Source organism: Nyctereutes procyonoides, unplaced genomic scaffold (assembly GCF_905146905.1).
Source record: "Nyctereutes procyonoides isolate TBG_1078 unplaced genomic scaffold, NYPRO_anot_genome, whole genome shotgun sequence".
In the NCBI taxonomy this organism is placed as follows: domain Eukaryota; kingdom Metazoa; phylum Chordata; class Mammalia; order Carnivora; family Canidae; genus Nyctereutes; species Nyctereutes procyonoides.
This window is the reverse complement of record NW_026575145.1, coordinates 17,380,505-17,452,593: the sequence shown is the minus strand read 5'-3', so window position 1 is coordinate 17,452,593 and position 72,089 is coordinate 17,380,505. Positions and strand designations below refer to the sequence as shown.

Sequence of the window (72,089 nt, the reverse complement as noted above, 5' to 3'; positions counted from 1 at the left end):
CGCATCATCTATTGCTACTACCTATTTTGTGTAAGTAAAATAAGTCGCAAATTATTTCAAAGGTAAATAACCATTTTCAATGCTTAAATTAAGTTATTTGGTAAAGTGAACAAGTTTAAGCGCTAACTAGTATTTTGCATACATACCATAAGATACAAAATAGCACGTGCTTTCTATTTATGTTGGTTACCAATCTTGATATTCAAGGGAAGAGTGTATAAAGTTAACAAGCAATTATTATTTGGCAAATTAGTACTCAACAACCCCGAGTAAATAGGAAGTTTGAAACCTATCTGTTATACAGCTACTTTAATTTGCATAGCACACTGGTGTGTTTGCTTTGCAAATACTTTGCAATGAATCATCATTTGTACTATACAGTCCAAAGAAAAGCAATCAAAATTCACAGCAAGACAATGAAATTAATTATAACTGTTGAATTCTGTGGTGGTAATTCCTCCTCATGCAGGAAGATTAATTGCATTGCACTTTCCTTGCACTCCACTAAATGATCTGATGAATGTATAATCATTTACAGATTTCTCAAATGCTGAAAATTGATTACCTTTGATTAGCTCTGATCTGCACAAAGAGCTCTGACAGAGTACCAGTGAAACATTACAACATTACAGACAAAGTAACAAATGATTTAATTACCAGTGTGCTTATTAATGTTAGATTCCCTGCAGTGATCCTGGCAAATCAGGGGCCTGTAATAGACCTGTGGGTTTCACTGAATTCCATTAGGGTTTAAATAATATTTCTCACTATTTCTCAAATCCTTCTTTTCATGGCTCCGTAATAACTCTAATTAATTTTAATTTGCACAAAAAAATCCATGGCATCTTTAGAAACTTTTAATTAGCCATAAAATAAAACTCTTCTCCTCCCAAGAAGACATATATGATCGGCTTTGGGGGAGATTCACAAATAAGTTTTCATTAATGGTAGTTAGCTCTCCATAATATTATTAAATGAAAATCTAAAACAAATGTTGAATTGTGTATGTGGCCCAACTCTCCTCTTCTAGTGGCAAACAAAATGAGATTTTTAAAACACGAACCAAGTGAAAAAACAGTCTGGTAAAATGTTTAGATAGTAGTGTGGTAAGTAAGCATCATCATAATACCCTTTCTTTTTTGTTGCAAATGCATACTTTCAACCATTTTGTTAACTAAAGTATAGAAAACACACTGATTAAGAAGCTTCAGTGTATGTTGAAAGAGGATTTGAAAATGCAAGAGCAAGAGAACACTGGCCCAGTTAGACACAGAATGTGATGAATAATGTTGGCACAAACAAATCAAGCTTATCTAGGCTTGTACGCGGGAACATTCTGAGATCACTTTGGATTGGCAGCTTTTAGGGCTTTCCTCAATTTGATGCCATTATATATGACATTAAATTATTGTGAAGCAATGACAATGAAAACCCAGATGATCAGAGGAGTCAAACAGAGCAGCTTAAATTAAAATATGTGGCTGCAAGTGTTTCCAGGCAAAGAAAAATTAGAGGGTAGGCAATTAAAAGGTTGTTTAGCACAGAAATGCTGATATACAGACAACTTTATAATAATATTTTTTCACAGTGGCTTTGCAGTTCTGCAGAGGCAAGGCACTGCTGCAGGTGTTTCTGGGTGGCATTTCAAAGCCACTAGCTGGAAAACTCAAGACATGGGGATATGCAGCCCCCAATGCTAATGAAAACATTTATTATGTTCCATGCTGTCAGCAGCTGAAAAGCTATCCATCACAGGGAAACAGCACAGAGTCAGGAGTCTCTTTTTGTGGAGAAATATTGAAGTCAGATTGTTGATGTCAAAAGTCAAAGTCTAGTTCAGCTATCTGTTTTATGAATCTGACTGAGACACATTGTGCCTGTGCGCAAACTGATATCTAGCAGAGCTCATTTTAGCAAATGTGTGATTTAGAAGTCAAAAAAACATTCGTACAACCAAACTCATAGCAGGCAGAGGCTGTGGCACGCATGCATAGTTTTTACATTTTAATATGACACCGTTTGGTAGTGTTTATCATCTGAAATCCAAACCATATCAACTCTCTAGCTACGATATTTAAGATCTGTGTACTTTCAAAAAAAATATTCACACAGAATAAGAGAATACATTAAAATACCGCCACAATAGCAGAGTGATTGGCCTTGTTGGGCTTGGTTTTGTTTTCATTTTCTTCTGCAAATCAAACCACAAATAAATAGTGAATTCACTGTATTCCCAATTAAAAATAGACATGCAGGGTCAGAATGAGATGAGTATTTAATAACCATTAAATTACAGACACTACTCAAAGTCCTTTTTGGACATATGCATATCATTATACTCCTGGAACATATATTATAATATTATTTCTAATGTCTGAGTATATATGTTATACATAGCCTTATGTACCAAACATCTCCGATAGCCAAATGTCACGGCATTTGTAGGAAACAGAAGTAAAATTTAAAAAAAAAAAAAAAGGAGCAGACTCACTATGCTCAGGACTTCTTTCTGGCTTCCTCTGTTCCTCAGCTCACCTTGTTTGAAAAGATATCCACCTTCTTTCTTTTTTTCACTGGAAAAAAAAAATCAGATTGATTTACAATAAAAGTAAATGAAGTGAAATTGGTTTGGGTACTGCATATTCAATCCTGTTTAATCAAAATTTTAAACTAACTTCAAAATAGCTTGAAAACTACAGTTTTCTTTTAACAAATCCTGGGGATCAAAGTGTACATTTCGTGTGTATTTCTTTAAGCAAGGGCTTTGTGCCTCCGAGGGAGCATATGCTCAGAATGCTATTACACTTGCCAGCCTTCCCGCAAATTTGTGGTGTTTAACAAAAAACAAGCACATTTTTCAATTCAAGTCAGGAAGACTCTTTTATTTTTGCTGATTTCGCCTTCTTTTCTCTTTTCTAGCACAACCCTCAGGGCGCATGATGTAATGGTCAGCGCTTGTACATGGGAGCAAGAAAGCCTTTCATGAACTGCAAACTTTATTCAATAAAAATGATTGTGTTCCAGCCCTTTTTCCTCCTAAAGAGGAGAAAACATACAAATATCATGTAGAAAGCTCTAGGAATCCTCAAGACTTCAGTAGGTCTCAAAAACATCAACTGTTTTTTTGTGGGTTTTTTTTTTTTGTTTGTTTGTTTGTAGTTTTGTTTTGTTTTGTTTTTAAGCAAGGAAAAGAAGCAACACACATACAAAAACAATAGCGAAGATTATTCTTACCCTAACTTAGTTCAATGACACCAGATGTAGAATAGGGAGCTATGGTTTGAAGGGTCACGAGTTTGAGTCAAAACTCAACTTCAAGTTAATTGGTTGGCATTGGGGGCCGCACAAAGTGAAGAGAGACATACTTGTTTCTAATGGGAGATGAGTAGGTCACTGTTCCAGAGCCTCTGTACCTCTTGGCTATCTGGCCAAGAACTCGCTCTCATAAGTAAAATATCTTAAAAGCAGGCACCTTTCATCTTGACTGATAATAAATAAATAAATAGAGCAATCATGGTATCTCCTGTTAGAAAGTGAAAGAAACAAAAAAAAACAAAACAAGACAAAACCAAAATAAAGGTGGGACTTTATTCCTTCCAGATGCATATTTGAAAGCAATGTTTGTTTGCTAACTCTGGGGTTTGCCTGGATTATCCAGCAAATCTGCTGACACCCATATGCATTTAAGTAAAACCTAACATCATATCCTAATTTTAATACTTTGTAATGTATAAAGGCAAACCCTATATTTAAGTGGTCAGATTTTCTTATGTGTTGTTGTTGTTGATGTTGTTGTTTTGTTTTCTTCTATCCATTTTTTAAATCAACTGAAAAGTTCTTTGGAATACTGGGCAGGATTATTTTCTTTTAAAACTCCTTCCAGGTAAATGTCAGCAACTATTTGGAATACTGCTATTGGAAAACCACTATATGTCTGTCAGAGAAAAAAAAAAGAAATCCACAAAAAAGAAAAAAAAAAGCCACCATATGGAATTCACTAGACACTAAATCTCTTGTCCACCCAAATTACACCAGTCCTCACATAATAAGAAGACATTGCAGAGGCTGTGCTGTATGCCTTCCAGGCAGAGCTCCATAGCCAGCAATTAGTCTATATAGTCAGAGGCCAAAAAACCTTATTGTCTTACTTGCTGTATAATTATCTGTTATGATGAACTGTGATTCTAAGGACCATTGTCTTTATGCTTGGATCTGTGTGTGGAGTGGTTGTCTGGCTGAGACCCAAGAATGGACCTTCCTTTTAGTATCTCTGCCTGAGTGATTTCTCTGGTCTCTTCCTGGCTGGGTAAAACAGAGACTGTTTCTGCATGATTTCTTGGGTTGATGAGAAGCAATTATGCCTTAAATGAAGTCATTCATGTCTGCCATTTTGTTTGCATATTTTCCAGTGTTCACCTGTTATTAAACCTGTCTTTAAACTGTAAGCTAGTTTCAAGTAGACTTTTGTGTCTAACACAGTTTGGTAATCAGAGGAAAACAAAATAGATAAAATGTTTTCTGCACAAATCACTCAAGCAAGAAATCTAATAAAGTGATTAAAATCTAAAATAGCTTTTAAGAATTTCCTGGGCATTTTTATTTCTTTGAATATTCCCTCCATTCACTGAGAGATGGCAATTGTCTTAGCAGTCTTACTTTGAAACTTATAGCAACTTTGTCATCTGTTGGGAGAGAAAGACAGGGCAGGAGAAAGAGAGTGTTAATAAATCGTCTTCTCATTATCAAAATAGTGATGTAATTCATCATAATATAAAAGTGGTATTTCAGCATATATAATAAAAGGATATTAGAAGGATACTTATTTAAAATTGGTTACATCTTATAGATAAGGAGTCTATCAGAAAATATGGATTAAATATTTAAAGATTCTATATTATAGCTAGACATAGCTATACCCTAATAAACTTTAGAAACTAAAAGAATATTTTACATGGATTTTTATAAGACAAACATTACATTTTACACCTTCTGGTCTTAGAATATCTGAAAAATAAACGCCCACGGTAGCTTATACTGCAACATTAGATAAGCTATAAGAAGTTAGAATATTTACAAAACAAAAATTAAAATTATTGTCCATTTATCTAAACTAATGCATGTTTCATTAAATGGAGCCTTATTTAATAACTTTTTCCCCCTCTTTGGAAGTTTTTACATTTAGTCAGTTATTTATTAGTTCTTCTTTGTTAGTGAATATACTTTATGAATACAATTAGTTTTAAAATAAGGCTCAGTGGCTGAGCCAGAACAATTTACTGGATATTTTTCTAATAGTAAATACAACATGGAATTCTGTTAAGCATGTTGCAACTATAATTGATGCTATGATTATTTAAATTATTTCATATCCTCATTCATTTTAGAAAATAATCTTTTTTTAAAAAAGGATCTAGGTTTGAAAGCAATTTAATTTTACAATAATTCCATTTTGTCTAACTTTTAAAAAATCCAAGTAAGCATGTGTGTTTGATTTTTAAGCTTCAATGAAATAAGAGAAGACTTGCTGATGGTTTAAAAGTACTTAATTTATCACCACTGAACAGAAAGCATTTCCCCCTAAAGAGGTTTGTACTAAGGTGACCTCTGCTGTTTAAAAAAAAGGCTTGCAAAAACCAGTTCCTTTCCTAAAATACTCAGTAATCCTAAATTACAAGGATAGAAGTAGATACTGCTGTGCCTCAAAGTATTTACTAAATTCATTACTGTTTCGATTATATATGTGATTTTCAAGCCTTTTTCCTTAAGAGCTGGTTAATTTCCTCTGTCGTTTACTTCCTTGCATTTTGCGTATAAATTCTGACTGACTGGGATCCCTGCCATTGGATTTTCTTCTCACTGAAGGGTTTTCTCTACTCCTGGTGGGGCAAAGTCATGACCCAGAAAAAAATTGATTCATGAATTCTCAGGGTATAAGTAAAGAAGAGAGGAAATATGCCTTGGCTGAGCTCCGACTAGTGACAATTTAAAACCTATAATTAGTCTGAATTCAAGCTGCAAAAGGAATCTGAATTTAAAATTCATTAATTCGAACTGCTATATTAACTTTAACAAACTAGATCCCTTATTTAAAGAATCATTTTCACAAGCTGTTGAGTTCACTGCTGGAACCCAAATTTTGCTAATTTTAAAATTATTTAAAGATTGTGGAAAGACCACCACCAGATCGTATTGCATTGTGAGTTTGTTCTCCCTTGGTAAACCTAACTTTTACTGGATCTGCTGAGTATTAACACCCTCGTCCTGGGTTTTAATTCCACCTTAGTCCTCAGTTTCATGTTTGTAAATCCCCATTGTCCTGGGGAGCACGTGTTCTTTAGCTATTGCCCCCTGATGTTTCCAAGACCCCAAGTCCCCTCTAGCTAACTCCCTGACATTTCCATGAACCACACTGCTGAAATGTTATACAGTAATTAATGTTGATCCTAGTACACACTCAGCCTCCAGTACAAATTAGGATGGAAAAGGTTATCATAATATTTTGCTAGTCTATTTGGTAGATTTGAATTGCTCCCAGTCGGGGACAAACAAAAAAGAAAGGTGTTTTAAAGTTAGGCTCCAGAAGGAAAAGCCTTCCAGGTAGTAACGAGTCCTTGGCAATCACACACATTTTAAACTTTTCATCCAAAAACAATTAATCACCATGTGTCAGCGTATTGATGATGAAGTTATAACCCCCTCAGGATCAATGTGCAAGACTAGCGAGTAGGCTGGTAGGTACTGTCAATGGATGGGCTCTGGAATTCAGAGTGAAACTGTTATCATTGGGTGGAGTTCAAATCCAGGTACAGCCGGCAGCTGGAGCCTCTCCAACTGTCAGTCGTGTCTGAAAAACACTAAGAGACTAAATAATTTAGATTACACTATATTGACCTGTATAATTGTTTAAATGAGTAATGCAGCCACCAACTGAAAGAGGTCAACCATCTGTAGAGGAAACACAGAATTCAGTTTCATTTCCAAACAAACTTTTGAAGAGCAAATTGTTTTTTCTGTGGGAGGTAGGGGAAAGTCTGAAGACAGATTAATGGCTTCTCCCACTAAATAAAGGTTAAAGCTTCTGTCACTTATAGAATGCAACTTCAATAGAAAAGAAGTCATAAGGCAGCTGGCCCAACCGCCACATAACCAGTGTAAATGGCTATTGTTTCGAGTAGATTAAAAAGTAAGTGGCTTTGAGAACACCATATTATTTTATTATATGCCATCATCATTCATTACATATATGTGTGAGTACATGTGTATATAAAGGGGAAAGACTTTGGAAAGACTAGATCCTGAAGTTAGAATAACCACGTTTTTACAGATAATGGCAAAGTGTTTGTTTTAAATACAACTCTACCTAAATTCTTATCTCTGAAGTTTGCTATAAATCAGGATTTGAGGTGCATACATTATGCATCCGGTTTATTTTGAGAAAAAAAAGTGCCTATTTTAACTAGATTAACACATACTGATCAAACTCCTGGCGTTCAGGCAGCTCACATCAAATGAAAGGCTGCAACAACCAAGTGCCCCTACCAACTCATTGTCCAGAGCCACTACTTTCCAATGGGTCCCTTGCCAGGCAGAGTGGTTTAATTACTGGATTTCTTCCCTGATCTTCTGTACTCCTGCCATTGTACTTTAACAGGCTTCTCCAACCTCTTCATGGTATACAAATTACAAAAGAAGAGAATGACAGAGAAGAAAGAGATTAAGTTCTGTGTGCCTATGAGCTAACTGAATTTTATGCCATAAATTTAAAAATAACAAAAATCTTTGCCATTGGCCTTGACTTCCTACCCATGTGCGCGCACACACGTACACATTAGTTTCCTCTTTAATTTCTTGAGCTGTACGTAGGTAAACATTTAGTAAATTCTTTCCTCAAACGCCTTTGGGCACTTTGCCCATCCATTTAACAAGAATATCTTCAGTATTCACCTTTGCATCGTTCGTTAGTCATCTGTTCCGAGGTGATAAAACTTTTTATCACAATGATTCAGTACATTAAGAAGATACTTGCATTGCATATATGAAATGTTGGGCTTTTAAATCACTATGAATAGTAACAAATCTTTGCAAATTTGGGCAATATCCACATATTGTTACCGAAATGTAATTTTGGTAGCCACTGTTTGGTAACAAATGCTAATTGGGAATCTATCATTTTTAAATATCATTTACTGGGAGCTTGGTGCTATGAAGAATACCGAAATAAATAAAATACAGATACTATTCATAATTTGCTTTTAATGTAATAAAATTGAAAAATTCATCGACTTATAACAGGCCCAGTCTGAGAACGATGCCCAGAACACATTGCCATAATGATACCAGTCCCTGTACCATATTCTCATGCTCTAACTTTTGTGAGTAAGCACTTTGTCTCTCGCTCTTTCTCCCCTCGTCCCTTTCTCTCCCTCTCCCACCCCTCCTCCCCTACTCTCTCTCCACCTTCTCTCTTTCTTTCCCTCTCATGTACATACTTACAGAGCTTTATGTACTTCTCACCTGAGCCAAGTTAAATAAAAAAGAGGAGAAGAAGCAGGACTTCACACGGTTTTTGTATTTGTTTGTGAGTCCTGCATGCCACCAATATTTCCTATTCCTTCCTCATTCATATCCCAAAAGTGAAACCTACAAAGGGTAGTGATTAGTAAAATATGTCCCAATTGATGGATATATTTCAACTAGAAACCAACATATTGGATATTTCTATTGCATCAAAGTAATATTAAAGAAAATGAAAAACTCAGTAGTGGCTAAGAAAAAAAATTCAAATACATTTTTTACTTTTCCGACATGGTATACCAGTTACATTGGCATAATCTTGATACTTTGATGTCAACTTATTTCTCTTTTGGTCCAAATATTTCTATATTATCTATTACAATATTCACCAGAGAAATAGGAAATAGAAAAAATATATAGTTCCAGAACCCAATTCCTGAAATGCTGTGCTATACTTCTAAACATTTTCTGGTGTTAAAACAAATTCATATTTTGTTTGAAAACTGCTAATATAGTCATTCTTTATTTCAGCAAATCTGAGGTCCTTACCTCATGCCAGCCACTGGACTGAATGCTGGGGATATAGAAGTAAGTAAAAATATAGTCCCTGCTCTAAGGGAACTTACATGCTAGCTATAAATTATGGAAATTATTAAGCCTTTTTAAGTAAAGAAAAGCCCAATTTTTAAAGAAAAATAGATAGTTCAGAGATATATACCATCAGCATGGTCCAGGGTGGTAGCAATTAGCTACATGTGGAAATACGAGCCTATTGCAGGTTCTCAGTGAACACAATCTGACAATTTTCAAAGACCACTGTAGCTTTTTTGATGAGAACAGAACAATCTTGGTTTATGCCAATTGTGTTATGATGTTATTAATAATGCCCTCTCTCATTCTCAAAGATCATTGTTTGGTTAACAATTAGGTCATCCTATAGAATGAGGCTATGGAGGTAACCCAGTAGGACATTGATCCAGGTAGTTTTGGTAAAGATGATAGCAGTGAAATAATGCATATTATGCATAGGAAATTGATTTATTACATAATCCTATGTTTCTTTCTATTCCTTCTTTTTATTTTTAATCAGGGCAAGATGTACATAACAAAATTTGTCATTTGGACCATTTTTAGATTGTGCAGTTTCAGTGGCATTAAGTACATTCACAGTGTTGTATAGCCATCATTACCAGTCATCTCCTGGCCTTTTGTCATTTCATAAAACTGAAATGATGTACCCGTTAAATAATAGCTCCCCCTTTTGCTCACCCCAGGCCTTGGCACCCACCATTCTACTTCCTGTCTCTATTAATTTGACGACTCTAGTTGCCTCATATAAATAGAATCCTTTGGTAATTATCTTTTTGTGACTAGCTTATTTCACTTAGATACTGTCCTCAAGGTTTATCCATGTTGTAGAATGTGTCAGAATTTTCTTCTTTTTTAAGGTTGAATAATATTCCATTGTATGCATATATCACATTTTGTTTATCTAGTCATCCACTGACTGACAATTGGGTTGTTTCGACCTTTCAGCTGTTAAATAGCACTGCCATGAACACTGGTGCGTGAACATCTCTTCAAGACTTTACTTTAATTTTTTTGGGTAGGGGTGCCTGTGTGGCTCAGGCAGTTAAGCATCTGCCTTCAGCTCAGGTCACGATCCCAAGGTCCTGGGATTGAGCCCCATATCGGGCTCCCTGCTCAGTAGAAGAGCCTGTTTTTCCCTCTCCCTCTGGCCCTCCCCTCCCTGCTCGTCGTCTCTCTCACTCTGCTTTCTCTCTCAAAAATAAATAAATTAATTAATTAATTAATTAAATGTTTAAAAATAAATAAATAAAATTCTTTTGAGTATGTACTCAGAAGTGGAATTGCTGGATCATATGGTAATTCTATTTTTAATATTTTGAGGAACGACCATACTGTTTTCCACACAGTTTGTACCATTTTACATTCCCACCAACAGCGCACAAGAGTTCCAAGTTCTTCACACCATTGCCAATACTTGTTATTTTGTTTGTTTTGGGTATTTTTTTGTAGCCATCCTAATGGATGTGAGGTAAAATCCTGTGTTTCTTAAATTCAATTAGCATATCCAGATTCAACATGGTACATCTTCCTAGAATGTCAAATTATTGCCAAGTGTTGGGTAAAGCCTATTTTTGTGCTAAAACAGATTTTTTGTGAAATTGAATATATTTTGCATAAGAATTTCTCATATATATTTGTAAGATAAAAGTTTCAGCAAGATACTTCAGTCCAAGCATGGTCCTTCCCTATGTCTCCATGAGATGCCAATTCACTCCTCTCTTGTTTGAGGTATTTGGGTGGAAGAGTTTGTGAAGCTGTAGAAAATCTGTTTCGACTAATACTCATACTAGTTAATATTAACCAATATTTGAGTCTATGGTTGACCAAATATCTGAGATACCTGATGCAACTTTTAAATATTTGACTTTTTTTTTTATTGGAGATAAGAAATGGCTGTCATACTAATTGCTAATAACCATAAAGGTCCACAAATAATCTCAGAACTACACTTTGGCAAATTTTTCCAACCTAATCCCTCCCCTATTTTTTCATAAAAGTAACTAATTACTATTAATGTGTCCTAGTTTCCTTATTTTTATGAAGCAGCATTGAAAAGTAGTTAAAAGAATGGCCTCTGAAACCACATCATTTAATTTCAGCTCAACTACTTACTAGTTGGGTGGTCTGGGTGACCTCAGGCTACTTATTTATCCTTTCTGTGACTTTAGTCACTTCACCTTTAAGATGTCAATACATGTGAAGTATTTTGGGTAGGACTTCAACTATTGTTCATTATTTTTATGATTATTTTTAAAAATTTTTTTTGTTTTATTTATTTATGATAGGCACACAGTGAGAGAGAGAGAGGCAGAGACACGGGCAGAGGGAGAAGCAGGCTCCATGCACCGGGAGCCCGACGTGGGATTCGATCCTGGGTCTCCAGGATCGCGCCCTGGGCCAAAGGCAGGCGCTAAACCACTGCGCCACCCAGGGATCCCTATTTTTATGATTATTTTAATTCAAATTGTATTTAAATATATATTTCAACCGAAAGACTAAATGTATATTTTCTGATTAGTCAACATTAATACTCACTATGGTCATGAAAATCTATTATTTCCTCTAATGCATCACTGTATAGATAAACAAAGATAAACATAAAAGACATCCACATTGAAAAATCTCCAGATTTGTCAATCAAAAGCTTTGACTCCATGGAAGCATAGATGAGAAAATGATTTCAATCGGTTTAGGTTAGCTTTACTAGAAATCATTCAGATTGAGAGAACATTTCATTTGACTCATCATCTCTAAGACAACTTACCACTGACACAAATCAACTAAGTGCTTATTTCATCCAGAAATGTGGTATTGTATAGATGTTTTATATGGCTGTACTACACATAAATCTACAACTACGTGTATAGATGCCTATGCCAATACACTAATATCTGACTTAGGAAAGGGTATTGCAACTCCAAAGACATCATGATACATTCTCATGTATACAACCAGGAAAGCCACTGACATTGAGTAAATAAATGGCCACAGTCATTAAGTGACTTATCACAAAAATTTACAATAACTAAATTATTCAGTTCCCTCTTGATATAGCATATTCACAGCTTACCCACCCATTGCTACAAAAGGACAGCATGTCACTATTAATCAAAATATGAACTTAACCCATCATAATGACTACATCTGAATTTAACTAAGAGTTTATTAATAAGATGAATATTGTTTTATATGAAGATATTCTTTTTTTTTTTTTTTGGTCATTCAACCTGGGAATAATTTGGCTAGTAAAAATGATAGTTCAAAAAAGAAATCATTCTCCCCAAATTTAAAGATAAAAATACAAGCTTTAAAGCTTGTTTAAAAACCAACAAAATATTAATGTCAATACAGTTTTCTCAAAATTTTATCATATCAATTTCTAATGAAACTAATAAAACTTGTTCAAAAACCAACAAAATATTAAGGTCAATACGGTTTTCTCAAAATTTTATCATATCAATTTCTAATGAAACTAGGTACAGTAATCTATTTAGTCCAGCACATTATAGTCAGAGGTAGTATACAATGGCATGTGTAAGTAACTATGATTCAAGGAATGGTGTATATTATTGATGTCTAGCTGTCAGAAAACAGATTTAATGTGGAAGGGAGGATCCAGTCAAAGGCTAGTGGAAGACTTTCAGTTGATTCAATTCATTAATTCACTCATTCACTCATTAAATTAACATATAATTCACATATCATAAAATTCACTTTTTAAAACTGTACAATTCAATAGTTATCAGTATATCTATAAAGTTGTACAGCAATCATCATTATCTATTTTCAGAACAATTTTTTGTCATTTAAAAAGGATTTCTTTGGGACATCTGAGTGGCTCAGTGATCATCGGCCTTCAGCTCAGGGCATGATACTGGGATCCTGGGATAGAGTCCCACATCAGGTTCCCTGTGGGGAGCCTGCTTCTCCCTCTGCTTGTCTCTGCCTCTCTCTGTGTCTCTCATGAATAAAGAAAATCTTTTTTTAAAAAAAACTTTTTTAAAAAAGAAATTATTTACCCATTAGTAGTCACTTCCCACTCTCCAATCTCCCTACCTCTTGCAATAGGATTTGCCAATTTTCAATTTTTATAAACGAAATCATATAATATGTGTGGCCTTTTATGTCAGCCTTCTTTCACTAGCATAATATATTCAAGGTTCATCCATGTTATACCATGTATTCTAATTTTATGCTTTTTTATGATTGAATAATGTCACATTGAATGAATTTTAGGATCAGCTTTCAATTCCTGAAAAAAGGCAGCTGTGATTTTGACAGGGATTGAAATTAATCTGTAGACCAATTAAGGAAGAATTGCCATCAAAATAATGTTGACTTTAAATCCATGAACACAGGATGTCTTCCCACTTATTAAAGTCTTTATTTCTTTCAACAGTGGTTTCCATTTTTCAGAGCACTTCTCTTTTTAAATTATTCCTAAGCCTTTTTTCTTTTGATACTATGTAATTGAAATTGTTTTCTTAATTTCAGTTTGGAATATTTATTGTAAGTGTATAAAAATACAATTATTTTTTATATATTGTCTTTGCATCTGGTAACCTTGCTGAACTTTAATAATTTTGCGTGTGACTTCCTTAGGAATTTTTTTTTTTAGATTTTATTTCTTTATTTGTGAGAGACACAGAGAGAGGCAGAAACATAGGCAAAGGGAGGAGCAGGCTCCCCACAGGGAGCCTGATGTGGGACTTGATCCCAGGACCCTGGGATCACACCCTGAGCCAAAGACAGATGCCCCACCACTAAGCCACCAAGGCATCCCTCCTTAGGATTTTCTGTATACCAGATCGTGTCATCTGCAAATAGAGATAGTTTTATTTTATGATTGTATGTAATGAGTGGATTTTAATCTTGTTCCTGATCCTAGGGACAAAAGATTCAGTCTTTGAACATTAAGTATTATGTTAGCTGTAGATTTTAACAAACATCCTTTCTATAAGTGCTTATTTTTGTAGTTGAGAAATTTTCTTTCTGCTCCTAGTTTAGTAAATGTTTTTATCATGAAAGGATGCTTGATTTTTGCCAAATGCTTTTTCTACATTTATTAAAGTGGTCATGTGGTTTTTGTCTTTTATTCTATTAATATGGAATATTACATTAATTGATTATTGAATGTTGAACCAACTTTGCATCCCTGACATAAATACCACTTGGTCATGATGTAAAATCCTTTTTATATGTTGCCAAGTTAGGTTTGCTAGTGTTTTGTTAAGATTTTTTGTATCTATGTTCATAAAGAATATTGGTCTGTATTTCTTTCCTGTGATTGCTTTTGGTATCATGTTAATCCTGGACTCAGAATGAAGTAGAAACTTCTTTCCTCTTCTATTTTTTGAAAGGCTTTGTAAAGAATTGGCATTAATTCATCTTTAAATATTTGACTGAATTCATGGTAAGCCATTTGGGCCTGGACTTTCCTTTGCAGGAAGTTAAGTAGTAGTAGTAGCAACAGTAGTTGTAGTAGTAGTAGTGGTGGTAATTCAATATTCTTATTATAGACCTATTCAAATTTTCTTTCTCTCTTACTTAGAGTAATATCTTCTCTTTTATTCTTTATTTTAGTAATTTGAACCTTCTCTCTTTTTTTAAAAGATTTATTCATGAGAGACACAGAGTGAGGCAGAGACAGGCAGAGGAAGAAGCAGGCTCCATGCAGGGACCCCGATGCAGAACTTGATCCAGGATTTATTGAAAATTTAGTCAATCCTGGAGATTTCATGTACACTAGAATTAATGTGTGCTCTACCATTACTGGGTGAAGTGTTATATAAATGTCTGTTAAGTCTATTTGTCTTTTGGTTTTTTTTGTTTTTTTAAGATTTCATTCATTTATTCATGAGAGACAGAGAAAGAGGCAGAGACACAGGCAGAGGGAGAAGCAGGCTCCTCACAGGGATCAGTCCCCCAATGTGGGACTCGATCCCCCAGACCCTGGGATCACATCCTGAGTTAAAGGCAGACACTCAACTGCTAAGCCACCCAGGTGTCCCAAGTCTATTTGTTTTATAGTATTTTAAAAGTCTTCTAATCCTTTGTTGATTTTCTGTCTAGATATTGTATGCATTATTGATATTGGGGTATTGAAGTCTCCAACTATTATTGATGAATTGCCTATTTATCCCTTCAATTCTGTCAGTTTTTGCTTTAGGTATTTTGGGCTTCTGTCATCGGATGAATATATGTTTATAATTCTTATGTTTTCTTGATGCATGGATCCTTTCATTATTATAAAATGTCCTTCAATGTCTCTGGCAGCAAAATATTTTCTAAACGTCTATTTTGTCTGATATTAGTATAGTCACTCCGCTCTAATTCAGTTAATGTTTCATAGTATATTCTAAACTTTTAATCTATTGCATCTTTGGTTCTGAAATATGTCTCCTATAGACAGCATATAGCTGGATTGTGTTTTTTAATTCATTCTGCCAATCTCTGTCTTTGTATTAGAGTATTTAATCCATTTATATTTAATGTAATTATTGATAAGACATGATTACATAAGCCAATTTACTATTGTTTTCTATACATCTTATGCCTCTTTTCATTCTTTTATTCATCCCTAATAGGCTTCTTGTATGTTAAACAAATATTTTCTAGTTTTTTAATTCAATATCACTTCTTTTAGTATATATTTTTGAGTTATTTTCCTTAGTGGCTGTTCTGGTCTTTTCAATTAATATTTTAATTTATAATATTCTAGTTCAGATTAATACCAAATTAACTTCAATAGTATACAAAAACTCTGCTTCTATACAGTTCCATTTACCCCATTCCAATACATTTTTAAGTTCTTTAGTTATAATTTCCTTTGTTCTTTGAACATATTTGAAATTGCTGATCTAAAGTCCCTGTATAGTTAAGTGAACATCTGGACTTCCTTAAAGGCAGTTCCTATTGGTTGCTTTTATTCCTGTGTATGGGTCATATTTTCTTGTTTTTTCATGTGTCTCAAAATTTTTGTTAAAAACTAGACATTTTAAATTAACAGAACGTGACAACTCTGGAAATCAGATTGTCTACTCCAAGGTTCATTGTTGCTGCTGTTGCTGCTGCTGCTACCATTTGTTCACTTGCTGAACTAATTGTTATTCTGAGACAGCTGTATTCTGAGAAGGCTGCATTCTTATTGTGTGTGGTTACTGAAGTCACTACTCAGCTCAATAGTTAGCTTTTGATTGGGCAGTTATTTCCTTAAATCTCTTGAAAGCAATAAGTTTTTCAGCCTTTGCTGAGGTTCTATGTGTACATTTGGGGCATCCTTTCAATGCTAAATCTCTGCATTAGCATTAGCATTATCCTCACAGATACTCAAGGTCAACCAGAAGTGAGAACTTACACCTTCTCAGACCTTTCCTAGGCATTCACACAGTACTGGGCATGTGCACAGCTTTGTTCATACATGGCCTTCTACCTTCCCTAAAATATGTAGGAGCTTTTCAAAGTCTCCTGTGGACATCTAATTCCCTAGTATGTCTTATTCAGCTTCTTGTTTGCTCCAACTGTCACTGCTGCCTTAGAAGTGATGTTAAACAATTTCAACTGATAGTTTTCTCCCAGGAAAAAAGGTTGTTTTCTCCACTGAGAGATCTGAGTTGCGTCAAGTAAATCCAAACCCTAAGAACTACCAGGCAGGTCAACTGATGGCAATTTTCTGAGAATAGAGCTTTAAAAAACTTCAACTCATCATGACCTTTCCAATGACTGCTAAGTTGATTATTTTGATTGTGGTTATGGGGCCATTGGTTTGCAAGACTACTGCAGAGTTAGGGAGTAGGGGGTAGAATTAGAGCAAATTTAAAAAGCCATAAACCTTGTTGTTCCTACCAAGATTCAATTATTTTTTTCTTAAATAAATGTTCCTTGAATTGCTGCAGGCCTTTGAGTAATTTCTTGAGTTCTGAAAAAGCTATTTTGACCATTTTGCAAATATTCTCATTCCTTTATGTAGGAGTGGATTTTTGAAGTTCCTTACTCTGCCATTCCTGTTGACATCCAGCCAAAGCTCTTGATATTTAAACACCAAGCTATTTATCACTTTTAAAGAAGATTTAAATAGATGATTTGAAATGTTTACTTCTTTAATTCCTCTCAATCCAATTCAACTAATAGTTATTGAAAGCCCTTTGGGTCCTAGCACCTGGAAATAACTTTCCAATATGCTCCAGGTCTAGTGCACAGACTCAGATTAAAGATACATAAAACACTACAATTACTAATAGCTCAGGCTTAATAAAGAGGCATCTTTGATCCAGAGAAGTAATGTTTTTTTTTTCTTATTAATAACTCAGCATAGGTCACCATAGGTGTCACAGCTGATGACTGTAGAAAGATTACATCAGTAAATTAAAAATATACCAGAGACAGCTCTTCATAATTAATGTGCCTCAGAGTTTGGGGGTCAATTCAGTCCAGTCAATTCAGTCCAATTCAGTCCAATAAGGACGAGAAAGACTTGTTGAGTCACTGGAGTTCCCCCAGGGGACATGCTAGAAAATTTGCAGAATATGCTATTTTCAACAGTATTTCATATATTCTCTCCTAAGGCATGTCTACAATAAGACTCATTCTTATATTATGAAATGTTTTAAGTATCCCTACTGAAATGTCATAGTATAGGCTAAATTACCCTTTGCCTGTCTTTTCAAATCTTTACATTTTACAGGTTTTTGCCCTGTTATTATTAACTTGTATTATTTCTGATATCAATTCTAGTGAACCAAAATTGATGTTGGCAATATTCAACAATCCAGTCTGGTACAACAATTATTTAATTTTATACAAATGGACTTAACCACTAACTTTTGCTAGTTTAGCTGGTGATTTTGGTAGACTCAAAGTCAAACATTTCAAAGGTATAAAACCATATCTGAGGTGAATGGCCTATTTTTAAAGTTTCAGGGCAAGATTATTTTTGCCATGTACTTCTCAATTACATCTTCAGATGTGGTCTATGTATACAATGGAATATTACTCAGCCATTAGAAATGACAAATACCCACCATTTGCTTCGACATGGATGGAACTGGAGGGTATTATGCTGAGTCAAATAAGTCAATCAGAAAAGGACAAACATTATATGGTCTCATTCATTTGGGGAATATAAAAATTAGTGAAAGGGAATAAAGGGAAAGGAGAGAAAATGAGTGGAAATATCAGTGAGGGTGACAAAACATGAGCGACACCTAACTCTGGGAAATGAACAAGGGGTAGTGGTAGGGGAAGTGGGTGGGGGGGTGGGGTGACTGGGTGATGGGCACTGAGGGGGGCACTTGGCGGGATGAGCACTGGGTGTTATGCTAAATGTTGGCATATTGAACTCCAATAAAAAATATTTTTAAAAAATACATCTTCAGGAATTTCAGTAGCTCTAAAGCTGCTCTTTCGAGGAAAAGATTAGCCCTGAAGGTCAGCATCTTTTAACTCACCTCTGTGCAGGAGGGCACTCTTCTCTATAAACAGAATCCAATCTGACTTCCTGAGGGTCATAACAACATGTGAAACAGTCACTTGTCTGAGAAAATAAGAGTGTTCAATTAGATGTCACATATGTATTTAATCCTTGCCTAATCCCTCTCTATTATTAATCCCATTTTATAGAAGATACTAAAGCCCTGAGGTCCTGTCACTAAGAGAGAGTAAATTTTGCATTTAAACCTTAGCATTTTGTTTCAACAATTGGACTTTATATTACTACTCTAAACCCCTGAGAGCTAAACATACTTATTCCTGATATAGAACCTATATTAGAAATGTATTTTATTAGTGACATAATTCTCAGTAATTTTTATAATTTTCCCAATCTAGTTTCCAGTCAAAAACTCAAAGTACTACATATCCAAAGAGTATTTAAAGGAGCATGTATGGATCATTTGTCTAGTAGATTGAAAATTCCTCATAGCAAGGTAAATCAGAAAGCAGTAAACTTGGACCATATTATCTAAGTTTCCTCACCACAGTCATAAATTTGATAAATAATTTATAAATTATTTACCAAAATATGATTATAAGTAATTTGCAAATTGTTAAAATTTTAATGTGATGCCCTAGATTTTTATCAAGAATCTATATAGGAAAAAAATCATATAAAACTATATTTGTAAATACCCTCTATATATTTTGTTCAATGTCTCTTATATATTTTGAAAATAAATGGTAACAAAAAAGGTTTCCTTTGAAGAAGGAAGCTAAATGTTTTCCAAGATAATAAGAGATATGACATCCATCCTTGTTATCAGCTGCCAGGAATCTCTAAGAAGTATAGGATTTGGTCACAGTTAATGTATTTGCTCCTGTAAAAAAAAAAAAAAAGTATTTGCTCCTGTGAGAGTATTTTCTACCTATTTTTAAAAACCTGTCTTTCTTTATTCTAATAGCATTTTTGTATACACATATTTTAATAAGCTACTCTAAAACCATTCTAGAAGCAAGCAGGTGATTTTTTACATTTTCTTTCTCAAAATTAAAGTTAAAAAAAAACCTGTTGTAGTCGTTTCCCTGTGACCTAATACTGAAGCTCTGTAAAAACCACAAACACTAATCCAAAGAAGATCTTTAGTGATAATTTTTACATCTCATGTACTCTCATCACATTAACTAAACAGAGAAAAAGGGACTAATGAACTCTACCTCCACAAACCACCTCCTTCAACCACACAATAGAAGAAGTAGTATGATCTACTCTTCATATTAATATCTTCCACTGGACCTCCAGTAATAGTCTACCACACAGTTTGAGAGTTGAGTGGTCCACAGGCTGGAGAGACCTGATGACAGAACTGTACTAGAAATGCCTCACCATTCTACTTCCTGGTATAGAGATTGTTCCTATCCTGTGAATTAAGTTAAAAAAGTTTTAGGCCATGGCTTATCTCAAAAAACGGTGATTTATATTTCCCTTTGTGTATTTATGTGGGTGTATTAAAGGACAGGGATCAACATGTAGATAAACCAGCTTGTCTCTTGTCTTTTGGAAAATAAATGAGAATTAACTTATTTTCTTGTACTTTGTGTCATACTTCTTGTTTTAAGAAAATAGCTGTGTCAAATAGGCATGTTATCTCAATTTCTACACCAGATCCTCTTAATATTTATTTCTTTATTTCTCTCCTCACTCCTTTTACCCACTTTATATTGGAATTTTCATGATTATCTCTATTCTATCATGATATTTTACTTGTGTATCTATTTGGGAACACATCCACCTTCTCATGTAGGTTTCTAGATTTGAAGACAAAGATCATGTATTTTTGTATGCTTCTAGAATATGGCTTTAATCCTTATACACAGCAGTTCTTCAGCAAATACAGATAGATTTCACTGTGTTAGGACTACTGCAGAAGGATTTTGTTGAGTGCATTGTTCAATATAATTTTCCCTACTTGATATAAATGATGAGGCTGGCCTCATTTTTAAATTAGGAAGTAAAGTACTTGCAGTAGTGTGCTATAGCAGTTAACAGCGTCAACTCTAGAGCTAGACTGTCTGGGTCTATAATCCTGGTAAATTATTTCCCTCTTCTCAATATCTTAATCTGTAAAAGGGAATAATAATTTGACACCTCATAGGGTGTCAAGACTATCAGTTAATACATTACAGAGTACTTAGTGCTTGCACAAATTAAATTTTAGCAATGAGAATAGATAGGAGACAGAAATTCTGACTAGGGAATCCAAAAGGTCATGATTTAAAAGGTAATTTGTAGAGGTAGAATCCCATTAACAATTTATAGATCTGTAGCTATAAATCTATAGGCATTGGGATACATCAACATGGATATGACTTTTCAGAACAATTTTATTATACATTATACAGACATTACAAATATTGAAAAAAATCTTGCCTAATAGTTTCACCAGAAGAAATTCTTATTTTACTAATTACACATTTTTGTAAAGCATTGTATTATAACTAATTTAGAAAAAAAATAACTTTGCATGAGTTTTGTCTCTTTAGTGAGATTTACCCTAGAACACTTACTTTGAGGAAAACTTCATTCTCATAATCTGGGCAGCAACTTGGATTCTGGGGTAATCAAATATCTTAACAGATCACTTAGCCTCTAGAGTCTAGGATTGGATAACAGATTTTTTAAAAATATTTCGTTTATTTAGGGACGCCTGCGTGGCTCAGCAGCTGGGCGCCTGCCTTTGGCCCAGGGCGTGATTCTCGAGTCCCTGGATCGAGTCCCACATCAGGCTCCCTGCATGGAGTCTGCTTCTCCCTCTGCCTATGTCTTTGCCTCTCTCTGTGTGTCTCTCATGAATAAATAAAGAAAATATTTAAAGAAAAAAAATATTTCACTTATTTATTCATGAGAGACACACAGAGACACAGGCAGAAGGAGAAGCAGGCTCCGAACGAGGAGCATGAGGTGGGACTTGATCCCAGGACCCCAGGATCATGACCTGAGCTGAAGGCAGATGCTCAACCACTGAGCCACCCAGGCACCCTGGGTTAAATAACAGATTAATCTCTCTTTTGTAAACCAAGTGAAATATGCATTTATAAAATGATCCTAATAATAAGTCTTTGCACACACAACAAACAATCATCCATTTACATATCTACTACATGTTCCGATAATGCCCCAAAAGGAAAAGCAACATATGTTAGAAACTGTAATCAATAGTTTTACTCTATCTCAAGATCAGTCAGTTATAAATTATAAATTCAAGCAGTTAACTCTTTATCTTCATGCCTGTATTTGGATCCCTGTTTTTTCAAACTTAAAGTAACTCTAGTTTCTGTTACAGATATTCTCATAGGAATTGCCCAAGGTAAATAAAGAAAATCTAAGAAAAAAATTTAAAAAATAAATCTAAATCAATGTTTTAAAAATGTATAATGGGGATCCCTGGGTGGCGCAGCGATTTGGCACCTGCCTTTGGCCCAGGGCGCGATCCTGGAGACCCGGGATCGAATCCCACGTCAGGCTCCTGGTGCATGGAGCCTGCTTCTCCCTCTGCCTGTGTCTCTGCCTCTCTCTCTCTCTCTCTCTCTCTCTCTCTCTCTCTCTCTCTCTCTTTCTCTCTGTGTGTGTGTGACTATCATAAATAAATAAAAATTTAAAAAAAATAAAAATGTATAATGAATAAGCATTTATTTCCAAAATTCCTTCTAAATATCCTTTTGATTCTTTTTTATAAACTCTGTACTTTATCAAAATAACCCAAGATTTTCTTTTTTTTTAATTTTTAAAAAGATTTTATTTATTTGAGAGACAGAGAGAGAGAGATCGAGAGAGGGGAGGAGAGCATAGGGGAAGAGAGGGGGACTAGCAGACTCCTAGTTGAGCATGGAGCCTGATGCAGAACTTGATCCCATAATCAGAGATCATGACCTGAGTCAAAACTGAGTAGGACACTCAACCAATTGAGGCATCCAGGCACTCTGCACTCAAACTCTTCCAGTTACCTAAATATTAGTCATGTTTGTGTTTTAGATGTTTTTAATATAGCCTTTGTAAAGTAAAAATAATTGTCCATTAACATTCCAAAAGAATTTCTAAATTTACTTTTTGCCATTCCTACACATTCTGAGAATTAAATATGTCAATATAGATCTTGGTAGGGGAAACACAAGTTATTTCTTTATAATTATTTATACTTTTGTGTTTCTTAAAAACATTCATAATTTAAAAGTTTTTTTAACTTTTGAGGAGAAGAGAATTTGGTACTATAAGAAATTTTTTAAACAGTAGTAAGCCTATTGTATACATTAATTCCCACACAAAGATTATGATTTTTTTCTTTAGCATATATCATTATCATTTGCTTTAGTTTATATTTGTTAACTGAACATGAAAATGATCAGAAAAGGAAATAACTTGATAACAATTTAAAACTCATATCCATGAGAGATTTTTTTTTTTAATGTTTTACTTCATGCCAAGGAATTTAAGCCTTGGCATTCACAATGTTCTACCTTATGTGCCTTTGACAGAGGAATCTTCAGTTTGATTTTATAATATTTAATATAGGAGTTTGAGTCATTGTCCCAACAGCCAAATTTGCATCTGAAATTTAGGCTGTACATTACACATCGGCAGTAGATGTTCCCATATTTTAAAAGAATAATAATATTGTAATTTATTTTCTTTTAGAGACTGAGGAGCAAACTTGTGCGTTGGTATGAAATTAATGACATTAATGTCATAATGATATATTAATGTGCATTTTTTATAAAAAGATTGCAAAGGACTAAATGATTGTCAGATATCAAGGGAAATTAAGGGACTGATTTTGAAAGTCATTTAAATTAACAACAAACAAAGTTTTCTTCTAAAATCTTTTTAATAGCTGAGTGCTGCTGGATGAAAAATATCAAATACAAAAGGAAGTTTATTTTTCATATTAATAATATTCGAGATTGAAAAACATGATATAGAGTTCTAAAATAGCATGCTAATTTATCTCTATAAAATGTGAAGTGGACAGGCTTGATTAGCAAATTGATTAGTTAATTTCTTTAAATCTTTAGTTCTTTCTCACAAATATGTTAAAATCTAGAAGAAAGCTGGAGACAATAAGCTAGACATATTTGAAGAGATTGACAATTTAAATGTGAATAGGGCCCTATCATTTAATAACAAGGCAAATGACAGTAATAAATACAACCAAAAATGCCATGATTTGAGATAATATCTTAAAAATATACCATAAAGATATGTTTATTTATGAACATAGACACTTGTGAAAATATGTTTCATACATGTTTTTGTTCAAAACATTTTTAGGGTATATAAAATACCTACATGTCAAATTGTGAAAGTTTAAAAGAAAATATTAAACATTTTTGAATATTTCATCAATAATGAAAAAAGTAAGATCATATATTCTACTTTTTCTAGCACACTTGCACATTAATATAGAGCTTTCATTCCCACAGGTAAATTTAAAAATCATGAAACAGAATGTGTTGAGATATGTGTGCTTATATATACAGTCACTCAATATTCTATATATAGTATATAATATGTATAATAAATTAGTCAATATACCTAATGTGGTAACAGTCTATAAAAAAATAATTCCTGTACAATAAGAAATGCTACCTATTTCCCCAAATTGTGGGTAAATAGCAACAGCCTGTGGTCATTTCTGATGTTGCAGTTTTCATAACTATTCGGTTACTCTAAGCATAAACACAATATTTACTTTAAGCAATTTCTTTAAGTATTACTAACAGTATTACAGTATTCATTTACAGAAAGTGTTCCTTTAGTACTCATCCTAACAGGTGTGAAATGTTCTCTCTCCTTCTTCCGGCTTTCAGGAAATAAAGTCTGGAAAACTATAAGATTTGATTAGGTAGTCCTTGGCTATGGTGAAGAGGGGTTGCTACCTTCCACCTAAAAACCTTGCAAACATTGACATACTCTGTGGCTCAGTTTACATCCTGAGTTGATACTAAGGATGATTCAAATCTCATAGGGCTTGGAAAGGAGTTAGATTGTAAAGTCAGGGCAATGAGAAGTCATTAGAAAGCATTAAGCAAAAAAAAAAAAAAAACTAAAAAGAAAGAAAGAAAGAAGAAAGAAAGAAAGAAAGAAAGAAAGAAAGAAAGAAAGAAAGAAAGAAAGAAAGAAGAGAGCATTAAGCAGGAGAATGAGATGGCATTTTTAAAACCCTCTGTCAGATTTCTATGTGGATTACTGCAGAGGGATAAGGGTGAGAGTGGTCAGTGAGGAATCCGTTGTAGTAGTTCAGATGGGAGATGAGAGTGGCTTCACCAAGTGGGTAGCAGCAAAAATGGAGCAAAATTAACAGATTCAGGATATGTTGGAAATAGTGCCAAAGGGACTTCCTGATGGATTAAAAACTTGGCTAGGGAATCAAGGACAAATACTAAGTTTTTCATTTTAGTAACCATGCCATGAGATGAGGAAGGTGGAAGGACAAAGAGGTTGGAATCATCAAGAACTGTGCTTCAGACATAATAAATTGGAGATCCCTTTAACCCTGCCTGTGGATACATGGGAGGTGATCAGAATCACGTTATCTGGAGTTTGCAAGCTGGAAAAATCCAGCAGGAGGTTTTCCTTTGAAAGTTATCAACATGTAGATGATACTTACACTTTTAGCCTAGAGTCATTCATTCATTTATGAAACAAATATTTATTAAGAACCTAATATGAATCAGGTACTGTTCTAAGTGTTAGGAATACAACACTGAAAAAAGTTCAGATGGAATTCCTTGCTGTTATGGGGCTCACATTGTGTGAAGAGATACCCTAGAAAGAAAATCTAGATGGCAAGAAGAGAACCCAGGATGAATCTCCAGGACATTCCCACCCTGATTGAATGACAGGACAAAGAATCCACAAAGAGTAAAAAAGCTGCCAAGGAGTTAAGACACAGACCAGAAAATTACAGTGTCACAGAAGTCAAGAGTAGAAGGGATACACCCCTTCAAACCTTTTTTCAACAACTGTTCAACTGTGCAAATACCTGCTGAGGTATGTAGAAAGATTGGAAATATTAAATGATATTTTAATTAGGTGATAAGAAGATAGTGTCCTTCAAACTCAGTGAAATAGAGACAGAATCTGTATTCGAATGGTTTGAGCCAAAAGTTGGAAAAGGGTAATAAAATGGAGGCCATAAGAATGGACTCTTGGTAAGCGTTAGTGTCAAAGGAAGCTGAGAAGTAGACAAGTGGCTGGAAAACAGATGGGTAGATTTATGTCCGACATCTGAAGGCCCTTACCCAGAGCATGTGGTACAAACTCAACATTCAATAAATATTAGACATTATCATTGATGATAAGTGAATTTTAAATGTAATGATTTGGATTGAAAAAATAATGTACTGACAATAGGTTGTCACTGAGCCTGAGAGTTATGATTTTTTTCTACTGGAAATCTTAAATTTAGTTCATTAGATTATATAAATTTTGAATTCACAAATGAATAAATACAAGTTAACAATAAAGATACGTGTGTGGCTTTTCCATCTGCACTGGCAATTTTTATTTTTTTAATAATAAATTTATTTTTTATTGGTGTTCAATTTGCCAACATACAGAATAACACCCAGTGCTCATCCCGTCAAGTGCCCACCTCAGTGCCCGCCACCCAGTGACCCCCCACCGCCCGCCCACCTCCCCTTCCACCACCCCTAGTTCATTTCCCAGAGTTAGGAGTCTTTCGTGTTCTGTTTCCCTTTCTGATATTTCCCACTTATTTTTAAAGGTAAAATACTCAATATTGGTGACAGTGCAAGGAAATAAATCTTAAACTGAGTTTGTAGAAATATAACCTTTCTGAAAAGTAAATTCATATGTATTAAAAGCCCTAAAAGTTTTGTTTGTTAATTTTTTTCTGTGAATGTCATTATAGTATATTTAATGGAAGGGAAATTCTAAAGTTAGAAAAACACAAACCTCTGACATTTTAAAAAAGAAACTAGAAACATATACATTCTGTAAGAAGCATCTGATGTGGAACTGTTCATATAAAATTGGTGACATACCCATCCATTCAGACTTCTGTTACCCCCGGACTAACTATTGTAAAGCTGTATAGTTAATGCTAACCTTCAAGACCATCCAGAGTTTTCTGCAGGTGGAAATGCAGCCATTCACCTTCTTAGTGGGATGAGCTTCTAGGAGCACAAACACCAAAGTGCAAGCCTCTGGATTGATTTTGGTTGTTTTCCCTATTTCCTGAAACTGCTAGGCTGGCCATATTCCTCTAAGTATTTAATGGTTAGGAACTTATTTTCCCCAACAGCTCCTTGCTCCCTTTTAGCTTCTTTGTTTCAGAGCATTCTGGTTTGAATCTGGTCTGCTTATGTGGAGTTCAAAGAACCATGCCACCACACCAAATCATTTTGATTTATTTAAATTTGGTGACCCAAGGATACAGCCCCCAAGCTGGCATATTAAGTGAAAGGAGGAAGTCCTTGAACAACCACGAAACCAGTTCAGTGTCTTTGAATAAGATGCTCTGACATGAAGGATATTGCTGCTGATTCCATAAAAACTGGAATGTGCAGACTTTTACTGGCTAAAGACAGGACTCGTTTCACAAAGCAGTGCTATAATATCTTTTATATTTAGCACTTTACAAGATTTGAAGTGTTTTATTATTTCATCTGAGCTTTAGAGTAATCTCCCCATTTAATATATTGAGACACTCAAATTCAGGGCACTGTCCCCTATGTAATGAGACTTTGCTTCATAAGATTCCCTTAACCTCTCTGAGCCTAATCCTAAAATGAGGCATAATACATGGCAGAGAGGCTACAGAGTGTGAGCGGGTACAAGGGTGTTGCATCAATTTACCTCTGCCCTTTAAAGGCCGTAGGGAATACACCGACAAGGCTATCTTTGCACTAGCTGCTTCTTACATATGGCCCAGAGCATGCTTCCGGCACCAGTGTCTTTGGAAGAGGTGTGAAAAAACTTCTCTCTGAGTCCAGGAGAGTGGGCTGTTCAAATCCTCCTGGAGACAAAAGAAAGAATTGGTTCCAGTGCCTTTTTCAATCCTAACAGCTTTCAGATGACACATTGGGAGTCATTTATACAGACTTGAATATACCCAAAAGCATTTCTCGCCAAGCCTTCCCACAGTCTACACGAGCCAATGCAGATCACTTTATTTAAAAAGGTTATATGTTATGTAAAACCCACACAACTAGCTGTCTTAGATTTTTCTCTTCCCCTACTTGGACTTCTGTGGGGTTTCCTCCATATTTTCCATCTCTAACTATAGACTAACTGATTTATTGTCACCCATAAAGCAATGCTCATTTTAGTAAGCCACCTTCCCAAGGTACCGGCCATCAGATGGTCTGCTCTGTTCATCAGTAAATCCTTACTGCTTAGGAGTCACTACTCCTGTCAGTTGAGAAGCAAATTAAATTCAAAAGGCTACACTCCTGGCAATTTTTTTTATTGACTAGTAAGTCAATCCAATATACTATGCAGCTTATGCCCAAAATGTTACTTTTTTCTAATAGGAAATTCTTGGGGTCATTTTTTAAATCTTTTCCTTGACCTATGGGTTAACTGTACTTAACCTCCTGCTACAGGTGGATGCTTCAGTAGAATGTGTTTTCCTAGAAGTTCATACCAGCAGCTGGAAAGTCTACCTAATACATTTCAAAGGTAAAGATTCCATTCATTCAGTGTGGTGTAGAAACAAAAGATACAATAAACTTCTCTGGTGACACTGGAGTAGAGTGCTGGCCTTGTCTAGACCAAATGTCCTATCCCCATGTAAAACCCCTGAAAGGTACTCTTGCCTCCTCTCTACACATTGGAGAATAAGGGTTTATTCTCAGTTATCTGTTACTATATCTACTATTTTAATTTTGCATGATACCTTTCATTCTGTTGTGGTAACAAATCGCTTATTTTATATCTTTTGTTCATATTTACAACTAGCCAATTAGGTGCATAGTTTTAAATGAGATTTTACATGGATAATATTTTTTAAGTTTTTATTCAAATACTAGTTAACATATAGTGCAATATTACCTTCAGGTGTATAATTTAGTGATTCAACACTTAACACACAACACCTGGTGCTCATTACAAGCATATTCCTTAATCTCCCTCACCTATTTTACCCATCCCCCCACCTACCTCCCCTCTGGTTACCATCAGTTTGTTCTCTATACAATTTGTTTGTTCTTGGTCTTCCTCTTCCTTTCCCCCACCCCATGATCATTTGTTTTGTTTCTTAAAATCCACCTATGAATGAAATCATATGGCATTTCTCTTCCTCTGACTTATTTTGCTTAGCATCATACTCTCTAGCTCCATCCAATCATTACAAATGGCAAGAGTTCATTCTTTTTCATGGCTGGCTGAGTAACATCCAATTGTATGTATGTATGTATATATACACCACATTTTTAAAAATTTAACTTTATTTTAGTTACATTCAATTAATTAACATATCATATTATTAATTACACCAAAAACCATAAGATATCTAGGAATAAACCTAACCAAAAAGGCAAAGGATCTGTACTTGGAAAACTATAGAACACTCATGAAAGAAAGTGAGGAAGACACAAAGAAATGGAAAAATGTTCCATTGCTCATGGATTGGAAGAATAAATATTGTTAAAATATCTATCTATGCTTCCCAGAACTACCTATACATTTGATGTAATCCCTATCAAAATACCACCACCATTTTTCACAGAGCTGGAACAAATAATCCCAAAATTTGTATGGCACCAGAAAAGACCCTGAATAGCCAAAGGAAAAGTTGAAAAAGAAAATTAAATCTGGTGGCATTACAATTCCGGACTTAAAGCTACATTACAAAGCTGTAATAATCATCAAGACAGTATGGCACTGGCACAAAAACAGACACATAGATCAATGGAACAGAATGGAGAACCCAGAAATAGAACCTCAACTCTGTGGTCAACTGATCTTCGACAAAGCAGGAAAGAGTATCCAGAAGATAAAAGTCTCTTCAACAAATGGTGTTGGGAAAATTAGTCATATGCACAAGAATGAAACTAGACCATTCCTTACACCATACACAAATATATATGCCACATCTTCTTTATCCATTCATCAGTCATTGGACATTTGGGCTCTTTTCATAATCGGGCTATTGTTGACAATGCTGCTATAAACATCCGGGTGCATATGTCCCCTCAAAATTATATTTTGTATCCTTTAGGTAAATACCTGGTAATGCAATTGTTGGGTCCTAGGGTATTTCTATTTTTAACTTTTTGAGGAAACTTCACACTTTTCCAGAGTGGCTATACTACTTTGCTTTCCCATCAATAGTGCAAGAGGGTTCCCCTTTCTCTACATCCTCACCAACACCTGTTGTTTCTTGTGTTGTTAATGTTAGCCATTGTAACAGGTGTGAGGTGATATCTTATTGTAATTTTGATTTGTATTTCCCTGATGATGAGTGATGTTGAGCATCTTTTCATGTATTCCTTGGCCATCTGTATTCTTCTTTGTAGAAATGTCTATTCATGTCTTCTGCCCATTTTTTTAACTAGATTATTTGTTTTTTGGGTGTTGAGCTTTATAAATTCTTTATATATGTAGGGATATTAAACCTTTATTAGATGCCATTTGAAAATATCTTTTCCCATTCCATTCCATATATCATCTTTTAGGTTTGGTGATTGTTTCCTTCACTGTGTGGAAGCTTTTTATTTTGATGAAATCCCAATAGTTTATTTTTGCTTTTGTTTCCCTTGCCTCGGGAGACATATCTAGAGAGAAGTTGCTACAGTGGATGTCAAAGAAGTTATTGCCTGTGTTCTTCTCCAGTATTTTTATGGTTTCAGGTCTCACACTTCAGCCTTTCATCCATTTTGAATTTAGTTTTGTTTGTGCTATAAGAAAGTGGCCCAGTTTCATTCTTCTGCATCTTGCTGTCCAGTTTTCTCAATACCATTTGTTGAAGAGACTTTTTTCCGTTGGATATTTTTATCTGCTTTGTCAAAGATTAATTGGCCATTTCTGGGTTTTCAACTCTGTTCGATTGATCTACATGTCTATTTTTGTGCCAGTGCCATACTGTCTTGATCACTAGAGCCTTGTAATATAACTTGACGTCCAGAATTGTGATGCCTCCAGCTTTTTTTTTTCAAGGCTTTTTTGGCCATTCAGGATTACATGGATAATATTTTAGAAATGAGAGATAATTCACTACCATGCTATACAGCCCTGACCCATTTTATGAACATATCTCAGTGAAATAGCAACAAGGGAAATCGTGAACAAAACATTTGCTGATGGACATTGGTCACTCATTATCTTTAGCTTCTTTTATTTTCTCTGCTTTATAATATCATTTTTATTCTTCCTTGATTGAGCCTATATGATTTTTCTTAACATAAATTATTTGGTTCAAAAAATTCCAAGTACAATTATTGCCATCTAATTTAGGCTCAGCTTTCGGGTTGACCTGCAACTCCATGTTTCAAAAATGCAAATATACTTAAAATGCAATTCATCCATCTTGAGAACATATAGCAGAGCTAGGTCTTTATAAATATACGTATTTTAAGCCATTAAAGAGAAATATACACATATGTTTATAATTTTTAATTATTACAGGAGTATAAATTTCTATTTTAAAGAGTATAATTTAAGTTTTATAAGTGTAAATAAAATTTAATTTATAAATTAAGAGTAAAAGTTCATGTATATTGTGTATGTATATTTTTTCTAGATTTTTTTCCAATGGACACTTAATAAAATATGTATATATACTCAATTTCTAGATTTCATGAATGAGTCTGCTACTAAGTGCAATGAGTAATTTTTTCAAATCAGTTTTTTTTATTATTTATTTGCTAGAAATGAAAACAACATGAAATTATACTTTAATAGTGGATTGCCAATGCAATTATAAGTATTTTCTCCAACCATCTCTATTTTTGGTAGATGATTAGTGCCCCATGGGATCCAGAGACTTCTCTGATCGAGAGCTGTTTGTTTTCTGCATGCTGCAATTATATATTACACATACACCAATGATGAGTAGCCTCATGTGTTGGGATAAATATGTTATTATAAGTTCAAATGCTTAGATACTTTCTCGATGTTTATTTGAGCTGAGCAAAACATAGTGGTTTGAGTTCACAGGGGGCTTACATAAACCTTTTGGGGAAGAATTTCAGCTCACAGGGGTTTGTAAGCAGATGGCATATGCAAGCAATCGCACTTCTCTTTGGTGGGAGGAATGGCATTCTCGGGGTAACAAAATAAGAGAGGGAGGTGCCATGACAAGTCTGTTCTCAGAGTCTCCACCTGGGCTTTCCCCACAAGGCAGAGATACTAAGCATAAGTTAGAAAGATAACATCGAATCAGAACACAGTGAAGTGATTCTCTCAATACTCCCATTCTCCCACTGGGAGCCTTGGAAACAAGTTGAATCATCCCACTGAACTGAGTTGAAACTTTGTAGAAATTTGATAAGATTATGTTCAGGAATGTTAGAACCTAGCACTATCCATTACTTGCCCTCACAGTGTGCCACAGGTAGAACTACAAGCAAGAAACAATTTCAAAATAAGAATCAACTGTTATAATAGTAGTAGGATCAACACCCAGTTCTCAAATGTACAGAACTCTGGAAAATCTGGGTCGGGATACATGTAAGAAAAGCCTTCTACCTCCAACCAGTTCCACCCATTCTCCATCTAAATCCTGGAAGGATCATTCAGTCCAATGTGATATGAGCACAAAACAGAGATTCATAAACTAAAGTGAAAAGAAAGAGGTATAATCTGGCCCTAAGGAAAGCCTTAAACCAGTACAGCAAATGCACATAGTTGGGGTGAGTAGGGAGTAGAACAGAAAGAAGAGAAAGGAAAAAAGAAAGAAAGGGAAGGAAAGAGTGATTGTGTCTTAATCCTTGTGACACTACTTGCTAGCAAATATGTGTCAGTCAAAATCCTACAATCTGGCAGAAACCATAGCAGTGTTTTCCCCTCTGAAAGGGGAAATGAGGAAAGAAATGGACACTGAGTTGGCCAAAGAAGATATGATTTTCCTCTCCTCCCCACCAAATCATTGTGTTTTAAAATAACCAGAGAAATCTAACCAGACCTCAGGTCATCCTCTCTAAAAAATACTACAACTGCAATAGATGTTTGCGGGCTAGAACATTGCACTCACATATGCTGTAGGATAGATCTTGACCATTGAAACCACACAAACACATAAAATTGACTCCTGTCATTTTGGTTAAACTGGAAATAAACTTGTTTTAAAGATTTCTCATCTTTACTTATCTAGCACGTCGACTCACAATAAATGTATACTTTAAAGGAATTCTTTTCCATCTAGATCAACATGGATCTCCGCAGGATTACACAGAAGCCATATTGTGGCAGAGAAAAAAACAAAGGGCACTGTTATGTTCAAAGAATTTTTTGTCTAGACTCACTTCATATACACTGAAAGAATACTGAAATGTAATACCCAAATAGAAAGATCATTTACATTTCCTTATGTCATACCATTTTCCTAGTGGCTGTTACTCCAAAACTGTGATCTTTACCTTATTCTAGCCTTTTACATCCAATTCCTTCTAAGAAAGCCACAAGTGTAAAAAATGGCCATGGTGCTCATAGTTGAAGTTTTGCTATTTCACTGGAATCCAGTTTACCCAATGATAAAAAAAAGATGGTAAATATGTGAAAATTATACTATAAGTGAAAAAAATGTTAAATTCTGCAAATGTGAGAGATACCCTTATTAAACCAATGGGCTACTTCTTGAAAGCTGTTAAAAGAAAAACTAAGTTAACACCAACTCTACCAATTGTCTACACTTATGTCAACTACTTCCAATTTATGACTAATTACCACACTGTTTAATAATGAGTATGGATACCTTTAATTTTTTAACTTATTTATTCACGAGAGACAGAGAGAGAGAGAGAGAGAGAGGCAGAGACACAGGCAGAGGGAGAAGCAGGTTCCATGCAGGGAGCCCAACGCAGGACTTGATCCCAGGAATCCAGGATCACACCCCGGGCTGCACTGAAGGTGCTAAACTGCTGTGTCACTGGGGCTGCCCTGGATACCTTAAAATGTAAAGACTGTATCTAATTAGAATACAAAACAATACTCAGATATACACAAACTTACAGTCGGTTGTTCACATTGCAGAACCATACTAAGTTTAAAAAGGAAGAATTTTAGCCTAAGATCACAACCAAATGAAAAGAGAAGGATGAATAAATCCAAAGATGTCACAAAGAATAAAGATTTGTGATCTGGAAAATGGGTAAGTAGAAAGAAGAAGGTCTCAAAGGTGTATTGAAGCTCTGAAAATCATTCATTACTCAATATTTAAGCCATTTATTTATTCCAGTAATTTATTATTTTTATATATTATATATAATATATCATAATTCCATTATTCTTTATTTATTCCATTAATATAACAGTTGTTTTACTCTTCATAGACACCAGCAGGAACAAGACATTCACAAGGAACAGTTTTTGTAATGCTTTTCCTTCAAAGTACGGGCAGATGACTTGGTTTCTACAATGGGAAGTAAACCAGAATCTAAGAAAATATTGTGGAAATCTTGGCTCATGTTTTAGGTAACAAGGGAGCAGTCAGAGAAGTCATGATGAGGTGGCTCAATGAGAGCAGATGTGACAATTAGATAAATGTTCAGAATTTAAACTGCCCTTAAGATTAAAGAAATATTAAGGGGGGTGGAAATCTGATTTTTTTAAAAAACTGGATTTCCTACCAGTAAATATGCATGGATTGTTGGGCATTGCAGCAAAGCATATTGTCCATACTTATCTATTCCATGTAGAACATTTGGATCAAAAAAAGGGCTTTAGAGAAAAACTAAAGAAATCTGATGGAGTTTAGTTAATGATAACAATACTAATAATAAATTGTGGGGTTTGGTTAATAGTGATATACCAAAGTTAGTTCATTAGTTGTAGTAAACATATAAGTAAGATGTTAACAATAGAGGAAAACAGGTGTGGGGTATTTGGGAATTTGCTATACTATTTTTGCAACTTTTCTGTAAATCTAACACTATTCTAAAATAGAATGTTTGCAGAACACCTGGGTGGCTCAAGTGGTTGAGCGTCTGCCTTTGGCTTAGGGCGTGATCCCGGTCTTGGGATCGAGTCCCACATTGGGTTCCCTGTGAGGAGCCTGCTTCCCCCTCTGTCTGTGTCTCTGCCTCTCTCTTTCTGTGTCTCTCATGAATAAATAAATAAACTCTCAAAAAATAAAAAATAAAATAAAATGTTCGCTTAAACAAAAAAAAAAAAACTAAAAAGCACTTGCTAATATATGCAAATATTGTAACTGGCCTATGAGCTTAGATCAATTCTTAGTGCATACAATAAATGCTGAATACATGATAAACACTATTATTATGAGTAAATGCACAGTGTACACAAATTTAAGAATTTAAGTAAAACTTCTACATGATAAAAATAAAGTTTTAGAAATATTGACTTAGATAATGACTGTTTGGTAGCTGGTTTGAATAAAGACAGTAGAGGCTATAGATTCTGGGAGACCATTTAGAAAACTTCATCTTTCTGCACATTGTTTTTTATATCCATACAATGTTACAACTAACTTCACCTACCTTGTAGGGTTTTGTGAGGAGTTTGTGAGTTGTAAAATGTAAAGTGCTTAGAAAAGTGCTTGACATATAGAAAGAATTCAATAACTATAATTTATTATCATCATTTTTATTATCATTTCATTACATTGAGGTTCACTGAAGGAAAGAATAAGAATAATATTGACAAAATGAGGTGGAGGAACAGAGAAAAACAGGGATTTTAGAGGAGAAAATTATCAGCTAAGAAAGGTTCACTCATGACCTGAAACAAATAGTTCAAAACACTGTGATAAAGGGAGAACCCAAAGAAGAATGGTTTTATTCACCATGCATATTATTTTTGACTATCTTCTATTCCATAAATGTAAGATGTTCTAGGGCAAGGATTTTTATCCAATTTGTTCATTGATACGTGCTACTGCCTGGTACATGGTAGGCATTCAAAAATATTGGTGAATTGGATGCCTGGGTGGCTCACTCACTCTTGGTATCGGCTCAGGTCATGATCTCAGGGTTGTAGACTAAGCTTCATGTTGGGCTCTATGCTCAAAGGGAAATCTGTTAGAAGATTCTCTCCTTCTGTCTCTCCCTCCACTCATGTGGGCTCGAGTACTCTCCCTCTTTCTCTCAAATAAATAGATACATCTTTAAATATATATATGGTGAATTAAGAAGTAAAATAATTCTTGTAAATTATTATAAAAACAGCCTATGTTGTAATGCAAATGATGGACTACAAAAAAGTGGCTGTTGTAAAAAATTATTCTTTTCCTTTTTAAACAGAATTTCTTCTGCTAAATCTTTAATTAGCCAGAAAATACCATAACTAAGGTAATTCAGCACCTGTTGTTATTTTTTTAATTTGCTTTATTAGGTCATAGAATACTTTACACCTGTTCCTGCTGAAACCTATATGACAATCTCTGATTTAGACTTACAAAAATAAATCTCTATAACTTTCACAAATGGCATTAATTTTTAAAAGATAAAGAACAAACCAATATTAAGCATGATGCCTTTCTATTTTTTGTTTGCTTACTTCTGTACTTCAAATACTCAGAACAATACTTGGCACATAGTAGGTGCTCATTTTTCTTTTTTTCTTTTTTTAATGGAATATTACTCAGCCATCAAAAAGAATGAAATCTTGCCATTTGCAATGAATGACATGGATAGAGCTAGACAGTATTATGCTAAATAAGTCAGTCAGAGAAAGGCAAATACCTTTATGATGTCATTCATTGTAGAATTTAAGGAACAAAACAAATGAGTGAAGGAGTAGGAGAAAACAGAGGGGGAGGCAACCAAGAAACAGCCTCTTAACTATAGAGAACACACTGATGGTAACCAGAGGGGAAGTAGGTGGGAAGATGGGTTAAATAGGTGATGGGGATGAAGGAGGGCACTTGGTATTGTATGGAAGTGTTGAATCACTATATTGCACACCTGAAACTAATATTATTACACTGTATGTTAACTAAATGGAATTTAAATAAAACCTTTAGAAAAGTCATTCTAAAGTACTAGTATTCATTAAGAAAAAATGGACCTAAGACTACATAATTCCAAAATTGCAACAACACATCTTTTTTTCCCAGAAAAATATCAAATGATAAATATCACCAATGAAGTTCAGCATTAATTACATTTAACTTTTTATCAAGGAGAATGGCTATCTTTTGTAGCACATCCAAAGCTACATATATACTACACATTTTTCTCACCTTTGCTATTCATTGCAGATTAAACTTTAAAATTTAGAAGTGAAGTTTCAAATTTAAAAAAAATGGACTCTTAAGCTGATGAAGAATAAAAATATGCCAAAATCAAATTTTGGTTGAAGATTATGATATAAATATCGAAACATAAAGTCAAGTATTTTCTATAAATAAGGGACAAAAGAAATAGGATGTAAAACTTCCAAGCTACTAAGAGATTTTTTTAAATGAGGAAAGTCAACATGATCATTACACAGATGTCAAAATTAAATAAATGCAAATAACAAGAAGAAAAGAAAGTGAGAAATAAGATGTTTAAAATAACATATATCAGAGTTCATAATTAAATGAATGGACTAAAAATCATCTTTAAAAGGCCACACATTCAGTTTGAATAAACAAAAAGGAAAATCTATAAATGCTGATTTTTAGAGACATAGTTAAAAATAAAATGATACAGAAGAATTGCAAATAAACAGAAATGTAAAAATATTTCAGAAATAAAAATAAAGCAAACTTGAAAATAATACATGAGTAAGTGTCCTGGCAGAAAGTTTTTAGCGCGTTCAATTTGGATAACTTGAAGAGAGTTTAATAAAATAAACCATCTACCAGGACGGGTAGGTTTTATGAAAACCACCATCAGTTATAGCAGGAAATTATTACCACCCTTAGGTCTCAGTGGGTAAAGGGAGAAAGCTTTTTACCAGAAGCCAGAGGCTGGGGAATCCCCGGGTGGCTCAGCGGTTTGGCTTCTGCCTTTGGCTTAGGGCGTAATCCTGGAGCCCCTAGATCGAGTCCCACGTCGGCTTCCTGCAGGGAGCCTGCTTCTCCCTCTGCCTGTGTCTCTGCCTCTCTTTCTCTGTGTCTTTCATGAATAAATAAATAAAGTCTTTTAAGAAGAAAAAGAAGAAGCCAGAGGCTGACAGCAGCTGTAGTTTTGTTCAAAACCTATAGTTATATGGCAACTCACACGAAGAAAGCATGGAATAGGTATCCCAAATTCATTCTGCTCCTTTCCTGGTTGTCCGGCCAGTGATACTGCCAGCCTAACCCAACTAGAAGCGAAGGGGAAAGGGCATCTCTTGATGTGTGTGGTCCATACAAATCAGCATCTAGAGGCACAGAACACTAAGGAGTAGAGGATGGATCTGGGAGGAAAGCATAAGATTTCCAGCATGAATAGTCATAAAAGATAAATAGAATTCAACTTAAAATGATTAAATGAAGAAAAGTGGGGGTGGATGTTTTGTAAGGTTAAAAATTCAAAGATACATAGGAAGGAGTTTTCATGTACCAATAAGTGTATCATTATGATATATAAAGTAAAAAAAATCAACAATATAAGAATAATTTGATCAATCCCTGGCTATGGAATGACATAGCTTAAAATGTGACATAACCAGAACTGACGGAATGATTGACAAATATTCTTGGTAAACATATACAGAGAGATTTGCACTTAACTGAGAAACATATTTTTTCTAAAGACTCAGAAAAATTAGTCATCCACTAAGAAACAAAATAAGTCTCAGTCATTTCCAAAAGAGAACATTTATAGAATACATTCTCTGACCACAATTCGATAACCAGAATTTACTAAGCACTAATTTTGTATTCTAATATAATTCACATATAACTATAAGGAATATGTTATTATTCCCTTCGCTTCAGAAATGATGAAATTCTAAAACTCAAGGAAAAATATACTGATTTTAAACTGCTGCAGAGGTAGTAAATAAAACCAAATATCAGCTATATATATTCTTACAACAGAATGAAGTGATAAAGATAATGAGGGGGAAGAAGGATAGCACCAGAAGATAGGATGCATAATATATCTTATAGCTACAGATTATATATGTATATATGTATGTATGTATATATATATATATGCATATGTGTGGAGATTTTATATATATGTGTGTGTGTGTGTGTTTATACATATATATATATATATATATAGAAAAATGAAACCGAAGGAAAAATCAAATAAAAAAAGGAATTTCTCTAAAGACTCAATTATTCAGATTGAAAGAGTACCAGGCAAAATGAAAGGAGAAACATGACTAAACATATCTTGTAAAAATTTTCTATTTCAAAAGTTGTTAACCTTATTTACCACAAGTCTGAAGCTATAAAAACCTATTAATAATCATAAATATAGCTAATATTTAAAGAGGTAGGAAAGATCTCAACTGGAAAAAATACTTAAAATACTACCTTCTACCCATCTGCTGAGTACTTTCTCTTCTGGGCAAACCCACCCATACACTAAAATCATGGCTTTCTTGAGATTCCCTGTCAGTTGCTTTCAAGCATCAATGTCAAGGGCTATAAACAAAATCACTTGAAGTCAATTACAATATCTCTCAAAATCACTTGAGGTCAATTAGGTATCTTTCAAAATACATTGATATAGCAATTGATGGCCTAGATCCTCCTGAAATTTTATGTTTAGAAATAAATTACAGGACAATGATCCAGTTTGCATTGAAAGAAAAAAACCTATGCCTATGTGTGTGTGTGTGTGTGTGTGTGTATGTGTGTGTGTGTGTGTAAATAAATAGAATGAAACTGGAGGGACACAAGCATACATTTAAGAGTGGTTACCAGAAGGATATTCCAAACTTCATGAGGGTCCAACTATTGAGCTGAAGAATATTCCCAGCCTCATCAAGGAAAACAGGCACAGATCCCTTGTTCAGCAGTCAACCAACATAATTATGCGTAAGTGAAAAAAATCCAAATGTACAAGCAACTGCCAGGGTAACTTCATCTGAGGCCATTTCACTGCATAGATGAATTAACTAGAAAATATCATTTAAAAGACTACCACATTCACCAGACATATTTATTTTATTTTTATGTATTTCGGAGAGTGGGGAAGCAAGCAGAGGAGCAGGGGGAGAGGGATAAGCAGACTCCAAACTGCATGTAGAGCCCCAGGTGGGACTCAATCGCACAACCCTGAGATCACCACATGGGCCGAAATCAAGAGTTAGACACTTAACCAAAAAGCCACCTTGCCCCTTCAGACATGTTTCTTGGCTTAAGTTCACTATAATAGCTTCAGCAATACAAAAATATCTCTTTAAAATTTTGAAAATTTTGTTGCAATATTTTTGCCATGTCCATACATTTGTGGTTCAATCAGCAGTAGCAATTGTTCTGATTCCCTGTGGTTCCTTAAGATAGCCCACTGAGTTGAGAGAGTTGTTATTTCTGAGTTCCTGCAGTTCACACTGCTATCTGGAAAGTGATACATGTAAACAATCACATCTTATTCACTTTGAACCCATTCATAAAACCAGCATTTGCCTGTTATATAGCCTACTTTTACAAGTTTGTGTTTTAGTTGTGCTATCAATGCATTTGCTATTATTGAATGTCTTACTCGTTGTTCCATAAATTCCTTGAGGATAAAGATCAAATTTTATTCATTGCTCCATCCTTAGTACAGCAGATCTTCCTACCGATGGCTAGAAAAATAGAATAATATAGAATAACAATAGAATAATAGAATATATATTTTATGGATACATAGAATGATGGATGGATGGATGGATGGATGGATGGAAAGATAGATGAATGGATGGATGGCTATATTCAGGTACAACTCTCAGCTTTATTTCATCAGAAGAACTTTGTATATAGGATTTCTAGAGAGGTATATAGCCTTTGTTAGCCATTAGGCATTATCTGGACTTCACTGTGTTGATATGTTATAATAAACAGTTTTTAAATCTCCCCACTTATACCCCCCAAAAAAGTTAATCCAATTGATTAACAAGTAACCTCACTTATGGAAAATACAGTGTATTTCCATCTTTCTGGTCAACCATTTTCATTGGTTCTTATAATTCCTCTTTTCTTAGTTCTCTGAAGGATTATTTCTCAATCTTTTCTAACAAGGATAATCAAATAATACTAAGATTTTATTTCAAAATGTGCTCTAAGATACATTTTAAACTCCTCTAACCAGCATTTCTATTAAGAGTTAGTGCCTGGCATAATGTGTGTTTATTTGACCAATTCAAGATTGACAGTCTCCACAAAGTGATGGAGAAAATCCTCCTCCAAAGCATATCACTTTTAAGAAACCTTTACCAAAAACTTAAAATGATTTTACTTTTCTCTGTATCACCAGCCCAGCTGCAGGTTAATCATCCTATGGCAGCTATTGCTCACTGAATTAAAACAAAATGACATTAGTGAACAAAATTGAGCAAGCAAACCAGATAAATCCTAGAATGGAACAGATTATTTTCATTGTGTTCTCAATCTTAGAAGAGATGATAGAGGAGCAGTTACATTAAAATTTTCACAGTAAAAAAAAAATGCACTTCTGGCCACTCTCTTGTTTTCTCTTGGTCAAACGGTTTTAAACTGCCATTAAAAATCAGTAAAAGAATAATAAGAAGGGAAATCTCAATCTAAACTCATATCTGTGAAATTAGGCTCACTCTCTATTGAAAATACCCTACACCTGTTACATTTTGCCACTGGAACGGGATAAGCATTGTAACTAAATGGATTACACTGCATTTTACTAGAAACAAATTACCCAATACTACCATTTATGAGTTAAGACTTCCTGTAAGAAAATAGTGCAGGAAAAAAGAGGGATTATTTCATATCTTTGAAGGGTGTTTTATCACACTGTGCAATTGCATGCAATTTAACACCTAAACTGCTTAAAGTGCAAATGATATCAACTAGTCCACCCTAAGGGCTTGGTAATAGTCCTGCGTTTGTGCTGCTAGAGCTGGTTTTGTCAGCACTTCCATTATAAGCCTGGTCTTTCAGGACTTTTTTCCACTCAACCATGAAAATTTGCTGTAGTTTACAACTTAGCATAGCAGGTTTTAGCTTAACAGCTCCTATTTTTCTTCCAGCTATTTTGTCCCAAAAGAAGTCAGCTGGCCATCTTTTTGTGAAGAAAAGAAGAAAAAGAAGAATTTGTGCTATAAATTATAGAAAGCAAATTTCAAATTAATACTCAGTTTGTCACAAGTTTTATCTAACCTCATTAGTGCTAAGGTAGTTTTGCCCCTATGTTCCCATCTCCACAGGAGGCTCCTAAAATATTTGGGGAACAAGAATCATTCTCTTCCAAAGTAACTTCTGGCCTGGCAAGTTTTCCTCAGTCCATCAATACTGGGACTACAGAAGAGAAATAAGAATATGTTTTGGGCCATCTGGGTGGCTCAGTGATTGAGCATCTGCCTTTGGCTCAGGTCGTGATCCTGAGGTCCTGGGATCTAGTCCCCCCTGGGGCTTCACACAGGGAGTCTGATTCTCCCTCAGCCTATGTCTGCCTCACTCTGTGTCTCTCATGATTAAATAAATAAAATCTTAAAAAAAAAGAATATGGTTCAAAAATGACCAGAAAAATCTCAAGAAAGTTCATCAGGAGAGGAGCAGAGACATTATAATTACATTGAGTTAGCCACTTTCTGGAAACACATGCATCTTCAGATGCAAGTGTTGTTAGCCTTAGGCCATTGAAAGCCAGGTGTCCCTGTGTTGATGGTCCAAATTTTCAGATTTCTCTCACTTCTCCTGCAGATAAAGGGCATTTCTCAAGTGGCTTTTAGGAAAAATTCTCCCCACTAATTTTTCATCCACCATCTCTAGTTGCCATAAAGAAAACTACATACTCAGCTCTTTTTTTGTCTTCTTGACAATCTGAAACATAAGTACAGATGCAGTAGCTCAGCACTCCATCTGCAGATGGAGAGCTCTGGTTTCTTTGGTGTGACCATCTCCACTAGAGCATTGTGTCACTTTCCCTTCTATCTCCTCAGGGACTTTCCTGCTCTTCCTACTCTCTTACATGCCTATATTCCAAAGTTTCTTTATTTTCTCTTCCTTCCTATAAATTTGCAAAATTCCATGTTTTTTTAATTTTTATTTATTTATGATAGTCACAGAGAGAGAGAGAGACAGAGACACAGGCAGAGGGAGAAGCAGGCTCCATGCACCGGGAGCCCGACGTGGGATTCGATCCCGGGTCTCCAGGATCGCGCCCTGGCCCAAAGGCAGGCGCTAAACTGCTGCGCCACCCAGGGATCCCGCAAAACTCCATCTTGAAAAACATTTAAATCTCCCTTCAATCCTCTGAAAAATGTTATATTTATTCCAAATACTATACACAAGTATATTTACACATTTAATCCATCATGAATTTTTATTTAAATATGCAGTGAGGCAGGGATCTACATTCATTTTCTTCCAAATGGTTGCTAATTCTTCCCCAGATATTTATTGAAAAAGCCTTACTTTCCCTATCAATTTGAAATCCTACATACCTGTACATTTATTTAGACCAAACTATATGTCTTTCAGTAAAGTTTTCAAGTCACACACATACCTATTATGTAGATGTATACATTGAAATATATATCATTCCTACAAAATTTATTCCTATACCTTTTATAGTTTTTGATGCAAAGATGATTAGAATCTTTGCTTGCATTTTATTTTCTAACTAGTTTTCATTGCTATGAATAAGAAAGCTATTGTATTTTCTGTATTTTATATCCTTCAACTTTAAAAACTGTCTTTTGTAGAGTCTACACACATTATAACTATATTCCATCTTTTATATCAACTAAAAATTACTATGCTTCATTTTCTCTTGATAAATTATTTCACTTTTTGAGGGCAGCTGATGTTATTCCATTAGCTGAAACCCCAGGAATGGTAAATAATAGTGAATATCTTGATAAAGACTTAAAAACAAAAGTATTCCATGTTTTACCATTTAATCTGATTTCAGAAGTTTGGTGTATCTGATAAATATTTTATAACATTTAGGGTATACCTATGATTCCCATTTTGCCTATAAGGAATTTGTCAGAAATGACTGAATTTTGTCACATAGTTTCAGTGATCATTTTATATAATTCTATGAAGGTTTTTTTTTTTGCCATCATTTTACTACTACTACTACTACTACTACTACTACTACTACTACTACTACCAGCTAATGCTTATGAAGTTCTCACTATCAGCCAGGCATAATCAAACATTTTATATTGATGAATCCACTGAGGTAAGTCATATCATTATCCCCAACTTCAAAATCAGGAAGCTGATACATAAAGATATCAAACAGATTTGAGTGAAATAAGCAGGATTTACACCTAGCAGTTTAGATGCAGAGCCCACACTCATATAACCACTATAAATTATTCCTCTATGTTGATTTATTTCCTAGAATTTAGCAATCCTTGGAGTCCTGGCATCAACCTTATGTTTTTAAGGTTTTATTTATTTATCTTAGAGACAGCTAGAGCCAGCCAGAGAGAGAGTATGAGTGGGGAAAGGGACAGAGGGAGAGGGAGAAGCAGACTCCCCACTGAGCAAGAAGCCCAATGTGGGAAAACATCCCAGGAACCCAGGACCATGACCTGAGCCAAAGGCAGACAACTAACTGACTGAGCCACCTAGGTATCCCTGGAATCAACCTTATTTTGTCATTATGTATTACCAATAAAATAAATAATTTGTAAAATAGTACAGAATACAATTGTATAGCTTACATTATTAATTCTACACGAGCAAATGGGATTAGTCTATAGAGTTTCGTATGAAAGTAAATGTATGACATTTTACTATTAGTGGTATCTTTTTCAAAAATGTATTGGGAAGATCTTTATCTTTTCTATTCTCAGAGATAGTTTAAACAACAGAGATGTACCGGTTCCTTGGAAGTTAAATATAAGGTACATATAAAATTATTTTGGCCCACAGCTTTATCTACTGGCTGAACATTGACTACATTTTAAATTTCTTCCAGTTAGAGATCCCTGGGTGGCGCAGCAGTTTAGCGCTTACCTTTGGCCCAGGGCGCGATCCTGGAGACCCGGGATCGACTCCCACGTCGGGCTCCCGGTGCATGGAGCCTGCTTCTGCCTTTCTCTCTGTGTGACTATCATAAATAAATAAAAATTAAAAAAATTAAATTTCTTCCAGTTAGTCTTCTTTTTTTTAAGATTTTATTTATTTATTCATGAGAGAGACAGAGAGAGAGAGGCAGAGACACAGGCAGAGACACAGGCAGAGGGAGAAGCAGGCTCCATGCAGGGAGCCCCACGCGGGACTCCATCCCAAGACTCCAGGATCACGCCCTGGGCTGAAGGCGGCGCTAAACTGCTGAGCCACCTGGGCTGCCCTCCAGTTAGGCTTCTGCTCTAATTTATTGCCATGTATTTATAAATATTTTTGTATAATACTGGTAATATATTTATAATAATAATATAAGTTTTAAATATAAAATATTGTAAATTTTCTTGTTCTCTCTTTCATGTCAGGGATTTATACATTTTAGTCAAGAGTTTCAGGTGAAAACTTGGTTTTACTCATCATTTCTCATTTTTTTTCCTATTTTACTGTTCAGTCATTTTTCTTTATTGTGGTAAAAACACTTAACAACCCTTCTGGTAAATTTATAAGTGAACCACACACTATTGCTAACCTTGGGTGCAATGATGAAGAGCAGGTCTCTAGAATTGATTTGTCTTTACACTGATACGCCTTTTATTTTGTTCTTTTCATCTGTTTCTATTTTTTTAATGCTTATTTAATAATAAACCACACAAGGCCCAGATCTTAAACACAGCCTGCATCATGGTCATGAGTTTTGATATATTCATGTCTATTTTATTCAATTGCAAATCATTTAATTTAATTATGATGGGCCGTTTAGTACCTGCGCTATTTGGGATAGCTTTTTTCTCAAATACCTAATTATTTTGTATCTTTTTATCCTTAGTTTCCTGTTTTATTTATGTATAGCAAATATTCTGTAAAAGGTACGTTATGAAGTATAATTTAACTTCGTTTGTAACCTTTTGAGTGAAAGTTTCTCTTCTTCTCACAAATGTTTTGTGAAAATAAAACATCTGTATCCTACAGAGAACACATATCCTGCCTTCCTCCCCTTGCTCTCTCTCTCTTTTTGTCTTTTTCTCTGGGTGTGTGTTTATTGAGGGGTATAATTGAGATTTTTTTAATTTGTGTTAATCAAATATTTTTATCATTTTTATAATATTTACCATATTTCATCTAGTTCACCTGTTAAATACTAAGATAATATTCTAAAATTTTCCACTATGATTATGGGTATTTATCTACTCTCTATTTCTAAGGAATTATGAATATTCTACTGCTAGATTGTTTGTAAGATGAACATTAATGTTATTATATCCTTCATTTAGTTTAATTCTATCCACACACAGATAAGATAGATAGATACATAGATAACAAGGGCTAAAATGTATTTGTTAAAAATGAAGGCAAATCTTAAAAAAAAAAAAAAAAAGGAGGGGGCACTTGAGTGGCTCAGTCGGTTAAGCATCTTTGGCTCAGGTCATGATCTCAGGATCCTGGGATCGAGCCCCATGTTAGGTTCTCTGCTCAGCAGAGAGTCTGCTTCTCCTTTTCCTTCTGTGCTCCTACTCTCTCTCTCTCTCTCAAATAAATAAATAAAATCTTTAAAAAAAAATAAAGGTAACTACTAGAAAAATAGATTGCACAGTACAACAAAGAACTCAGAAGCCATTGCTATCAATTGGGCAAAAGCAGAATGGGACAAGAGGAAAGTAGAAAGTGATACTGAAAGGGTAGCAAAGAATCATCATACAGTTGTAACAAAACAGATCACGAGAACATAAGATGAAAGGAATGAAAATTTCAATTATCCAGAATAATATTAATTGATTAAATCTCATATATGAAAACAAATGTTGATTAATTAATTTAAGAAACAAAATGGAGGGCAGCCCGGGTGGCTCAGCGGTTTAGTACTACCTTCAGCCCAGGGTGTGATCCTGGAGACCCAGAATCGAGTCCCGCGTCGGGCTCCCGGCATGGAGCCTGCTTCTCCTGCCTGTGTCTCTGCCTCAATCTCTCTCTGTCTCTAATAAATAAATAAAGTATTTTAAAAAAAATGGAGTGGTGCCTTGTTGGCTCAGGGGTTAAGCATCCAACTCTTTTTTTTTAAGATTTCATTTATTTATTCATAAGAGACACACAGAGAGAGAGAGAGGCAGAGACACAGGTAGAGGGAGAAGCAGGCTCCATGCAGGGAGCCCGATGTGGGAATCGATCTCAGAACTCCGAGATCATGCCCTGAGCCAAAGGCAGATGCTCAACCACTGAGCTATCCAGGCATCCCTAGCATCCAATTCTTGATTTCAACTCAGGTCCTGATCCCAGGGTCATGAGTTTAAGTCCCTCATTGGGCTCCACACTGAGTGTGGAGCCTACTTTTTTTTAAAAAAGAGAGATTTTTCTGAATGTAAGAGTCACATCTAGAACAAAATGGCAAAAAAGATTCCAAGTTACATTACTTATCAACCTTTACATTTGCATCAACCACCCCATTTAATCTGATTTCATTACGGTAGTCTTTCTCCATTCTGATTTTGACTATAAAAGAGCTGTTTAAGTGGGAGCCATGCCTGCAAATTTGCTACCTCCAGTTCCTCTACATCATAGCTTGAATAATCTTCCTGAAATGCTCTCTTTGTCTCCATGTCTCTGACTGTGTTTCTCCCTGTCTCCAGCTTCATTTCCCAATGTTGCCTTGTGAATCTTTTCCTGTAGCTACAGTAAACTACAGTTCTTAAAGTTTTCAACATAACCTGTATTATAGCATGTCTCTCAGTATTATTACTCTGTAAAAGCTCCAAGAAAGCAGAGATTGTGTCTGCACAGGCTCTCTTTAAATATTTGTTCAGTGAATTAATGTGTGAGTAAATAAATGAACAAGGAATAAGGGAATTGGTAAATGGATGAATAAATTATCTTCCCTTTTTTTGGACTTCTATTCCCATCAACCTGTCCAATGCCTACGCTCATTTCTCAAGGCCTCTCTGAGAAGCTTATGACAGTGTATGATATGATAGCTTCTCTTATAAACAGTTCTATATAAATTGGAAGTAACACTTGATGTATTACCTAAAAATAACATCCTTTTATCAAGCGACCCGGAATTTATGTTCATTTCTCTCTCTGCTTTTATTCTCTTCCTTTTATTTATCCAATGATCCCAATACTTTCCTTTTTTTTCACTCAATTCAGGATTTTTCTTTTTCTCAGTGGTAAGTGTTCCTCTTGTCTTCTAATAAAAAGTCAAGAGTTCAGCGTTCCAAGGCTCTGGAGAATGAGTTATAGTTCCAGGAGATGACTCACAAAGAGAAATGAGATCAGCCCACACAACTTCACCCACACTTTCTCTGAGCTAACTCAAGTCTAGAAGAGAGTGGCACAGTAGAGAGGAAGGGCGGGGACAAACTTTCTTGACCTCAGTTTCTTTTCGTGTAAAATGAGTATCTCAGATCTGATAATCCTGACAATAGCTAATGTAAGACCCAGTAGACAAATATTTTGTACCAACTAATTCTAGTTCTATGCTAAACTAGTTTATATACCTAAAACACTGAGAGTTCTTGCCTTTGCATGACTTTTTTCCAAACCTTCCTACTACATTTCAAGAAGTGAGGGGAGTGGCTAATTTTAAATGAAACTGACTACGGGAATTAGGGTAATGAAGAAAACCGTCAGCCTCTCTGGGGCCTACTGTGATTAGACAAAGAAAGCAGACCTAAGGCAGGCCAAAACCCACTCTCTTCTCTGTCTCTCAGATTAAAGGACTCTAAGCTGGAGTCAAAAACTTGACCAGTTTCCATATATATTAATTTGTTCTTCTCAATCTTCAAATAGCTCAAAATTGTGGTGTGCCTTGATTAATTGTGAAGTGTGCCTCAAGTAATTTGTTGGTAATAATAAACAACCAAATTTTGACTTTTTACATAAATTACAGCAGACTCAAAGTTACTCCTGTCTACAATATCATTCTCACCAACTTGTAGTCCAGTCTTTCCTGGAATAACAAAGATGAAATTTGAGCAGGAACATGTAGAAAAATAAGCATGGGTTCTACATGTAGACATTATTCCTTACATCTGTTATAGGAAATATACTATTTAGGACTAATGTATTAAATAATTGATTCAGTCAACAAATAATCATTGATAATGAGAACATGTATATGGTAAATAGGAGAGGATGATCTAGGTGGGGAGGTGGGGATAAGAAAGAAGTGCATATTAATACCACCTAGGAAAACCTTTTAAAAGACATCCATGCCTGGGCCTCCACTTTAAGATATCCAGTTTCAACTGACTTCCCATTAATTGAGTGGTTCTCAAAGGTCAGTGTGCTTCAAAATCATCTGGCTAGCTTGTGAAAACAGGAATTCATAGGGTCCACCTCTGGGGATTTTCAGTGGTCTGACTTGAAGCCTGAGAATTAATAAGTATCGCTGGTCCATGAACCACATTTTAAGAAACATTATATCCAATCATGCCACAAAAAGTAGCAGAGGATCATAACACCTTGGAAATCTATTAAAAAAACACAGGCTTCCCCGACTAGTCTTGTTACCTGTAGGAGAGTCTGCCTTGTGTGAATGGAGGTTTCAGTTCTTGGATTCCCCACAAGTAAAGAAAACCAGAGGGAGGGTAACAAACACAAAGCAGTTGATTAAGGAGAATACCCTCTCAAGAAGGAGGAGTATGTAGGCCCGGAGGTGGCAACTGCACCAGGATTTTCTATATTTGCATAGGTTATGGGTCATAGCTAGGGAAGCCTCTGACTGAGGATGTTTCCAATCATCTGAAGGATTCCTTCTACCAGCTGGGAGGGAGAGTTTTTGGCTCTACAAAGTACTTGCTGAAACTGTCACGGCCATCGTGGTGGGGGAAGGCAGGGCATGTCAAAATCATAATGTAAATTTATTATAATGAGGCTACAGGTTACTCTAGGGGGCAGAGGTTGAAGAGGAGAGCACATGTTCTGCACCTGTAGTGCTTGGTCTGTCAGCCCCTGGTCTTGAAAGCCATATGGCCAGGATGTTAAAAGCCACAAAATCAGGATGTTGTGCCCTCCAGCTTCTGATACATCACTTATTTATCACCACCCTGCCTCGGCTGGTGTCTAACTAACTGCCTACTCTATCATCCTCATGAAGATTTTGATCAAAATGTTGATATGGAATCAGGGAATTTTAACAGTTGCCCTCAGTGACTCTTCTCACCAGTCTAGGTTGGTGATCCCTACCAATAAGAGACCTCTGGCAGAAAATGGAGACGGGCAGTGGGGACGGTGTCTCAGATTTTTATATAGTGCTGCTTCATGGGTTGACGCCATGTGGCAAGTTGCCATTTGTTATCAGTGTGTTTCCATAGGGCAAGTGTCAGAACAGATCTTGTTCTACCATAATCTGCTTTCTCTGGCCTCTCCTTCCATGGCTTTCTAACCACACTGGCTTCGCATCATGCCTAGGTCTTCCTATCTTGACCCAGCCTGCCTAATTCAGCTGATTTCTCTAGCACCTGCCCTATTTTTCTTTTTTTTCTTCCACCACATTTCTCTAATAGATGTTTTATATCACTACAACCACTAGTTTCTCACCCTAGACTTTCCTGAGATGAAAGGAATCTAGCTTTCACCGACACTACTTTATGAAATAAACTTTAGAACAGCTTTTCTTATATTTGAGATATTTACTTTTTGAAACAGAATTCTTTTTTAACCTATTGACAGTGTTAAATTATTTGTTACTTAAATATGCATAAATATAAATTTAACTTAAACTCTGTATAAATGTTATCAATTATAATGATGTAACCATGAAAGTTCATGTAAACTGGAAAACCAATAAATTATAAATTAATAGTACAAATATAATAGATTAGGGATCCCTGGGTGCTTAGCAATTGAGTGTCTGCCTTTAGCTCAGGGCATGATCCAGAGTCCCAGGATCGAGTCCCACATCAGGCTCCTTGTATAGAGCCTGCTTCTCCCTCTGCCTGTGTCTCTGCCTCTCATTCTCTCTCTCTGTGTTTCTCATGAATAAATAAATAAAATCTTAAAAAAAACAAATATAATAGGTTAAATAATATATTTCAGAAAATACTTAGTTGCATTTACTGATCAATATAACGTAGCATAATATATACTTCTATATGTAATCTGCTTCTCTATTTTTGTATCAATAACATTTAGGCCTAGTTAAATAACCCAGTTTTATAAAATATGTGAATAATAATGATAATCAGACCTTATATTTAAGCCTAAACTCTTTGAGGAGCAATCTTAAAATGTCAGTTTTAGCTCTCTTTCTGCCACCATTTTGGTTCCGCGTTCCCTGCACAAAATGCCTGGTGAAGCCACAGAAACTGTCCCTGCTACAGAGCAGGAGTTGCCACAGCCCCAGGCTGAAACAGGGTCTGGAACAGAATCTGACAGTGAAGAATCAGTACCAGGGCTTGAGGAACAGGATTCCACACAAGCAATCACACAAGCCCAGCTGGCAGCAGCAGCTGAAATCGATGAAGAACCAGTCAGTAAAGCAAAAAAGAGCCAGAGTGAAAGGAAGGCATAGAAGGCTATGTCCAAACTGGGTCTTTGACAGGTTACAGGGGTTACAAGAGTCACTATCCAGAAATCTAAGAATATCCTGTTTGTCATCACAAAACCAGATATCTACAAGAGCCCAGCTTCAGATACCTACAGTTTTGGGGGAAGCCAAGATTGAGGACTTATCTCAGCAAGCACAACTAGCAGCTACTGAGAAATTCAAAGTTCAAGGTGAAGCCGTCTCAAACATTCAAGAAAACACACAGACTCCAAGGGGTTGATGAAATGGGTGTAGAGGTTACGGACATAGACTTGGTCATGTCACAAGCAAATGTGTCAAGAGCAAAGGCAGTCCGAGCCCTAAAGAACAAAAGTAATGATATTCTAAGTGCTATTATGGAATTAACAATGTAACCATGTGAAAACGAGGACTCTTTCTTTCCTTCTTTCTTTTTTTTTTTTTTTTTTTTTGGTGTTTCAAAAGAATAACTGCAGCTTGGTTTGAAATTTGTAGTGTTTCTATCAATAATAAAGTTATGGCTTCTTGTTGGGAAAAAATGTCAATTTTAATTAGATGTCCCAAGAACTCTCTAAATTCATCTTCTTTGTTTAAAGATAAATTTAGTTCCACTATATTGTTGTAGTCTATGTTAAATGCCTATGTAATCCAATTAGTGCCACAAGAAGAAACAGAAATTTTCTTCATTAAGGTATATAGATTTAGTATTACTGTTAATGATTGATGTGGACACAGATGGAATCCACACAATACAGCTCATAAAGGGAATATGAGATGTCCTATTACAGCCCTGCTTCCTTTGAGCTCAGGTCCCTATATAGTAAGTTTCAAGTTCATGTCATACCATAACTCTCCCCGACACTTCTCCATTAGGACTGTGAAACCATCATCAGTACAGCATATACTAATGGAGAGGCATTTGTCCTTCATTTCCTAAAAACATCTACATTTAGAGGCAAATACAAGCACTGGCCATGTAGCAAGTGCATATTCAATAATGGGATTTACGTTTATAATATTTTTTAGATTTTCAACTAAAATGAAATCACAGAATTTAAATTTCTTTCATAGTCAACTCAGAGACCTCAAGGCTATATCTATGAATTCCAGGACTGCCCAGAAAAACAAGAGTTTGAAAAAACTCAAAGAGTTTGAAAAACTACTTTGGAACAGTGGTTCTCATTTCGGTGGAGGAGTTACTTGACTTCTTCAGGCACTGGATCTGCATAACTTGAAATATCTAAAGGTACCCATGTCCTACTATGATATTCTGATTCAAGATACTGCTTTTGATATTTTTCAGCCCTGACAATGCATTGCTGCTGATGGGAGTGGGTATATATTTTATGTTACAAAGAGAAAGGGAAGTTTAAGAATCAATATGTTCAAAAACCAACAAAGATATCTTTTAATATCAAAGCCAGATGACTTTCCTCAGTTATAATCCTTATATCTCAGAGCCAGGTGATGCCTGCTATCTCTTTCTTTAACTCTATCGTATGATTCTTAAACATTTATTTTATTGCCTATACTTCTATTTACATGACTGTGCCTAATCTTTCTTTTTCATGGATTCCTCTTCCCTCTTCTTTGTTCTTTTTTTAAAAGATTTATTTGTTTATATTAGAGAGGGAAAGAAAAAGAGAGAATCTCCAAGCTAACTCCCTGCTGAGAACAGAGCCCAGTGTGGGGGTCGATCCTAGGACCCTGAGATCATAACCTGAGCTAAAATCAAGAATTGGCCACTTAACAGACTGAGCCACCGGGCACCCCTCTTTTTTGTTCTTCAGTATATGTATCCTGAAAAGTCATTTTCTCTGTCTACACTTTCATTCTTAGCAATCATTCCCACTTCCATAAAATACTCAGAAGACTGCTTTTAATCTTCATATTATTAGGCATAAAAATAAAAAGTTTTGAGGATTAAGTAAATGAATGTGTCAAATATAGATTTAAATTAATCTCACTTATCATCAATTACAAAAATAAGTCAATACTTTCAAGAAGTAGCCAAACATTGGAAAAACAAATTCAAATTATAACCAGAAATTTCAGCACAATATAAAGTTTTATTAAGGGCAAGCAAGTGGCATAAAAAAATGTCCTTTATAGAATACAGTACCTGATTAGTTCAATTTAGAACTTAAAGTACTTTAAATTCATATATTTTTTTTTAAGGTTAACCAACTGCTAGTCAGAGAAAAGTCTCAAGAAAAGGACTTCTGGTTTCAAATATTTTCTTAATGAATAGGATTTGATATCTGGCCCATAGTTTAAAACAAAAACATAATGTTATTTGAATTTAAGTGAAGGCAAGAATAGATAAACAAGAAGGTCTTTTCCAGAAGACTATCCAGCCTGATTGGGGAACTTTATATTGAACATAGATGGAAGGAAGGGGGAAAAATGATTTAAAAAAGTAACTTGAGATGTCAGTTTCACTGTAGGAATTTAGGAACATATATTAGGTATATTTATATTGAGGAACTGAAGAAGTATTCTGTGACTCATAAAACACTTGAAAATGATCCAATACCTCTATATTCATTTAATATTTGCATTCTAGTTTTGGCTGTTACACAAACTGACTCTTTGGATTTTAGTTTCCTTGTTAATAAAATGAAGTGTTTGGGTTAGATCAGATTATTAATTATGCTGCAGTGATAATGTAGTTCCTAAATGGTGGCCTAACATAACAAATGTTAGATCCTACACATGTCCACACTGGCCTGCAAGGAATCTGCTCCATTTAGTCGCTCAATAATTCAAATGATGGAGACCTTGGGATATTGAGACATCACCATCTCAGGACCAGGTTTCATGGGGTACTCTGGTAGGGAAAGATATTGATGAAGGGGATGTATAGCATTTACCGATCTCAGCCAAAAAGTGACATACATTATTCCCACGAAAGCCAGTTGATCAGAACTGCTCTCATGGTCCAAACTAAGCACCAACGTGTCTGAGAAATACGAAGAAGTACATGAAAATTTTGTGATCATTTCTGCCAATATCTCAAATTCCTCAATAAAAGCCCTAAAATCTATGGTTCTCTAATTATAAAGTCTGATATTATATGGACTATCTTCTACGTATCAGGCAATTTACATATATTAAAATACACTACCTACAATATGAAAATATAATACCTACAACAGTAAAAACCTATAATCCACTAAGGTAGGCAATATTATCCCAATATTAGAGATGAAAAACAGATATAGAAAAAAAAAATTCCTACTCAGTATTAGAGTTGAGTTCTAAATTCAGAACTATTTAATTCAAATAAACAGACTGTTTCCCCATGTCTCACTATCCTCCCTGAGTATGGAGTAATGAAAATGGCTTCTGAAATCTTGTGCTATGGCAGAAATAAGAAAACAAATCTGAAATTTGTTCTAATTATGATAAAATGCCTAAAGGAAATTGTATGTTTATTTGTAATAAGACTACAGGTTATCTAAAATGCCACATTTCTTTCTGTTTTTTAAGATGTATGTATTTATTTAAGAAAGAAAGTGCATGAGAGCAGGAGAATCAGAAGGAGAGGGGGAGAGAATCTCAAGCAGACTTCCCACTGAGAATGGAGCCCAGCAGGGGACTTAATCTCAAGACACTGAGATTGGGACCTGAGCTGAAACCAAGAGTTGATGGTACAACCTCCTGCACCACCTAGGTGCCCCTAATATGGCACATTTCTTTAGTTTTTCTTGAAATTGTATAAAATCATACCATAGCAAGGATTATACAATTCTTATTACATACTCTTAGAGCTCATTACAGATCTTTGACGAATAAAAAGCAAATACCACAAAATATTGGATCAATTGGACAAAGGTTGAATCCTCCATGATATAGATTGGATGTTAGTGGGTTAGACTAGATGATCATGAAAAGATTTATAGCTCTAGCATTCCTAGATCATATTATATACATTGTTGCTCCAATATCTGCAACTCCTTTGTTCTTGCCAATTGACTATATACATATCATCACATTAGCTCTCCTGATGTTTTGTTTATATGGCACCAACTCTGCAGTTATTTGGAAACCCCAGGTGATTGAATGAAGTTTTCCCTTTGTATTTGAAGGTTTGACATCAATTAATGCAACAAGAAAGTCATTAATTTAATTAATAATCACTGAAAATTCTCCCTTGCTCTGCCACTTCTAAATTTATCCTCAATTACAGGGATGCTTTCATGTATTCATTTAGTTATATTCATTGAGTACCTACTGTATTCTCAGCACCGTGCTGGGCTGGGATTATAAAGATGAATATGACAAAGACCTTGCTCTTAAAGAACTCAAGGTATTATGAGTAAAAATATCCTAACATTTGATTCAGTTTATTTTTTCCCCTTAAGTGGGCTCTAGCACACTCTCTTTCTAGCAATTTACTCTACCTATTTCCTAATGAAACTAAGCTTTTCATTATTTTATTAAGGCATTTATGCTTGTATTGTCTAAATGGCACCTGTTTTCAAAATACTTAGGAATATTAATTAGCTTGTTTTTCAGCACAAAAGATAAAATCATGTTTTAAAATGTAATTACCTTTTATCAGTTGTAGTAATAACATTTATTTTACATATTTGTCTCATAATAGTATACAAACAAATGCTAGAAACAAAATATGTGTGATTTTTTTAAGGTAATAAAACGTTTTTCAGATCTCAGTATTTTGGAGAAATGAGTCACTCACATCAAACACTTGAAAGTATATACTACTGTTCATCTGACAGAAACACCTGAAAAAGAACAAACTTCCTAGAGCAGAATTAATATAAAATAAAAACTTTAGAGACTTTCTTTTTCTCCCTTTAAATTTTTACTAATTAATGATTCTTAGTTTGCTTTTGGGAGTTGGAAATGCTTTCAGTGTTTTCCAATATAGAAAAATGTACTGAGTTAATCCATAAATGCCCTCTTGTGACAGTCTCCAAAAATGCAACTGCCTTTCCCCCTACTTGTTTTGCTTTGTTTCTCCTAAAATGTCCAAACTGTAACAGATTCAATAAAAAAAAATCAGTTTTATATTTTATCTAATGAAATTAACATCTCGTTTTTAATAAGCCATGTGGTGTTTTGAAATTTAGGCAGAAAACCTTGTGACAATACTATTTCCCTGTGTAGGGTAATTATCGAAAAACCTAGGAAAGATTCTAGTTCTATCTTTACCTTATTCCACTTTGACGTGTGTGGCAAGGGAATTCTAGATGTTGTGAAGAGATCCTTTTTCAAGAACTTCCAGGTTCGCACACATTTCTCAATGTGATAGCTAAAAGATAATAAATACATTGACTTAGTTTGAACCATTCTTTCACAAATTATTGGTGATTGGGGCACCTGGGTGGCTCAGTCAGTTAAGTATCCAACTCTCAGTTTCAGCTCAGGTCATGCTCTCAGGGACCAGGGATCAGAGCCCTGCATCAGGCTTTGCACTCAGTGGGGAGTCTGATTGAGGATTCTCTCCCTCTTCTTCTGCTCCTCCCCCTGCACTCTCTCTTTCTTTTTCTCCTTTAAAATAAAATAAAATAGGGACGCCTGGGTGACTCAGTGGTTAAATGTCTGCCTTTGGCTCAGTGCGTAATCCTGGAGTCCGGGGATTGAGTCCCTCGTCAGGCTCCCTACACAGAGCCTGCTTCTCCCTCTGCCTGTGTCCCTGCCTCCCTTTTCTGTGTCTCTTGTGAATAAATAAATATATAAGATCTTTTTTAAAAATAAAATAAAATAAGTACATCTTAAATAAATAAATTATTGATTACTTTAACCAATATCTCATTTATATTCATTGGTCTTGTTGGAATTGCTAGAAGTGAATGTTACTATTCACATTTTAAAATGAAACAATTCATTACTAAAGCAGTTAAATGACATGCCCAGGATAAAAGTAAGTGTAGGACTAAATGACCTGTGGGCCAACATGTGGCTTTGACATATTACCTATAAAGCCTTTGGCTTTATACATACCTGTATTCAAAAGTCAGATGTTGACAAAAGCTTTTCAAAAAGCAAGTCACATGTATTTCTTAAAATTTTTTTCTAAAAAAAAAATTATTTCTAAAACTTTGTTTTAGGCTAAAAATACCTAACTTTAGTTCAAAGCACAAAAAGAATATTGAAGTGTTTCCTTTCCAAGATTTAACCTAGAACTTTCAATAAAGATACAAATTATGAAATTTCTTAAGATGATATACACTGAATTTTAAAATGAGCCAGACTGTTTGAAAAAATTACTTGATTTTTTAAAAATATATCAGTTTCTCCCTCTGAAAAAATGGAAATACTAATAATGTATCTCATAGGATTTTAGTGAGATTTACATGAGATCATGTATCCATATATTTCCTTGCCTTTAATAAAGGCTTAAAAATTATAGCCATTATTATCAGACAAAAGGCTTAAATTTGTGTTGTGAATTCAAAAACTTTATTTTGTCACTAAGTTGGCCACATATTAATAACTGCTAATTTCTTATCCTTCACACTTAAAAATAGTGTAATTACACAGTTGACTCTCAACACAGTTTGAACTGTGAGGATCCACTTATATGCAAATTTTTGACAAATAGAGTACTATAAATGTATTTTATTTTCCTTATGATTTTGTTAATAAAATTTTCTTTTCTCTTGCTTACTTTATTGTAAGAATATAGTCTATAATACAAATAACATACAAAATATGTGTTAATCAACTGTTCATTTTATTGCTAAGGCCTCTGGTTAACAGTAGACTATTAATAATCAAAAGTTACACATAGATTTCCTCCTGCTCGGGGGACTGGCCTCCCCAACCCCCATGTTGTTTAAGGGTAAACTGTATATGGCACACTTAATGTGCATAGCAGATGATAATGATTAAAATAAATAATATGAGTCTTATTTATGTTTTCATTGTTAACTTAGATAATGTGTTTAAATTAAATTCTCTTGATGATAAAACCTGATAAGTAGCAGGAACGACAGTTTCTTCCTAAAGTCAATATGATCTTGAACTTACAAAGTCTTACCATCACCAACTGGGGGTGAGAGGCAAGTACAGAATATAGGTCAGTGATCTATGATGGGATTCAGAGACATTGTGGACAAAGGAATAGCAGAGGAGAAAGGAGAGAACAAGAATGCTTGTCTTTCTTAGCTCCAGGAGGGAAACCTTTGGAGCATACAACGCTGAATTTTGCACTATTTTGGAAATAGACAACATATTTGCAGAGCTACCAATGCAATGCAATTTTCTGTTCGGGAATCCCTTGCAAATAATCATGTCCTTTAATTAAATGATCATGTATGAATTTCAAACCAAAATGTAGGATGATGTGAGAAAATACAGTTACAGTACTTGAAAAGGTGTCCCATCCCAAGAGTAGCTTTGACATCCTCATTTTCTTTGATTCCCATTCTCAGTGTATTGGCATTCTTGTAGATTCTACTTCCTAAATATATCTTGAATCTTCCCACTCCTCTCCACCTTTCCCATACCTCTTTAGTTGAAGGTATCATCATCTTTCATCTGTTACTATAATAGCCTTCAAATAATGATTTCTGAATCCATTCTATTTCCATATTACCACTCTGCCTCCCCTCACCTTAAACATACACTCTAAATTCTGTTTACAAATCACACAATCAAGGTGATCTTTTGAAAGCACAAATATGATGAAATAACACATTAGTTTGGAACTTTCGACCACTTTCTGTGAATTACAGAAAAAGTGCCCAATCCTAATGTTACTTAAAGCCTCTGCCTGACCTTCCTTATCTACTCCTCCAATCTTGTGTCTAACTACTCCTCGCAGCAAATTCTTGAATTTACTGGCCTTTGTCTAGTCCCACAAACACATGAAATGGTTTCCTATTTTAGGGTTCTTCTGCAACATTTTTTTTCTATCACTCTGCCTAATTCCTTTCTACTCAGGACAAACATCAGAGCTCAAACACCTCAGCTCAAACATCACTTCCACAGAGAAGATTTGCTACCCATAGGACAAATACAGCACACGTGTTATAAAACAGCACACTCTTAGGGCACCTGGCTGGCTCAGTGAGTGGGGCAAGCAATTCTTAATCTCAATGCTGTGAGTTTCAGCCCCATGTTGGGTGCAGAGTCTCCTTAAAAAGTAAATAAATAAAAATTAACCAACACATGTGGGATGCCTGGGTGGCTCAGCAGTTTAGCACCTGCCTTTGGCTCAGGGCGTCCCAGGATCAGTCCCACATCAGGCTCCCTGCAGGGAGTTTGCTTCTCCCTCTGCCTATGTCTCTGCTTCTCTCTGTCTCTCTCTCTCTCTGTCTCTCTCTCTCTCTCTGGATCTCTCATGAATAAATAAATAAAATCTTTGAAAAAAAATTAACCAACACATGCAAAAATAATAATAATAAATAAATACACTTCTGTCCTGATTCATTTCCTCCAAACAACTTATGACAGTTTATACTTCAATGTTTATTTAATGGTGTATTCGTAAGTACTGACTATCAGCCTCATTAGACTATAAACTCCAAAAGGCTATGTCTAGTAGCTCACTATGATAGTTCTAGGGCCTATAAATGGCACATGGCACTTAGTTGGTGCTCAATTATCTGTTGAGTAAATTTAATTGCTTATTTTACTCTCTACTAGAGAAATCATTCTGTGTTTAAACTTTCTTCAAGACAGATAGGTGTCTCATGCAGTATTTCCAGTCTTTTCTTCCTAACTCCAAACTGACCAGGTATACTTGCCAAACAACTAAACTGTGTCAAACCATTGGTGCCACCTGTTGGCTCTTCTGTGCCTCACGCCCTCTTTCTCTCTATCTCCCTCCTTTGAAGGGAACTCAGCCCTGATGCATTCTCCTTGCCCCCTCATCCTTCTCTCAAATTTTAAACACATAACCAAACTTAGTCCAACTTTAGTCAATCTCTTTCTCACAAATACACACGTCTTCTAAATTTCCAGTCTTTTTCTCTTTCAACCTTTGTTCATTCATTCAAGAAAATTTCAGTGTGTCCTTCCCCACCCCCTCTTCTTTTCCTCCATCCTTCCTCCTCTCTCTTTTCTCCCATTCTCTCCTTTCTTGCTTCTCATCCTCTCTCAGCTTCCTCCTCTTCTTTCTTCTTCGTTACAATATTATATATGCAGAAAAGTATAGTAGATTTCAAAGTTTCAGAAATCTACTTTCCAAATTTTAGCTTGTAATTATTTGTGAACTGGAACTTTCCAAATACCTGTGGCTTACTATAGCAAGATGGTATATATTTGTCCCACTAGCACCTTGACAAAGCCCCAAATTCTAGAATCTTTATGGTAATATTGTTTTCTGCGTCTGCTTTAGGGATAAACTTAGAATAATCTCGATGAATTACTCTGTTATTAAGTAATAATCAACTTTAAATGTGGTATTAATTCAGTAAAATAATTTATTGTGGGCTTAATAACCAGAAAATAAACATTTAAAAGGTGAGAAGAAATGTTTACAATTTTCATATAGATTTATTTGCTATTATTTACTTCCTCACTCCAACCATATTGTACTTAATATTGCAAGTTTCTGATTACACTTTTGTAAAATTAGCTATATCTAGAAATAATCTAAACAGGCAGAAAACTTTGAATTCTGAGTAGAATTTAAAATATAATCTTGACTAAATAATTTAATCTTTATGGGATTACATATAAAATTCAATAAGCTTGATGCTCAATTGAATAGAAACTTCCCTATGTAGTTAGGTATTTTATAAGTACATTGAGGGACACTGAGAATAAAAATATATATAAAAGATTTCTTATGTGTCAAAGTAAACTTTTGAAAATTATTTTGTATGAGTATTGACTACTTGCCTATTCTAGAATGAGTCACGGCATTTTGTATTTCTTCAAATCTCAAATACACAGTCAATTTGATATTATTTAAAATTTTACATAGGCTGGGGGTACCTGCCTGGCCCAGTTGGTGGGGCATGTGACTCTTGATCTCAGGGGAGTTCATGCCCCATGCTGAGCGTGGAGTCTACTTAAAAAAACAATTGCATAAAAAAAAAAAAAAAAACCAATTGCATAGACTGACAATTCACTAAAGCAATTATAGCTAAAATTGCTTATACGTTTAGTATGTGAAAACCAAGAAAGGAAATAATATTTTTTCCAAGCTTACCTTATAAAGTTAGTTATTTCTATAAATTTAATAAATATTTTAACACAAGCTACAATATCATCTTTATAAATAAGGACAAACTCACCTATCATAGGGTTTCAATTCAAGTCATCAAACATTTAGTGAACAATGAGTTACTACTATAAAAAATACACAAGCGAAGAAGACAAATTCCTACTCAGTATGAGTAAACTGAACAGAGAAACTGGAGATCTATTTTCAAACAAACAGAAAATGAAGAAAAAAAAGTTGGTGATTTTATACATATCAATTTTGCACAAATCAGAGAGCCCACCTTACAAAAGCTTATTTTGAACTCTTTATGAGGCCACGGGCTGAGCATTCCTTGTATGCCACATCTGAAATAATTCTTTATTGCTTTGAGTGGTACCATTATATTCTTTTTAAAGTTTTTTTAGCATAAATGCTAAAGTGGATTTTATTTTTTTAAAAAAAGTTACACCATCCTTTATTGTCAAACAAATAAGAAATTATTATCATGGTAAAAGTTTTGCAAGTAGTATTTCCATATTAAATATGGAAAGGTCCGATTATGATGTATCTTAGTATATACTTTTGGTTTATGAAATATCCAATTTTATCAAAATAGAGTGTAGTTTATAGGGATATGGATTTTTAGGAAAGGGTTTTTTAGGGGCGCCTGGGTGGCTCAGTTGGTTGGGAGTCTGCCTTTGGCTTAGATCATGGTCCCAGGCTCCTCAGATCAAGTTCCACATCAGGCTCCCTGCTCTGCAGGGAGAAGCATTCTCCCTCTCCTCCCCACTCATCTCTGTCGCTATCTCTGTCTCTCTCTCAAGTAAATAAATAAAATATTTTTTAAAAAAGGTGTTTTTATACACGCCCAAATTTTATTTTCCACAGAAAAATTCAAATTTGATGTGTACTTTTCTTTAGTACACTTCTTTTCCCCACAAGAGTCTTTTTAAGGGATAAGTTTCTTTCTCTGTATTTAAGAGGAAAAAGCAAAACAAACAAAAGGAAAACTCTGTTGTACTGGCTAGCACATAAATTCCTACAAATAAAAAGTCCAGTCTTCAGATATCATTAACAGCTTCATATCATTAACGGCTTCATATTATACTGCTAGGAAGCTGAGCTGCTTACCAATTTGACCAAAAGTTAAAAAGGAGACAAAACTGAAGAAAATGCATGGCGTATGTTTGAATAATCTTAGCATAAACTTAGGAGAATTTCTATCTCCAACGTGTTCTCTTTAAGTCAACTTGAGATATATGAGAAACTACTACCCAGTGCTCCAATATTTCTAAATAAAGCTTTTTTATATACTAATTATGTCATAAAAGTATGAGTCAAATGTGCTGTAATATGTTCTCCTATACCATATAAGTTAAGCTTAGAAAATAATGTCCCAGAACTAGATATTTTAGTGTACCCTAATCATTGGAATAGTTAGAAATAAGTTAACGGCCAACAATTGTTTGTGAATTTCTTAATGGAGAAATAAAAACTAATATCGCATAATCTTTTAAAATAATATAGCATGTATTTTATATCTTCCTCACTTACTTAGGAAGTATTATATATATAGTAGATAATAAATAAGAAAAACTTAAAAAAGAGATCTGAATTTTTCCAGAAAAGAACACAGCCCAAATCACGTCATTATCCTTACACTGACACATTTCTCTCTATCCCCCTAATGCATTAGACCAATTTTTTTCTGTATTCAACTATTTAAGGTTTATTATTTGGATCACATTACATATTTTGTGTTAAATGAATTATGACAATAAAAAATTACATCTCAACTTAAAATATCTTTTGATAATTACTAAAATCTGCATTCTTATTGTACAACTATTTTAGCATAATTTTATGGTAAAGGATTTGAGAGCTTATTTAATTCTGTCCCTCCTTTTCCACCAGTCAGCAAATTTACATTGAATTCAACTGGACTGAAACATTACTTCATAAAAGAGGAACTCCAAATGCTAAGCCTGATTAACTATTGCTAAATTTTAAATCCTTACCTTTAGCACTCTTATAATCAAAATGTTCCACCATTAGGATTGTGAATATCATAAACTCAGTGAGTATGAGACTAGAAAGTTGGTATGAATGCAAGTATACCTATAAATTTTATGTTCATTCAGTTACTCAACAAGTATTTATGAACTATTTGTTATTTGATGTGTGACATTTAAAAATATTTTAATGTTTTTTTAATATATTTACTCTATATCCCTTTATAGTTTTTAAATAAAGCTCAAAAATATCTACCTCTACTTGATATATTATATTGATTATATTTCATGTACATTCTTAAACAGTGATTATAATATTATTTATAAAGAATATTTTATAACATTGTCAATAAACAGTTGTGAAGCAACATAATAATTTAATATTATCAGAGTTGAACTCCTTAGGCTCAAATATGTTTACAAATGCATACATAAAGCTGACCTCGAACGTAAGTTGGCCTTCATGACTGTCATTCTTGATTCCTCATATTCCTGAATGGAAATGAAACACAAATAGTTGATGATATCAGTGAGGAAAGGATAATTAACCTGATTACAGGACATTAGAAATCATTTTTCTCTGGGAATTTTTATTTCATCCTTTTTTCATTGTTGTGTAGGTACAACAATTGTTTTCTTGCTCTTGATGTTAAATGCAGATTTTGGAAATCATCATGAGAAAATGGTAAGAAGTTTCACTAGGGTAATATTAGATATAAAATATGTGGTTTTATTTATCAAGAAAAAAATGTAAAAATATATTAAATAGCATAAAAGTAAATGTGTGAATATATATTCCCATATAAATTTATATATGTATGTTTTCCAGTTTACAATCCTATTTTCTATCCTCACATTGATTAATGCATTAATTAATGGGGAGGATGAATAACAATAAACTGTTAAAACCAAAAAGATTTAAAATTTGAGGTGTTATATACTACGAGATAATTTTTTTATTTAACCAAAGTCATAGTAATATATATGATATTATTATAGTAAGTCTAATCAGTGAAATTTATTATAAAGCTACCCATAATTTAGTGTACTTAAAGCATAAATATGATGCCATTTAACTGCTGACAAACCAGTTTTATTGATAGAAATAGCTCCAGTTGAAAGAAGGATCTTGAAAAGTTTACAGCTTATTTTTTCAAGCACCACAAACTAATAAGTAAAAACATATGAATTAGATAAAATACTTCATTAACTTACTTTTATTGGGTGAGTCAATGTGATATGATTACATTTCAGAGACATTTAATTTCCTATCATATAAAATCACATTGATGTTTGGTTATATTTTCTCTTCTGGTGATGTAGCCATTCAAAGTATTTTACCCATATCAAAGCAGAGATATTATGAAGTTAAAACTAAAGTCATTTTCATCAAAGCTAATCATAAATTTTATTTTCTTAAGTGTTTCCCAAGGTAATCGTATTGCAGTTCTATAAAGAAGGCTCTCAAAAGTACTCTTGGGTCTTGGGTTCTAATTAGAAGGAATCTCATCAAACTTGGGAGCACTGCAGTGAATATAGTCAGGAGAGCAAAAACAAAAACACCCACATTTGATTCATGAAGCTCCGGATGAACCCATTGAACACCAGCACTTTAGGAAGATATTTCTTAATGTTGAAAGTATAATTGGCAATTCATTACTTAGATGGCCAGCTCTGCAGTGCTTCGCACTCATTTGTATAACTTATGTCAATGTATAAATGCTTCCTTTGAAATGACATAAACCTTGAATCACTACATTAACTGGTAAATGATAGTTGCTCGCTATCTTGTACACAGGTCCCTTTTTATTGGTTAAAGAAGGTAGGTGAACATCACAGATGCAAAATGTTTGTTGTTAAGAATGTGTGTTTACAGGTGTGGAATACCCTAAGGAAGGGTAGAACTGATAGCCTGCTGCAGGTGCAGACTTTAATAGACAGGAACTTGTCTTTCCCCTAATCACTCCTCTCCTTTATCATGCTTTTGGATTATTTCAATTCACATTAAGTATCACTTGTGCATAAAGCATATACAGTGTTCTATATTTATTTAGATATACATGTGACTAGATTTTCTGTGAATAAAACCCCAAATGCATTCACATGAGAAAATGGAGTGGTTTAATTTAAATATTTTAGGAGTGCTAGAATACTAATAAACATCTGGAAGAACAGATAAAACTAGATAAATGTTTAGTCTTGTTATGAGTAACACACTAGCATACGATTAGGTTTATAATGGTTGTAATTTAACAAAACTGTTGTATGAAATATTTTGTTTAGCATTCATTAAAAACTGTTAATGCACTTGTGTCTTCCATGGACTAAATTTTTTGCAGCAGACGCACGTTATTAGTATAATACAAATATGCTAAAAAGCAAACAGTTTGGTGTTAAAATGTTTTAAGTAGGATTGTGAAGAGGAATTTTACACCAATCTTTATTTTTTTTCATTTTTACAGGGAAAATTTTACCACAAATTCCATATTTTAATGATATTATACCAACTCTATTTTTTAAACTCATTTTGTCACTGTTTTGTAACAGAAACACTGTAAATATTATAGATGTGGTAAACTATTATACTTGTTTTCTTATAAATGAAATGATCTGTGCCAACACTGACAAAATGAATTAATGTGTTACTAAGGCAACAGCCACATTACATGCTTTCTCTTTCACAGTAGGCAGCAGAGCATATGGTTTTCTCTTAATGGAACGCTAGCTTCTCATTAACATACCAGTAGCAGTGTCAGAACTTACAAACCAGCATAACAGGGAGATGGAAAAACTTATAAATTAGACCCTTTCAGTACTATTGAGAAGGAAATGACTGATGTTCTAAGGTACAATATTTAGCTAATACTGTGCCCTTTTCTGCACCTTCTTTCCACAAAAAAAAACTTTTTTCTTATAATAAATATAAATATAAATATTGAAGCGCAAGTAATTTTTACCCTGCTTCTAAAAGTGATTGGCACCCTGATTTTGATAACTCTTCTTAAAAAGATTTCGTTGCCTTTTTGCTCACAGTATGTTTTAAACAGCTGTATTTTCACCATCCTGTTTCAATACAGTAAAGCAGCTGAAATGTAAAGCTAATTGTCATGTCTTCCTAAAAGAGGAAATCCATCAGGTAAATTAAAAAAAAATAAAATAAAATAAAAAACCCGAGAATGAGAAGGAAACGTCTTCTGGAGGCGAAAGACGACCATTCCAGTCACAGAAGTGGAGCCGCCAAGAGGTTATGCTAGGTAGTGAAGGAAGAGAAGAATTAATTTTTAGTTCCCATTTTGCTGTGTTATTTAAACCACGTTTAGCTGTCTCATACTAATTATGGTGATTTAAATTTTTCATCCACTTTTTTTTCTTTATTTCAAGATCCTTCTCACTGAGAACTCAGCTGTATTTGTAGATGGAATATATCAATGTCAAGTCTTGAGACACATTTTAAAAGTTAAACCTATACATAGGGCACAGAAATTATACTTACATATGGATAATCATGACACGACCTCATATGCCAGGAATTTCATAAAATGAAGTTGGTTTTGTCATTTATATTTTTTAATTTCATAATATTTACCTATGATTAGATGGTTGAGTGCTATTAAAAAGTGAAATATAAAGTCTTGGAAAAATAGCCTGAATATTCTGGGTCACTGTAGAGTAATTGTCAGGAAGAAAGCAGATGTATTAATCCTCTGATAACCAAACCTCTGGGGAGATAGCAAAGTGGATTGATGATTCTTTCCAAAGACTTTTAATGTCTATACTAGTTCAATTCACTGAATGGAAAATTTTATCCTAAGAGTCTAGCCTTTTCCTGCAATATTGTAGTAGATGTATTCCTTAAATCTGCAGATCATGATGAATGACAAGAATATCTTTTAAAATAGTAAGTCAGGAATATATAGATAATACCAATATTTTTTGACTCTTAACCGTAAAGATACAAACAACCTTTCTAACCCTTATTATTCTGAATAAGTAATCCATTGACATATGTAGCTTTTTGAAATTACTTTTTTCTCTTTGGTAAAATTCAAAATTTTTACTGAAATTTGATAATTATCCAAAGTTAGAATATTTGTGACTTAGCTCAGTTTCTACAAATGCCTGAAGAATGGCCTATGGGCCAGGAATCGATAGTATAGTTTCCATAATAAGAAGGTATCCAAGTAACATTGTCTCCAGACATAATCAGCCTGGTCTTACAGAGTGAATCCCAGTGTTTAACGTTTCCGAACTCATTTATTTTCCTTTTGCAAAGAGAAAGATACAATTTTATTCACAGAAAGACTTTTCTTTTTCTCATCCACCACAGGACATGACAATAAGTTTATTTCACAATAATTCTCTTTCTCCCCCAGCCTCAAAATTTGCTGTTACCCCCAACATGATTGCAAATGCTTTGGAAACTAAGTTAATAACTATTGTTGATTCAGGCCCAATGTTATTAATGCAAACTATTAATTTAAGGGTGTTTCCATACTTTCTGAGGACTGAGTAGCCAGATACCTATGGCCCATGCTGCAGATTTAATCTTCGTGTCAATCAGACCCAGATTTTTCCATTTGGTAAGCAAACTTATCATTTTCCGCTTTACCAGAATCCAAGAGGGCCACAGGGAATAACTGGCTGCTTGGCATATCCCTTTCCTACGTATAGATAATTTCTCTATAACCCTAACAAAGGTGTGTGAAAAGTCACTACTTCTCCGTGTGTTTTTCAACACCATTGAATCAGGAACATCTCCGCATACAGGTGTTAAAAGAAGCTTCCACCTCATGTCTGGCATTAAAACTTAAACTGATGGTTGTTATTCAGCTGAAGACAGTATCAGTGTAAAGTGTCACCGATCTGGTCACTATCTCTGGGAGGCTGCCAGAGCTTCTACATTGGCTTCATGGTATCGTCTGTGAAGGAAGCCAATTAAGATCACAAGATAGTGGCTGGTAATAATAAACTTCTAATGATGTTCCTGACTGAAAAGAGGTAATTAAAATGTGTATATGGATGACCCCAGCTTCTGCTAGCTCACTGTAGCTGTTACACTGACAATGTCCATGTTTTGTTTAGGGGGAAAAAAGAGTTAGTGTTGTCTAACAACAATAAAATAAGCGATTTAATCATATAGAAAGGATTGCTTGGAAATGCACACCAATTTCAGTTCTGTTGCATCCCTGATAGAACTCAGTTGACCGCTCTCCCTTGCCTGGATATTTTGTCATTCTGGTTCCTGCCTCCGTAACACCTCCCTACTCCCCCTCTCCATCCTTCCTGTCTGCAAGTTACACTCTCACCCCCCCACACACACACACCCCCCCATTTGAGTTTTTGGTGGTTGTCGCACTATGACTAGGTCTTACCTTCTTCAGGTGCTTCTTGAAATCAAAGACCATGTTTTGAAAAGAAAGACGATTAATTAGATAGCAAAGGAAGCCAGTCCTCTTATCACTCGATCTGGTCACGGACATAAGTGCTTCACACTTTTTCCATTCCCTCACCCTGCAGCGCCAAGCTTTCCTGTACACCTGCTCAGCTCAGCTCATCAATTTTCTGTGAGCCAGTTAAGTTCCTTTAAGCCTGTCCTCTGAGAGGTGGTGATAGGTCTCAGAGAAAAAGGAGAGAAAGAGAAACAGAATGCTGCTCCAGGCCTTTATCTTGATCACACTGTTTGTTTTCGAATTGATGTCTGTAATGAAACAAAGAGGATTTAATCGTGTTAAACAAAAGCCTGTTGGTACCCAGAGGAAACTCATTTAACTCCTTCTCCAAGTCTTAGAGTTTCAGGTTTCTTGTCTTCCTCTTTGCCGATCCACTAGGCTGAGTTTCTTACCTGGGGCTTAAAATTGTGAGGTGTGAAACTCTTCTTTTGTTTTGACAGGTGCTCTTTGCTAAACATCAGCCTAGCCTTGATGGTGATAACACAGAAGGGGGAAAAAACTTCAGAGTCGCTAATGACTGCAGTTACCCAACTTCTGCCTTAAATGAGTTCTATTAGCTTCCCTTCTTGGAGTTCTTTAGGATAAAGTGGGAAAACAAATTGGCCTGATGGGAAGTGAGTTGTGAAAAGAGAGTCACTAAGGAGAAGACCCAGGAACCATCCCGTTTTAGAATTCCAAGAGGAGAATGAAGGTGATGAAGTCAGGCCTGGATTGCCCTTTCCTGAAGGAGTTAGCTGGCAGATTTGACCTTAGCGTGTTATCTGGTGGAAGAAACAGGCTCACAGGAGACATCATTAATTTGACATTTGGCTGAAGAGTCTCTAGACTGATTCTCAACATTAGAATGCTAGGATGGTGGACAAGAAGGTAGGAGACTTTGAGCTGATAGCACTCGGATACCCAGACAAAGGTCTCTCTGGGTGGAGAGAGAAGTCTTGAGGCCCTCTTCCCTGTCTTGAAATAATCCCACTGTGCTCCTTTGCTGACCACTCCTTCACTGTGATTCCAAGATGGATCCCAAGATCCCTTTAGGCATTTATTCAAAGCACTAGTTTCCTAGACTCAATTCTACCTGCTACTGCATTTCTCTGTGTATCTCACTGTCTCCTGAATCATGCTTTTCTTGACATACTCTTGAGGAGTGAGAACTTTCCCCTTCTGCAGACACTGATAGATTCGCTGTGCTGACCAGGCAAGCTGGGGTAAGGACACGTTGAGCCACATTTCCAGACAGGAGGAAAAAATGTGGTAAGGTTGAGCTTTGTTATCAACCCAGAAAGTTCCACTGTTCCAAAATTAGGTAAAAAAACAAAAAACTTTCTCTTTTTGCTGTATAAAACCTGCTTTTCTCCATCTTTATTTAAACAGTGGTGAAGTACTTACAAAAGGTTCATAGAAAATTATTAAAGAAGTGATATGGATTGGTGGTTAAAAGTGGACCCAGACCACCCAAGCTAAATTGGGGTATAGCTGTTAATGCTTCAGATTTCTCAGCTTTAAAATGTATATACTGCAGGGGCACCTGGTGGCTCAGTCAGTTGACCATCCGACTTTTGGTTTGGGCTCAGGTCATAATCTCAGGGTTGAGAGATCCAGCCCTGCATCTGGCTCCTCCCTGCTCAGCAAGGAGTGTGCTTAGGATTCTCTCCCTCTGCCTCTGCCCTTTGCCCTGTTGGTACTCTCTCTCAAAATAAATAAGATTTAAAAAAAAATAAAAGGCATATACTGTACAATAGCAAAAAGATCATATGATTAGTATAAGTATTTAATTAATTGATATAAATGCTTAGAAGAATCTAAGTGATCGTTTGTGCTCAATAAATGTAAACCACTATTACTTTCAAGGCAGTAATGATGATCTTCTCAAGGCAGGTTGTGAATTCACTGAGCTCCATCTCCTTCACTGTGTGGTTCATCTTCCAAGCACTGACCTCACTTGGTGCCAAGGCTTTGGCAGATGTCCGCTGCTTTTTTGATTTAAAAAGGGCTTTGCCGCCCAGACCATTCTGCTTTGCAGCAAGCAAATCACCCTGATTTCTTCCCCAACATCCTATCCCTAAAATAACTAGTCAGGTTGTTTAGCTTTTCCTTCTTTTCACTTAAGGTCTTAAAGAGAATGGAATTATACACTTAATTTCAGTCCTTTTCTGGAGCAAGACCTAGGAGTAAGCAAACAAAGAAACTATATTGGGGTGAGTGGCGGGGGAGGCCTGGGTGTCTCAGTTGGTGAAGCGTCTGCCTTGGGCTCAGGTCATGATCCTGGAGTCCAGGGATGGAGACCCACATTGGGTTCCGTGCTCAGTGGGGAACCTGCTTCTCCCTCTGACTCTCACCCTGCCCTTGTACTCTCACTCTCTCAGTCTTTCTGTCTCAAATAAATAAATAAAATGCTAAAAAAAAGTAGATCAGGGCTGAATGTAGTCACCGCTCCCTCCTGTTACTGCTACCTAAAGTTTCCCTCTTAGGCAGAGAGCTGGTCTTGGATTCTGGGGAGTACTTATACCCAAGTTTGATTGTTTGACTGTATACAGTTCCTTGCAGAGTTAATCATAAACTGATATATTTGTAGAATTGTTAGGTGACCGAGGTAGGTGGGAGAGTTTAGGGAAAAGGCCAATAACTTGGTTACCCTTTTCAGGGACCAGAAAATAATAGCCCAGCTGTTGATTCCTTAAGTCAAATACCTGGAATTAAGCAAAACGATGAAGAAAGAAAAACTAGTATCCCTGACATCTTCCAACACAGGAATATTCTCACCCTTTACAGATGCATTTATCATGATCTTGACAAAATATCCTGTATTTTCTTTAAAAATAATAGTTAACATATAAACAGAGGGGCAGCAGGAGGAGGGGTGGCGCAGGCATTCAAACACCGATTACCTAATTGGAATAACTCAAGCTGAATAGGTCTGAAATTGAAATGGGCATTGTGGCAAGCATCTTGGGTGCAGACTTCATGTTTAGTTCTTCTCAATTAAACTATAAAAGACAAAACAAAACTCTAGTGTCATCTCCAACAGTTGAAGTAATCAAAAAGAATACTTGTTTCATCAAATTCCCTTCTTCTTCTTCTTCTTCTTCTTCTTCTTCTTCTTCTTCTTCTGCTGCTGCTACTGTTGCCACTACTGGC

At 35.0% G+C, this 72,089-nt stretch overlaps 1 pseudogene; it reads left to right on the top strand.

The window, feature by feature from the left end:
• Positions 1-51,126: 51,126 nt before the first annotated feature.
• Positions 51,127-51,761, top strand: LOC129499536 (nascent polypeptide-associated complex subunit alpha-like; annotated as a pseudogene).
• The last annotated feature ends 20,328 nt before the right edge of the window (positions 51,762-72,089 follow it).